General features: G+C 42.6%; 5 protein-coding genes across 8 annotated transcripts in view; 2 read left to right on the top strand and 3 right to left on the bottom strand.

The window, feature by feature from the left end:
* Nucleotides 1-6,202, bottom strand: part of LOC119916461 — an 11,595-nt gene extending 5,393 nt beyond the window's left edge. Inside the window, exons 1-5 of the mRNA XM_038736492.1 lie at nt 5,818-6,202; nt 4,017-4,118; nt 3,576-3,921; nt 3,178-3,460; nt 2,854-3,072 (exon numbers count right to left, since the gene is read on the bottom strand). Of these exons, the coding sequence (XP_038592420.1) occupies nt 2,854-3,072; nt 3,178-3,460; nt 3,576-3,921; nt 4,017-4,118; nt 5,818-6,011 (1,144 nt within the window). The 5' untranslated portion in view covers nt 6,012-6,202. The remainder of the gene's footprint in view (nt 1-2,853; nt 3,073-3,177; nt 3,461-3,575; nt 3,922-4,016; nt 4,119-5,817) is intronic.
* A 6,742-nt stretch (nt 6,203-12,944) lies between these two features.
* On the bottom strand, nt 12,945-22,348 carry LOC119916468 (gastrula zinc finger protein XlCGF57.1-like). Its single transcript, XM_038736500.1, has 3 exons — nt 22,235-22,348; nt 15,168-15,299; nt 12,945-14,877 (listed from the first exon to the last, which is right to left on the bottom strand). Exons 2-3 carry the CDS (start codon nt 15,184-15,186, stop codon nt 13,052-13,054), a joined length of 1,845 nt encoding a protein of 614 aa, XP_038592428.1. The 5' UTR covers nt 15,187-15,299; nt 22,235-22,348; the 3' UTR covers nt 12,945-13,051.
* Nucleotides 22,349-23,612: 1,264 nt separating this feature from the next.
* LOC119916464 lies at nt 23,613-39,589 on the bottom strand. Of its 2 annotated transcripts, XM_038736494.1 has the most exons (14): nt 39,249-39,589; nt 37,670-37,771; nt 35,763-35,816; nt 35,609-35,668; nt 35,419-35,520; nt 34,978-35,323; nt 34,580-34,862; nt 32,585-32,818; nt 32,402-32,493; nt 30,800-30,904; nt 30,494-30,687; nt 30,247-30,411; nt 29,703-29,851; nt 23,613-25,356 (listed from the first exon to the last, which is right to left on the bottom strand). In XM_038736494.1, the coding sequence occupies exons 1-14, from the start codon at nt 39,464-39,466 to the stop codon at nt 24,455-24,457; spliced, it is 3,006 nt and encodes a 1,001-aa protein (XP_038592422.1). In that variant the 5' UTR covers nt 39,467-39,589; the 3' UTR covers nt 23,613-24,454. The 2 variants fall into 2 exon arrangements, with proteins under 2 accessions (XP_038592422.1, XP_038592423.1); XM_038736495.1 differs by lacking the exons at nt 35,609-35,668; nt 35,763-35,816; nt 37,670-37,771.
* An 11,361-nt stretch (nt 39,590-50,950) lies between these two features.
* Nucleotides 50,951-65,381, top strand: LOC119916456. Its single transcript, XM_038736478.1, has 13 exons — nt 50,951-51,333; nt 51,993-52,094; nt 53,700-53,759; nt 53,848-53,949; nt 54,045-54,390; nt 54,506-54,788; nt 54,922-55,155; nt 55,247-55,338; nt 59,044-59,148; nt 59,236-59,429; nt 61,542-61,706; nt 62,571-62,719; nt 63,072-65,381. The coding sequence occupies exons 1-13, from the start codon at nt 51,140-51,142 to the stop codon at nt 64,727-64,729; spliced, it is 3,684 nt and encodes a 1,227-aa protein (XP_038592406.1). The 5' UTR covers nt 50,951-51,139; the 3' UTR covers nt 64,730-65,381.
* Nucleotides 65,382-69,867: 4,486 nt separating this feature from the next.
* LOC119916452 (zinc finger protein 569-like) overlaps nt 69,868-71,369 on the top strand; it is a 63,778-nt gene continuing 62,276 nt past the window's right edge. The window contains exons 1-2 of one of the 3 annotated variants that reach the window (XM_038736464.1): nt 69,868-70,252; nt 70,578-70,679. In XM_038736464.1, coding sequence (XP_038592392.1) covers nt 70,059-70,252; nt 70,578-70,679 — 296 coding nt within the window. In that variant the 5' untranslated portion in view covers nt 69,868-70,058. The remainder of the gene's footprint in view (nt 70,253-70,577; nt 70,680-71,369) is intronic. The other 2 variants (XM_038736463.1, XM_038736476.1) reach the window with 2 other exon arrangements.

Raw genomic sequence — 71,369 nt, 5'->3', positions numbered from 1 at the left:
ATGTACTCACACGAGGAAAGCGTTGCGAGACCAAAATTCGCGTTTGGTTTGGATGCATAACAGTTCATGTTTGCTGTATGCCATTGGATGTACTCACAACTATCACTGAATTAATTTGATACTGAAAAAATATTAAAAACCGGAGGATTCTTAGGCAAATGAGGCGTTTCTGTTCCTGTCCCAGTTGCTAGTGAGTCACAAACTGAACGGTGAGCCTCCTGTTCTTCTAACTAAAAACCCACCTATGTTGATGTTGAAGCTCATCTTAATCACATTTAATCAGGCACCACCCTCGCCCAAGTGTATCTGCTGCAGGTTTATTAAGTGTAACACACAAAGCTACACTAATCGGACACATTAAATATTAAAATCAATATTTTTCCATTTTGTTTTTAAAACAAAAGCGACTTGGTTTTGAAATGAAATGATGAAAGAATGAATCACACACGGATTCAGCTGCTTTACAAACACAAACATCACCGAGTGCTGTACAAGTTATACTAAAGGCTCGTGCAGTGCCGACTACACCACTTTCAGCGCCGGTTGATGGCCGTGCTGTTCAGACTACACAACTTGCCGTCTTGTGACGGGAGTCTTGAAGGCATTGTGGCGTTCAGGGGGTCACACTACACGAGCTGACTGTGTCATCCGACGCAGGTCTCCAAACCACCTTTTGTCAAGAAAACACAAATGAAAAGTGAAACGGGAAATGAGCGATCCTGCACACGAAACAGCTGTTTGTTATTATAAAGATAGCAATTTTAAAGACAAAGAAAATGGGTGAAAGAACGGATTCGCACACGCAGGTAGCAGGGATCCACCCAGTTAATTCATGACTGTGAGGTTACAACTCGCGGCCCAAAAAGGAGAACAACAAACGCACGTGTGCACATTTTCAGCTGAGGACTGCAGCTTCCTTTGGCTTCAACTCAACAATCAATCATGATTTCAGTTAAATGCTAAAGTTGCTGTTACCTTGTCTGTGGTCCGCTGGCAGAACATCGGCTGCTTTCTGATCAGGTGCCGTCATGCTGTTGCCGAGGTGACATAAGTCTCGTTTTTACGGCGGACGGACTGTGACATTACAGAGTTGTTGTTTCTTTAGCTTGAAATAATCCCAGACTTTGGACACTTTCTTCTTTGTCCCTCGCTATTTTCTCTCTTCCTCCACTTTGCAAACAGCGCTATCCAAATCACGTTGTGTTCACACAGCGTAAGCGCGATGTGCGACAGTAATAAATGTCAAAACAGTGTGCTATATAGTTATATATAGATTAAACAAAGAATTTGTGTCGATGCATTTTAGTAACCGATTTAATCGAATTCTTTCAGCCCCAGTGTCATGCTCCAAAAAAGAGCAGTGAATTAAAGCAGGTGCAAACATGAATGAACTGTTAAAGAATGAAAAGAAGAACCATTTAATTTCAGTTGATAACACTCCCAATATGGTTGTTGCTACCGTACCGGGTTAATTCCTACATGTGAAATGCTATGCCCACACACTATACCTGGTCTTTCAGCGAGCGCTCAAGTTGCCCACTGTGTCAGCGCTACTAGGGAGAGTGAGACATATTACTACATTTTTTCACAGCAGCACCACTGCAAAACACCAGCTTCAAGAGAAACAGAAGCTTCTTGGTTGGCCGAGACACAAGCTGAAAACTTTGTGGCATATTTTGTATTTTTTGACGGAGAGCTGCTTTCTGTGTTGTTTAGCTTTAACATCATGTTGTAAAAAGACCTGGAAGTCTTAAATGTTTTAATCTACAGAAACACAAGTTGCTATATAGTGCATTCTAAGCTACTTTTGTTTAAACCACTATTGGCCGCCCTTTCAATGCTTAAAGAAACACTATAAAGTTTTTTAAGGTTTAATATGCGTTAAGAAACACATGAGGGAGTCTCTTCAAATTACTTTGCCTTCCTAAGTGCCTCTGAAGTAGTAGATAAGGTTTTGGAGTCGACGTGGGGGCGTATACACTGACCGGTGACCACGCAGTAAACGGTGTGAACAGCATGTGAGAAACAGTGGGGAGAAGGTGAATTCACATGGAAAACATGAAAGGGAGGTAAGCAAGTTCACGTAAAGGGAAAGCACCTGAAAGTCTGCCAACGGCTGTGCACCTACTGAACACTAGTTTAAGCTGGTCACAGTCAGAAATTTCCAGAGGATCCCTAAGAAAAACGTACATTTTAAGCAATAAGTAATTAATTTACCATCATTCTGTAATCAGAAAATGTTTTTTTAAAAATGTAGATGCTGATCCCATAGTGGCAATTTTATTAGTATTTGTTTTTGTCACATATGGACAAAGTACAACTGGAGTGAGGTTATTCACACATCTTAAAATCAATTTGATTAAAAAAAAGTTGATAAAACCATCATAAGGAAGCAAATTGTACTTTTCTGGAATTATACAATGGTGCCATTTCATTTGTTTTTGTTTTCAGTGCTTGTTCATATAGTGATTTGGTTGACACTTGACTGGCTCCATACAGTAACACATTAAGAATGATGTGAAATTATCAAGAATGCATAAACAGTTGAGGTTTGTAATGTTCAAAATCATTCAAAAACAGTTCACATTTGTCTTGTATATATATGTATGTCCTGTCTTTATAGTTATTTTATTTGGTAAAATATAAAGACATTTTAAAAACATTATTGTACAATCTATCGTATCTAACTCTGTCTGTTCGAGTTGAGAAATACACAGATCATTTTCCTTGATAATCAAGTAAGTAGGACTCATAAAACTTGTTACCATCATATCACAATAGGAGTTTTTCTCCAAATCGTACAGCCCTATTTTCAACACATGTATTTGTACATTATATCAGATGAGTACTTACTCATAAGGGCTGTGATCTGGGCATTAGCATCTGTGCAGTTCTCCTCTTGCTTTATCTCTGATGTAAGCCTGTCTACAGTCTCGATAAAACCCTCCTTCTCCATGACGACAGAGTTGCTGTTGATGGTGGCAACATGAATGATCTCCTTGGTGTCATTCTCCATGGCGGCGTAGCTGCAGTAATGTGCACGATGGCCTGGAGAGTCATTTCTGCCATCTGCTGAAAACAAAAGTCATATATATAAATGAGTTAGCTGCTTACATACAGTCACACTGCCTAATGTCTTCAATACTTGCATAACAAGGTAAAGTTTCAGCTACGCACCTAGGACCACAACATCTTTCCCCTGAAGGCCACTGAGGGCCTCAGTCCTCCTCTCTTCCCAGAAGCTCTTCACTGTGTCCACACAGTAAGCGTCCTGAATGGACACAAAGGTGTTCTTCTTCACCATCCCCATGTTCATGAACTTGAACAAGAGGGCGACCTTCGCATAGTCGTTGCCAGACAACAAAATGTTGGTGGACAAGAGAAAATCTCCAGCTTGCGTCCCACACTTCATTACAGGCTGGGAATTCCACCTCCACAAGCTGTGTCCATTGGGACAGATCTGAAAGTCCAAGAAAAGGCAGGATTGCATTTGGCATGTACAGCACTGGCTTTCACTACAAATGTCTTTTAATGGGAATTTACAGTTATGATACGCTGCGACTGTCAGGACTTACCCATTCGACACTCGTTGCTGTGCCCTTGGAAGTGATGTTGATCTCAAAGGGGGCAACACAGTCACACACCACACCAGTCTTTAAAAGGCCTGTACATTTTTTCACAGGCAGGATCAGAAATGTAGCCAGCTGTCTCAAGCAGTCCTCGTATACTATTGAAGCTCTGGCACCAACGATGTCATCTTCACAAAGGACCTGCTGTGGGGATGGGAAAACAGGGTCCTGATCACAGGGAGAAGCCTCATCAGGAGGGTCTTCACGTGCAGGCTGGTCATGCGCTGCCTCGCCCGTTCCAATAACTGGAAGTCGATCGATCGATGGTGCTTTCTTTAATGCTCCACCCATTCTGTTGAGGCCCAACATGAAGACATATGTGTAAAGATTTGAATAAAAGCTGGCATCACAGAACAACAGCAGAGTAAAGACTGACTGATAACACACCGTATACAAATGGGTGGAAGATCCTCTTCATCAGAGCTGTCATCTTTATCTCCATCATCTTTTTCATGAAAGTAAGAGGAGCCTTCATCTGTCCAATCAATTCTGTAAAAGGAGGACATATTCAGAAAACGATAACTTATAGAGAGAGAACACTAAATAGTAATAAATTATGTCATTATGAAGCACAACTTATGGCCCTTTTCCACCGTATTGTCCCAGCTCGACCCTACTTTTTTGGTTTACCATTGGGGAGTTGTACTTTTTTTTCGTATCACCTCCGCTGAGGTTCCAAACCAGCTGAGGCGATACCAAGTATCAGGTGGCGTTAAAACACTGTAGACCACCGATTGGTCAGGTAGAATCGTGACTGTTCACTGCATCATCATTACACGCACCAGACGAGGGCCAGTGTTTCATATTTTGAACACCATTTCATCACTAAATCCAATTCTGATCAATTTTAATGTGTGACTGCATAGATTTCGGATTTTGGCAGTTTTACGCTCACAGAGCCCCCAATCCCACAGTCACACAGACCATGACCAGCAGCAACGGTAGATCAAAATGCCAGTTGAATCGAGCTGAGCTGGTAGCAGCAATGGAAAAGCACCATTACACACTGTTCAAGGGGTTACTGAAAACATTGAGCTTCTCATCCATGCTCATGTCCTGTAAGCTGTAGAAATAAAAGCATTGAAATATATAAATTATAAATATATACAAAACATAGTACATGTAGTACAAAGACATTATGACAGTTGAACTGTTTCCTTTGTTCAAGGTCCATTTCTGTGGATTCTACAATGACATTAAGACGCTCATCTCTGAAAAGAAGAACCAGAGCATGATACATCCCACATATGGAGATACAGCAGCTATACTGTATATATTATATTAATGACTTGCCTGTTCATCATTCCAGAAGCACCGATGCTAGACACTGCTGCAGCTGTGAGATGAACAGGTGTTTCCTTCATGGGAGTCGATGCTGCAGAACCTCTCTCATAGCTGGAGAAACAGCAGCAACATCAAGAGAATAAGTGCTACATGACACAGCTGCACACCCCTGTAATACATTCTGTTACGTCCTAAGGTGCTGGGAGGGTCGGCTCGCCTGGACAAACTCACCAAAATAAATCAGGAATAGCAACTATCAGGTCAACTACAAGCATGATCTCAGGCATGGATAGTGAACAAACTGGGAAATACATAAAAGTGTCTGAAACATTGTGAATGCTGCTTTACCAGAGTAAATCACATGGATGTACCAAACAGTTTCTTTATCTCTTTGAATATAATCTGAACACAAAGCACTACTTATATCCATTAATGGAGGCTGTGTGCTCACAATGCAACCTTTGCCAATGGCTCTGAGCCTGTGCATCATCAGATTCCACCCATGTGCAGAAAAAGCAATGACAAACAACAACATCGCTCCTTTTTGTAAACAAACAGAGCAAGTAAACAACATGTTTGACCTTTGATAGGCACTGCACAGCGTTTTGACTGAATAATCAGCATTAATAAATAAATCTTTCCCAGCAGGACTGTAAAATATGAAGTGTGGCTGTGTTAGCAGCTGGCTGACATGAGCTCCAAGGTTTCTGGTTAACGTTACACTTTGATTGGCAGTAATTTTCGGGTCTGTTGGGTCCAAATAACGAAGATAAATTGTAGGATTTGTCGCATGAAAGTAAAACTACAGTCCTGGTAGTAATTACTGAGTTGGTAAGTCTCCCTGTGGCCATGTTCCAGCTGAAGCTACCAAACAACACGTTGCGTTTAGATCGGGCTAAATTACCTGTGCAGCAGAAAACAGGCAACTTCGGCGTCACTCTGAAAACATTTGTCCCTCATCAGAGATTTCCATTTGGGGAAGGCCGCACCGATGTTGATCATTGTTTTCTGCCGTCGTCTGTCCACATTTAGTTTCACTTCTTCCTCTTTTCGCTCCGTCGCTTTTTCTTCTGCTAAATAACACGTACGATCCTCCATTTGTCAAAATGTTGGCTTCTCGGTTAGCCAGCAAACACTTCAAACTCATCTCATCTTCTTTCTTCTCCTCCGTCTGTTTTCTACCATCTGCACATGGATGCAGGGTCTGCAGGAGAGGAAGGTTCCGGTTTCCGCCTGTAGTCCGGGGAGTATTGACCAATCACGTTGCAGCGGGCTTTGGTTGCATGCAGGTAAACAGTCCGTGTGGAGCGCAAAAGAGGCGGAACGCATCGACCGAAATGTGATCTCTCCTCTGATCTCTCCTCCGTCCTCCTACCTGTGACTGAAGTAATTTCCTCTGTATTAGATTGTTTGTTTATAAAGTTTTCTGCCAATTAATTTCTGAAACCCAGCAGAATCTTCCTGGAGACAGACTTACAACTTGTATTAATTTTGTAATTAATTCAAACTTTTATTACTACTATAAAGTGGTTTGATCATTGAGACCTCGACTGCTGAACCTATAAGTTGTAGCACACCCCTCGGCACAGCATCAAATACCAATGCACAGGTATTGTTTTGGCGTAACTGGTAACCTGAATTCAACATTTTTAAGTTTGTACTTCCTCAACGTCTTAAAGTAATCCCTCCCACAAGATGCCAGCAGAGGAGTCAAAGAAGAGATATGAGGAGAGAGGAGTGGCGGCAACAGGCATTTAAACTAGAAAAGATATCACTTAAATGTGTGACAGAGCGTAATAATTTGAAAATAGTAGCTGTCTGCACTCATCATGTGACAGGCAGGAATCTCTAAAACTGTAAAAAGTGAAGCCAAAGCCGAATAGCCTCAAACCTGCATTCTTTATAAAGACCAGCAGGGGGCGACTGCACTGGTTGTAAAAAGAAGTCTGTTTCTGTTGTAATCAATGACAAAATGGGGATGGGCAGGAAGCAGCATGTGAATATGGGAAAACATGTCTCTAATTCCAGGACTCCTCCCTGTTCACCAACAGCTGCACCTCCAGTCACCAGTCCGTGAAGCTCCTGAAGTTTGCGGATGACACCACCCTCATTGGGCTCATCTCTGGTGGGGAGTCCACTTACAGGTGGGAGATTGACCATCTGGTGTCCTGGTGCAGCCACAACCACCTGGAGCTCAACGCTCTGAAGACAGTGGAGATGGGAGTGGATTTTAGAAAGAGCCCAGCCCCACCCTCCCCCATCATCCTGTGTGACTCCCCAGTCGCCACTGTAGACTCCTTCCACTTCCTGGGCATGTGGGAGCTAAATATCACCTCCCTCACCAAGAAGGCCCAGCAGAGGATGTACTCCCAGCGGCAGTTGAAGAAGCTCAGCCTGCCAAAGTACAGTATAAGATGGTGCACTTCTTTACTGCCATCATTGAGTCCATCCTCACCTCCTCCATCCCCACAGCCAGGGACAAGGGCAGGCTGCAGCGAAGGCTCTGCAGAGAAGGTGATTGGCTGATATCTTCCCTCACTTCAGGACCTGTACGCCTCCAGGACGCTGAGGCAAGTAGGAAAGATTGCAGCTGACTCCTCCCACACTGGACACAAACTGTTTCAGACTCTCCCCTCTCAAAAACAGCTTCTTCCCTTCTGCATCTAGCCTCATTAACCAGGCCCGGGCCCCCCACTGACACTCCCCCCTGACCCTTCAAATAATACAAATGTTTCTGCACGTGTAAATGTTATTTCATTTATTTCATATCATACACAAACCTGGGATATAGCACATATTTGTTGTTAACTGTTGTTATTCTATATTTTTATATTTTATCAATTTATATATTTATACACACTATATCCTCTTCCATTGCAATATGTTGGCACAACACAAACCGGAGTAATGCACATGTAAACATCTGCCACTTTGTTCTTTCTCTGCAAATAGCTGTATTATTTTTCTCTATTCTTTTATCCTTCTTACATAACTTACATCCGCTTATTCCAATTTTTTTATATTTCTACATTTATTTACTGTATGTCGACTGTATGTTTGTCTACGTGTAGCACCTTATCGTCAAAGCAAATTCCTCATAGGTGTAAAAAGTACTTGGCAATAAAGTTCTTTCTGATTCTGATTCTAGACGATGAAGGCTTACAAAGTTGAAGAAATTCTCAATGACCGTCCAGTAATAACTATGTCTGATGACCATAATGACTTGGAAGCTCTCACAACCGACCATTTGCTTTAGCTTAAGGTAAAGCTAATCATGCCACCCAGACTCTTTTGCAAGGATGACTTGTACTCCAAGAAACGATAGAGGCAAATTAAATACCTTGTAAAGCTTTTCTGGAAGAGATGGATCAAACAATATCTCCCATTGCTGCAGGAGCGCCAGAAATGGAAAATCTCAAGTGGAATCTTGCTACTGAAAAAAAAGATATAAAGAAACTTTAAGTTGCAACTACGCCACCTGGGGAGTTTCACCCCAGGAAATATACACTAAGGCTGACCAAAGATAAACACACTTCACTAGAAAGCACAGCTTCGCGTAGGGAGGGAGGGACAGAGACAGTGGTTCATTCACATATAAAAAGAATCTTTGTTTTAATTAACAATTATCTGAAATCTCTTAAAAAGCAGCCACTTGCGTAAAAACATTCCTTCTGACATGCATCACCCAAACCAAAAGTAAACAATTCAAACAAACCAGTTTATTCTAACAAAGCAAATTAATTCAAACAAGGCAAAGGTTAATTCAGAGAGAAATAAATTTACACAAAGCAAACTATTACTTCAAACAATGCAAGTAATTAATTCAAACAACAAGACTAAGTGGTTAATCTAAGCAACAAAAGTAACCCATAAATAATCATTAATAAGCGGTAACAATGTTCAAAAGGGCAAGGCAGAAACAAAGAAGATCCAGTCAGAATGGAGTAAATCTACCATCACTAAGGGTCAACTCAATGATCGCAGAGAAGCAAGACAGCAGGGAGAATGAGGCTGATCCCGTCCCTGAAAAACACACACAGGAGAGCTCATTTTAGCTCTCCTGCCGCTGAATCCCAGTGCACCAACACAGATTTCAACTAAACAAGTATTTGGACAATCTCCTTACCAGTGAATGAGCAGCAATAAGCACCCCAGCGTAGCCCTGATGATCAACGAACGCACACCGACCCCAAACCCTAGCACCACAATCGAAAACAAGAAACCACCTGGAACACAACACCCTGAGAGCATGCAGCCTCCCTAACTGCTCCCCCTACCAACCGAGGCAGATGATGAACATTGGAATGTCAGCCAGCACTGGAATGGGCTGTCCATTGTACAGCTGCTCCATTGTTCCGCCTGACTCGGTAGGGCAGCTGGTGAAGCGGGAGGTAACTGGTCAGTCCTGGCATGGATGAAGACCCCCGAAGGGCCTGGCTCCATAGGGGCCAGCTCAACTAAGCAGTGGAGGACGGGTGGGCTAGGTCAGTAGGGGGGCCACTGGCGGAACTTCACGCCACAGAAACCATGAGACATCCTCGCTTGACTCATGCACAGAAGTTGGGTCATTGGTGGGGTGCCCCCTGGGGAATGTACACCAACCACAGCCTTCAACAAGTTGCGCTGGACCTGCCGAACCCTAGATGGGTCGTCAGCAGGTGTGATCATGTAGACTGGCCCATACCCTTAGGTGCCCTCAGGACTCCAAACAGCGCTGGACATCACACATCCTGCATTTCGTGCCATCCTTGTGTACTGCAGTGGCGTAGATATATTAACTGGCCCTCCTCCAGTGGAACACTTCACACATGCTGGTCATGATTTTTCATTTGCCCTCAACCGCTTCTTAGCACTTAGCTGTCTGCAACCAATGTTCCTGGATTCACTTGTGCACACTACCTCCGGCGGGTTCTGGTACTCTACAAATCAAGAAATCAACTAAGAGCCGGGGCTCATGACTGTGGTCCAACACAGTGTAATCGATGGCAAAGATTTCATTAGGTTGTGAAGGCAACAAATGCCCCATGTAGCTCCGGGCAGCTTCTTGGAGTGTCTTTGGCCACTTCACACCTCTCACAGGCTTGGCACCACCTCAGCAGACATCTTTGGCCAGTAACACCACGGTCGTAACAGCTGTAAGCTGTATGCCCATGCTCCTGGTGCATCTGGGTTAGCACCTCCTCTTTCAAGACAGGTGGCAGGAGCACTTGGTACACCGCTTCAGCACCATCAGGGCGAATCACTGTGCGATACATCACTGCATCTTTTTCGACCATGTGGCCCCATTGCTAGAGCAGCATCTGTGACGGCTGACTTAATAGCCGCCACTCCTCTTGGATGGGACGCTGGTTCTGTTTCCAGAATGTCACCACTTCTTGGATCACTGGATTGGCCTGTTGAAGATCGCTCATGTCGGCAGGGGCATGCTGCGGCAACACTATGACAGCTGCTTGGGTGACCTGGGTCTTTCTAGCCTGGAGTGCTTGTCTAAGTGGTTTTGGGAGAGGGGTCCTGAGCAACATAACTTCCAAATCTTGGCTGCCAGATGACGAGAGAGCATGTCTGCATTTCCATTGCTTACCAGTTGAGAGATGGCTAAGGGGGTTGTTGTCCGTATAAGCAGCACACTCATAGCCCAGCAGGTACTCACGGAACTTTCCAGTCATGCCCCACTTGAGTGCCAAAAACTCCAACTTCATGGAGCTGTATTTGGACATGTTGCGCTCAGTGGGCCTCAGCCCTCTGCTGGCATAGGCGATGGGACAGAGCTTGCCATCTTACTTCTGGGACAGCACGGCCCCTAGACCCCCAAATCTTGTGTCAATCTCCAACGCAAAAGGGAGCAAGAAGTAAGCATAAGCCAGCACAAGGGCAGTGTTGAGGTTAGTCTTCAAGGCCTCAAAACATGCATTTGCATTACTCTGTCCACCTCTCTCCAACACTCTCTGCTCTACTCTGCCTCTGGGACCTCCCAGCTGTGCCACTAACCAGTGCAAAAGTGTTGCCAAGTTGGTGAAGTCTTCCACAAACCACCGATAGTAGCTGGCAAACCCCAGCAATGACCTCAACCCAGAGACTGGTGGGGGGTGGCCACTCTGCTACCACCTCGATCTTACTGGGATCTGTAAACACACCCTTGGCAGAGATCACAGTACAGAGCTTTAAAGCCTCCCGGGTCCGCTCAGCCAATCCCTGCCAACACACCCACCACGCCCCCCAGCTGTGCTGTCACATTTGGCTCCTTGAAGACTTATGTTGGAATAATGGTTACATTAATCACGGCCACAATTAGTGCCGGAATGTAGGAGCCAAAATAGCAGTTTTTGTTTATATTTAAAGAACAATATTTATTATTTCAAGACATATTTTTGGTTATAGTTCTGATTCACTAGTTTTTAATGGCCAGCTTGGCCACTGATTGGCAAATCAGCTACACCATGGTAACTGTGGGTGTGGTATAATAAATAAAGTGAAGTTGGAAATAGGAGTAAGGTTCCTAGCTTTATGAATTTGGATCTGGGAACTTCTTCATAGACTGGATTTAAACATTATACAGTTCCTCAAGAGCTTCTGTCAGGACAAATGAACATACATCTCCAAGCTTCAGTCTTCAGAAGGGCACCAGTCAGGGTTGCCCACTCTCTCCCTCACTTTTTACCATTTTTAATGCCCCTTCTCCTGCCCCTGGAGCCCCGGCGTGTCAGTGCTGCCGCTGGGTCGTGTCTGCCTTGTTTGGCCTGGGGCACGTTGAGGGGGACGTAGCTCCCCGGTGTGGAAGCTGGTTGTCTCCTGTTGCCCCCTCAACCCCACCCCATCCCATCCCACCCCCCATGTTCTTCTGCAGGTGTCTTAGCTTACTGAAATTGGAGTATTTTCTCGGTTTCATTTTTCTGGTAAGTACATTAAGCCTGTTTGTCACTTGTCAAAATTTCCATCCCATGTATGGATGCACCGTATTAAACAAGCTAAGTAGCGCCACCCTCTTGTCCAAATATGGTCACATCCGGTTCCAAAAAACAAGATGGCAACTGCCAAAATGCCAAACTCAAGGCTTCAAAACAGAAGTTCACAAACCAGTAGGTGATGTCAAGGTGGCTATAACAAAAATAATTCAACATTGACTTGATTTCACACGGGACTCAAACGCTGGTCTCCTGTGTGAAAGTCCTGAGTTTGTTTGACCCAACTATCTACTCAATCCACCTCCTTCCTTTCTCGCTCTTTATACTACCTCACCTGACTTCCTCCTTTGTTACCGTCACAGAGCCACTAGAGGTTGCGGCCTAACAATGAAGACAATTATAGGTCTTAATAACGTGAACAAATGCTTGAACAAATCACCTATATGTTCATCTGTGCTCTTGCTCTTCCTGAGGGAGTGTGAGGACGATTATTGTAGTCAGTACAGATTTGGATTGGCTAAATGTAGATTTGTTCAAGTTCCTAAAAACATCGTTACCTTATTGGCTGCCTTGTTTGGCTGCAAAAATGAGTATTAGTAGGTGCCATCTTACTGGATTGTTTATTATCAGCAGGACACCGCACAGGTTTGAAATTGATGGATTTCATTGCATTGATGCAGTAATTCATGCAAGAGAAGCCCCACCCAAGTGCATAAATTAACCTTATTGAGAACTTTTTAACTTTTCAGAAGGTCGACATTTCTGTTGAGATTAAAACTAAAAAAAGCCTGGAATATTTCACTTTATGTGAAGTGAATCTAGAATATTCATTTTTTTGACTGAAATTACAGAGGAAAATGAATTTTTCCACATTTTTCTGAAAAGCACCCGTACAGTATATTGATTAGACGTTATACAAACAGTGCATTTGAAATATAAATATCTATCCTGACAGGCAGTGTCTTGGTCTCAGTTTTGTTCCCTCCATTAGACGTACATTATGCTGCTTCTTATGTTATACCGTAAAGATTTTCAGATGTTTTACAAAAAACTTTGATAAAGAGAACATTTGGTAAAAGAGTTTAAATATTTTGTCTACGTAAATGGCTTATGTTGGCAGTAAGCAGAATTTTAACTATAATACTTTATTATAAACATTAAAAAATTTACACAAGAAAAACAGCAAGGGCAATGAGATGTGCTGTAGTTCTTACAAACATGCTTGGTAAACAGTTTCTATTCTGTGTGGACTCTCATGTGTTTCTTAAGATAACGCTGGACTTTAAATCTCATACCACAAACATCACAGCCAAATGGTTTATCTCCTGTGTGGACTGTTATGTGTTTCTTAAGATAACACTGGAATTTAAATCTCATCCCACAAACATCACAGCCAAATGGTTTATCTCCTGTGTGGACTCTCATGTGTCTCTTAACATAACCCTGGACTTTAAATCTCATCCCACAAACCTCACAGCCATATGGTTTCTCGCCTGTGTGGATTCTCATGTGTCTCTTAAGTTTTCCCCGGATTGTAAATCTCATCCCACAAACCTCACAGCCAAATGGTTTCTCGCTTGTGTGGATTCTCATGTGTCTCTTAAGTTTTCCCTGGATTGTAAATCTCATCCCACAAACATCACAGCCAAATGGTTTCTCTCTTGTGTGGACTCTCATGTGTCTTTTAAGATAACCCTGGACTTTAAATCTCATCCCACAAACATCACAGCCAAATTGTTTCTCCCCTGTGTGGACTCTTATGTGTTTCTTAAGATAACCCTGGACTTTAAATCTCATCCCACAAACATCACAGCCATATGGTTTCTCGCCTGTGTGGATTCTCATATGTCTCTTAAGTTTTTCCTGAACTATAAATCTCATCCCACAAACATCACAGCCATATGGTTTCTCGCCTGTGTGGACTCTCATGTGTGTCTTAAGTTTTCCCTGGACTATAAATCTCATCCCACAAACATCACAACCAAATGGTTTCTTGCCCATGTGGACTCTCATGTGTCTCTTAAGATAATCCTGGACTTTAAATCTCATCCCACAAACATCACAGCCAAATGGTTTCTCTACTGTGTGGACACTCATGTGTCTCTTCAGAGAACCCTGTTCTGTAAAACTCATCCCACAAACATCACAGCCAAAGTGTTTCTCTCCTGCGTGCCCTCTCATGTGTTTCTTAAGAGAACCCTTTTGTGTAAATCTCCCCCCACAAATATCACAGCCAAATGGTTTCTCTCCTGTGTGGACTGTCTTGTGTCTCTTAAGATTTCCCTGGACAGTAAACCTCGCCCCACAAACATCACAGCTAAATGGTTTCTCTCCTGTGTGGACTCTCATCTGTGAATCTGCATTTTGCTTCATTCTAAAAGATTTTTTATTAACCAGACAGCTGGAGGACCTTTTTCCTGAATGACACATGATGTGTCTCTGAAGAGACCTCTTGTAGTGATATCGTTTACCACACTCTGAGCAGCTAAATGATTCTTTCCCAGCATTACATCCTGCATCACTTACAGGAGCTTCCTTATATTTCAGAGCATTTACACCTGACTCAGGTGCTCTGGTCTCCTTCCAACCATTGTCACTGTCTTCAGTTTCAGCTTCAGAATCTGACAAAGGTTCATGACAGTTATTTTTACTGACTTCAGAGTCTGAAGCTTTTTCATCAGTATCTGGTTGTAAATGACTATCTGGATCAAGGTTCCCAGCAGGTTCTGATCCTCCATCAGTTTCTGTTTTTATCTGCGTAGCTGAGCTGCTGGCTGAAGGCTCTGCCTCTCTGTTGTCCTCAGTTTGTCTTTGATGAAGCTGTGGAGACTGAGGTTTCTCTTCCTCATCTTCACTCTTCACAGTAACAGCAGTGAATGGGAACCTGGTGATATCAGCCTCCTCCAGTCCATTAAGCTGCTCTCCCTCCTGACTGGTCCAGAGTTCCTCCTGTTCTTCTTTTATGTGTAGGGGCTCTGGGTCCTCCTGGTCCAGACTGGGGCTCCACTCAGAGGGAACCTCTTCTTTAATCACCAACAGCTTCTGGACATCTGCAGGAAACACTGAAACACACAGCAAAAATGCTGGCAGCCATTTTCTAGGAAACTAATAAAAGAAAAGAAAAAGAAGAGCTAATCTATAATGTGGAAGAATGAGTTCCCTTAATAAATATTCGGATACAGGTCAAGAACACGTGTAACCAAAGTGATGGTGCAAATTAATTTAAATAAACAACTGGGGTGATTTTAACAGCCCTCCAGAACACCACATATGCGCTGTTAGATCTGATGATGACAGCAGGATGACATTGAGTTACCGTCAACTTCAGATCTGGAGGTAAACAAAGTCTTACCGGTCTTCATTCGAGGCATCCCCACTCCACCTGTGATTCTCCTCTTTACAATCCTTTAGGTAGTAGGTTTTTTCAGAATTCAGGGCATATGAACAATGTCTTCTGCCGTTTTGCTTGTAAAGTCTTCTGAAACTGTAATTACATACATTTCAACCATTCAATATCAGTTAGTGCACATGTAAGTTATAGTCCAGAGCAGCAAGCAGAACTCTTGCCTCATAAACTGGGGAAATGAAAGTGAAGCGCTTGCTGGTATACATCAATATATGATTTTAGAATGCCTCTAGGTCTGCAGCTGATCTGATGAAAAAAAATAAATAATCTCTCTCTCTATATATATACACATCTCTCTCTCTCTCTCTCTCTATCTATCTCTCTATCTATATCTATATATATATATAGATATATAGATAGATATAGATAGATAGATAGATAGATAGATAGTGTGTCTGAGTGTGGGGAGAAGAGAATTCTGAGGAAGGTGCGAAGCGTATTTAAAATTTATAATAACAATGTTCGTGGTGATTAAAACCTGCTTTCACATGGTGGTATTATGTGAAAAATCTAGAATTTTTTTGCCAGCAGGCGGGGTTTTACAATCACGATGCCTGCTCAACCATCGACCATCTGTCAGCCATCGCCGATGGACTATGGTATCGACACCCGGCCCAACCCTAACATAAATATATATCCCTTTTTATCTGACCACTATTTAATAATTTTTGAGTTCCTATTGCTGGACCACACATTATTAGGCAAAAATGTCTACAAGAGATCAATCTGATAGTGCTGTAGCTGAATTTAAGGAAGTGATTCCATCAGCTTTTTATTTAACATGTAACAGAGTACTAGAGTACTACAATGCTAATTTCAGTCCTTCCCAAGTCGATCATCTTGTTGATAGTGCTGCAGGATCACTGCACATGACAATCGACTCTGTTGCCCCTCTAAAAAAGAAAGCAATAAAACAAAGATTGTTAGCTCCATAGTATAACACTGAAACTCACAAATTAAAGTGAAGATTTGGGTAACTTGAAAGGAAACAGCGTTCCACCAATCTGGAAGAATCTCGTTTAATCTGGCAAGATAGTCTTAAAACTTATAGTAAGGCCCTCCTTAATTTCACAAGGATCTGTGCTGGGACCAATCCTGTTCACTTTATATATGCTTCCTTTAGACAATATCAGGAAACACCCCATAAACTTTCATTGTTATGCAGATGATACTCAATTCTATATATCGATCAAGCCAGATGAAACTAATCTGTTAGCTAAACTCCAAATGTGCCTCCATATGGAGCATTACAGAATAAGAGCTTTTTGCCTGCCTCATTTTGCCGATTTTATTGATTTGTTCGGCTGTCCTTGATTTCTGTGAACAGATTCTCTATGCCATTCTTTGTCTGACTTCCTGCCCGGTTCATCTGCTCTGCGCTGCTTGACACGGCTTCCGTCAAAAATAGACTGGCAGTGAATATTTAACTTTTGCTAAAAGTTTTTTTTAAATCCAATCATAATTGCAATAATAAAAGAAAATCGTTTTTCGGGGGGGGGGGGGGGGGGGGGGGTCCTAGCAGAAACGGGAAGCCAGTGAAGTGAAAGGAGAATGGGTGTAATGTGGTCATACTTTTGCACTCTCATCAGAAACCTTTTAGCACTGTTCTGAACATACTGCAGTCTCCACAGACTCTTGTTAGGGATCCCGATCAGAAGTGCATTACAGTAATTCAGTATGGAGGAGACAAAGATGTGGACCAGTTTTTCAGCAGTGTGGAACAGAGTTTTGCAATATTTCTGAAATGGTTTGATATGGGCTTAAAATGTGAGTTGTGGGTCAAATCTTACACCAAGATTGGTGACTGTTGTGGAGACCAGAGAAAGTAATACCAGTTATGGAGGATGACTGGATTTGATACAAGGTGCCAACAAGAATTGCCTTAGTTTTGGAGCTGTTCAACTGAAGGAAGTTGTGTTTGATCCATACCTTTATCTCCTCCAGACAGGTGGTGAGTGTTGAAGAAGATGATGATGTTGATGAAGCTGCAGTGGTGTGTGTCTGCGATTTTAAGTACAGTTGTGTGTCATCAGCATAGCAGAGAAATGAGACTCCTTAGAGGCTAATGAAATAGCCGAGGGGTAGGATGTACAGTATCTCATCTCCCCTCATATATTTGTAAATATTTGATTATATCTTTTCATGTGACAACACTGAAGAAATGACACTTTACTACAATGTAAAGTAGTAACTGTACAGCTTGTTTAACAGTGCAAATTTGCTGTCCCCTCAAAATAACACATCACACACCCATTAATGTCTAAACCGCTGGCTACAAAAGTGAGTACACCACTAAGTGAAAATGTCCAAATTGGGCTGAAAAGATATAATCAAATGTTTACAAAAATGTGAGGGGTGTACTCACTTTGATGAGATACTGTAAAAATGAAGAGGATGGTGCCAAGTACTGACCCCTGGGGGAGGCTGCAGGTGACCTTGAGTTGCCGGGACCATGCACTTCCTAGTGAAATGTACTCTGTTCTGTCAGTGAGGTACGATTTAAACCAGTTAAGAGCAGGGTCAGTGAGTCCAGTGGTTTGGTGTAGCCAGTTGAGGAGTATGCCATGATACACAGAATTGAAATCAGCAGACAGATCGAGGGATATAGTGAGCCAGCATCAGCTGTCATTTGTAGGTCATTTTTAACTCTAACCAGGGCTGTTTCTGTGCTGTGAGCAGAGCGGAAACCAGACTGAAATATTTCAAAAACGTTGTTATGTTTGAGGTGGTCCTGCAGATGGGCGGCAACAACTTTTCCAGTACTTAGAAGAAGAATGGGAGATTGGAAATTGGCCTGTAATTTGCTAATACAGTACAATACAACTGAGTTGTACTGCACACCATAGTGGCTGATGGTAGAGAAGTGCAGCCATACTGTTAGTCATGCAGTGCGCAGGGTAGTTCATTAGTAAAACGTGTTCATTTAAGCCCGTTTATCTTTTTAATGTAAATAATAGTACTAATTACAATAAAAAATCCATTATTTATGATTCATAATAATGGTTGTTGACAAATGAATTAGTGACCCACACAGTTGCATGATTTTGATGCTTTCATGGGAGCTCAGACCCTTCTTATGGGAGCTGAGCTCCCACTGGCTCCCACATAACTCGAACCCTACTAGACCAGGTGCTTTCTGATCAGATGTCGTCTTGCGGTAGGCTACATACGTTTTGTTTTAACGGTGGAAAGATTGTGACATTACAGAGTTGTTTTCTTTTAGCTTGAAATAATCCCAGACTTTGGACACTTTCTTCTTCGTCCCTCCTATTTTCTCTCTCTTCCTCCACTTTGCAAACAGCGCCATCATAATCACATTGTGTTCACTTGATCACAGAGAGAACGTGATGTGTGACAGTTAAAAATGTCCAAGCAAAACAATATATAGTTATATGGATTAAACCAGCGGTTCCCAAACTTTTTAGGCAACACACCCCTTCTACATCTTGACCGGGTTGCTGCACCCCCACACCTCCTCTCTCTAGGTTTGCTCATATATATATATATATATATATATAAATGTATGTGTGTGTGTGTGTGTGTGTGTGTACATATACAAATAGATGTATTTTGTACTTATTTATTTTTTTACTTATTTGTTTGCTTAGTGTCCCGCCCACAGCACTGATTGGTTAAACGTTGCGAATAATAGCCTATCAACACTTTGCTCCATTGAGCAGCAGAATAGTGTTAAATAGAAGGCAGCCGATATTACTGAAGGTGCAATAAACATCAAAATATGATGATCTGTTTACAGTGGGTACGGAAAGTATTCAGACCCCTTTAAATTTTTCACTCTTTGTTTCATTGCAGCCATTTTCCAAAAATCAAAAAAGTTCATTTTATTTCTCAGTAATGTACACTCAGCACCCCATCTTGACAGAAAAAAAAACAGAAATGTAGAAATTTTTGCAAATTTATTAAAAAAGAAAAACTGAAATATCACATGGTCATAAGTATTCAGACCCTTTGCCGTGACACTCATATTTAACTCAGGTGCTGTCTATTTCTTCTGATCATCCTTGAGATGGTTCTACACCTTCATTTGAGTCCAGCTGTGTTTGATTATACTGATTGGACTTGATTAGGAAAGCCACACACCTGTCTATATAAGACCTTACAGCTCACAGTGCATGTCAGAGCAAATGAGAATCATGAGGTCAAAGGAACTGCCTGAAGAGCTCAGAGACAGAATTGTGGCAAGGCACAGATCTGGCCAAGGTTACAAAAAAATTTCTGCTGCACTTAAGGTTCCTAAGAGCACAGTGGCCTCCATAATCCTCAAATGGAAGACGTTTGGGACGACCAGAACCCTTCCTAGAGCTGGCCGTCCGGCCAAACTGAGCTATCGGGGGAGAAGAGCCTTGGTGAGAGAGGTAAAGAAGAACCCAAAGGTCACTGTGGCTGAGCTCCAGAGATGCAGTCGGGAGATGGGAGAAAGTTGTAGTAAGTCAACCATCACTGCAGCAATCCACCAGTCGGGGCTTTATGGCAGAGTGGCCCGACGGAAGCCTCTCCTCAGTGCAAGACACATGGAAGCCCGCATGGAATTTGCTAAAAAACACCTGAAGGACTCCAAGATGGTGATAAATAAGATCCTCTGGTCTGATGAGACCAAGATAAAACTTTTTGGCCTTAATTCTAAGCGGTATTTGTGGAGAAAACCAGGCACTGCTCATCACCTGTCCAATACAGTCTCAACAGTGAAGCATGGTGGTGGCAGCATCATGCTGTGGGGGTGTTTTTCAGCTGCAGGGACAGGACGACTGGTTGCAATCAAGGGAAAGATGAATGCGGCCAAGTACAGGGATATCCTGGACGAAAACCTTTTCCAGAGTGCTCTGGACCTCAGACTGGGCCGAAGGTTTACCTTCCAACAAGACAATGACCCTAAGCACACCGCTAAAATAACGAAGGAGTGGCTTCACAACAACTCCGTGGCTGTTCTTGAATGGCCCAGCCAGAGCCCTGACTTAAACCCAATTGAGCATCTCTGGAGAGACCTGAAAGTGGCTGTCCACCAACGTTTACCATCCAACCTGACAGAACTGGAGAGGATCTGCAAGGAGGAATGGCAGAGGATACCCAAATCCAGATGTGAGCTCATGGCTGTATTAGATCAAAAGGGTGCTTCTACTAAATACTGAGCAAAGGGTCTGAATACTTATGACCATGTGATATTTCAGTTTTTCTTTTTTAATAAATTTGCAAAAATTTCTACATTTCTGTTTTTTTCTGTCAAGATGGGGTGCTGAGTGTACATTACTGAGAAATAAAATGAACTTTTTTGATTTTTGGAAAATGGCTGCAATGAAACAAAGAGTGAAAAATTTAAAGGGGTCTGAATACTTTCCGTACCCACTGTATATGATGACAAGCAGCCCAGTGTCTGTTACACCAGTGAACATGCCCGAAGTCACTCTATCCTGTATGCAGGATAAGCGGTTGATGATGGATGGATGGATGGATGGAATACCCCCCTCTCTGTTTTTTTACAAATTGCACCCTCATAAGCCTCATAAACAGATAACATGGACAAAAACAGGATCCATGAGGATTTGTAAGTAGGCTAGAGAGAGGGAGAGGGAAAGAGGTGTGTGAGTAGCCATTTCTTGTGAGTTAACTATTAATAATAACGTTGTTCATTTTAAATTAAATTTACAAAGGAAAGTTATTTCATGACAAATTCCACAAAAAATTAATTGTAGTTTTTACACTACTACACCAACGTTACATTTTTCCCCCTTGGGGTGCGTGAGATGCCTCTACGGGGTGCGCGCACCACACTTTAGGAATCGCTCGATTAAACAAAGCATCGATGCAAATAATTTTTGTATATGTTTAATCAATGAATCGCTAAAGCCCTAATTTTTATAGGCAAAATTTGCGGGTTGTGTTTACTCATGTAAAAAGAGCTGACTTTAAAACTACCAATTTGATAAGGCACCTACAAATAAACACCTAACAGAATAAAAAAGGAGTTTTCACGTGTAACTCAGGCAAAAGCTGCACACAGAAAGGAACACACACCGGAGGTTACTTTCAGAGGTGGGCAGTAACGAGTTACTTTTACTCCATTACATGTCAAGTAACTTTTTAGAGCAAATTGTACTTGTCAAAGTAGTTTTAATGCTTCATACTTTTACTCTTACTTGAGTAGCTAAGAGAAAAATCATTACTTTTACTCTGGTACATTTGGATACATTCATCGCACTTCTTCACTACTTGTTTATTTACTTAGAATAATGGCTGAAGCTACAGGATGGTAGTATGGCTTTCAAATGGCGCCAGCAGCTAATATTTAACCTACAGTTTAAAATTTTGTGCACCATGCAGCCAGCCCCATCTCATAGCCAGGGCGTGTCTGACACTGTGGGATGCGACTGTGTTGGTGCAGCAGGTTTTGTTTGTGAAGTCAGCAGGCTACATACACAGTGCTGACACTGAGCTGACAGTGTCTGTTGTGTTTAAAATCAGAATCAATTATGCTAATCTGTTTAATAATAGATAGCTACTCACAGTATATCAAGCTTAAAAACTCCTCCTAGTTTCTGCAGTTAACTAGTCATGCTCACTAATGTAGCGTAATTATGTGTATGTGACTGATGTCTCAACCACAGATTATCTTCCTCAGGTAAACGTGAAGAAGACAACACAACTTTATTCAATAGGAAATAAATTATGGAACATAACAGCTTTATCTCCTAATTTGATTTGTTTGCCGAATCATAATATGAGGGACACTAAGAAAATAAAGAATAATCTTTACTTATTGGAGTCCTACACATTATAATACTGCAATATTTTGTAATCACAGTTGATGTATATACACTGTGAATAATGAGAGATGATGACGACTTATAAAGAGATTTCCATTTGGGGAAGGCCGCACCGATGTTTATTATTGTATTCTGCCGTCGTCTGTCCACATTTCTTCTGCTAAATAACACGTACGAACCTCCATTTGTCAAAATGTTGGATTCCTGGTTAGCCAGCAAACACTTTTCACTCACCTCCTCTTCTTTACTCTCCTTTGTCTTTCGTATTCTACTTTCTCCAGTTTGTTTTCTACCATCTGCACATGGATGCAGGGTCTGCAGGAGAGGAAGGTTCTGGTTTCCGCCTGTAGTCCGGGGAGTATTGACCAATCACGTTGCAGCGGGCTTTGGTTGCATGCAGGTAAACAGTCCGTGTGGAGCGCAAAAGAGGCGGAACGCATCGGCCGAAATGTAAATCTGAACCCATCGGCTATCATCTGACGACCATTTAGCTTTTTATTAGCTTTTTAAATAATGTATCTGCATTCAAATGCGGATGTCTGTTTATAGAGATTAGCCGAAATGTCGTCTGGATGTCTCTGAAGTTGCTAGTCGGACTGTAAACAATGACCGGCGCACGAACCTCTGATTGGCTCAGCCTGACGATGGTGTTACAGAAAGGGCTCTTCTTATTTCTCTGTTTTGTTCCTCCTCTCATCTCTCCTCCGTCCTCCTGCCTGTGACCGAAGGCATTTCTCAGTTTGTTTGTTTTATAAATTATATGATCTGTGGTACATGTACAATGTAAATTAGAAAATCAATTAAAAACAAGAAATTAAGAGATTAAGAGATTAAAACATGTAAAAAAAAATACTACGGTTAATAAAAACGTAACGAGCACATAATGAGTCTTAATAGCCTTCTTATTTTTAATGTCTTTGATCATGGTGCTATACTGACACAGTTCTTGATAAAATTTGACAAAATGTGGTTTGGATTTAGCCCATTTCGTCTTGCGAATGTGAAATTTCCCTAATAATAAAACTAACTGTACAAATTATAACTTTTTTCCTTCTTATTACTTTCACAACATATACGAATGTCTTCATCCTGAAATGGAATTGTTTGCACAGTTTTCCGGCTTTTATAATGGTAAACAACCAAAATATTCTACTATACAATGATTAAACAAATGACAGACGACTCCACCAGTTGCAAAAAGAAGTCTAATTAAATTGTAGTCAACAGCAAAATAACCCTAATTCTCATTTGAATTAACACATCAGTACACAGTATAAGAACACTTTGCTAATAAGATGTTAACTTTGTTAACTTTTTGTGTCATAAAGAGACATTAAAAGTGCTTTCTCTGCTGTGTTTGCTGTTAAACGTTTTTAAGGCTCTGATAACAGAGGATGAGCTTAGCATGATGCAAATAATCAAAATCTAAACACATGGTGCTGCTGACCGGTTTGTCATGGAAAATTCATTTGTAAAGCTTTTCCACAATGAAGGACTAAATACCTTCGTTAACTTACTACAGTGACATATCTAGGAAAGTATACGAAAGTATGGAAACTGTAAAATAAAATAAAACTTTCAGTAACAAACTAAAAAAGAATCACAACCCTACTTTGATAGTCATTTTCATTTTATAAATCTCATTTTTAAAAAAGGTGAAAACCTGAGTAAGGTGCACCAAAGGACGCACCTCCTACTACACTTTTAAAAAATGTAATCCAATATTTCAGATGACTGTATTACTTAGTTTACACAAAATGTACATTGTTAATACAGATACATTCCTTGATGTGCAGTATGTTTGGAATATTTTTGTTCCTTCCATCGCAGAGCTACAGTAGGCCGTGTTGTCACTGCCGTTATTACAATAAAGATTTATCCAATTTTTTTTGGAAAACAGTTTTGGTTCCCCGCCTTGTTTTATTTTTTTCCTCGCAGCAGAGAACTATTAGTTAAAAGGTGAGGGTGGCAGTCATTACAGCCATTCAATGACACACTCATGGTTTGGTGTGTTAATATGCTGATGACTTGAACCTTTTATTTTCACATCCATACATCATCAAGGTATACACATTTTCCAACTAGCGTCACCATTAATACTCCTGGTGTACTGCAGTATAAAAGTGCAGATGGCATATGAGGCAGCATGTGTAAATGTCATTTTCATCTTTGCAGCTTTTAAGTGTTTGCAGACAGCTTTTGTCAATTTGGATTTAGCCACAACAAGCCAAGCGAAATGTGTGTTCTTTAGTCTGTCTTATTTCTAAAGTTGTTGGTACTGGTGGTATTTTGCTTACATGCCACACAGAGCCGTTGTGTCCGTCTGCCTAAACGACATATTTCTTAAACACCACACAATGAGGAAAGACAAAAACAAAACAATTGAAGACAATGCCAACTACTGTGGTTTTACCAACACAATCTTTCACAACAAACCCTGCAACTGAAGTGGTTCTATCCTGTGTGGATTCTCATGTGTGTTTTCAGATGTGGCTGCTGTGTAAATCTTATACCACAAACATCACAGCTAAATGGTTTCTCTCCTGTGTGGACTCTCATGTGTAATGTAAGATGTGTCCGCTTGTTAAACCTTTTACCACAAACCCCACAGCCAAATGGTTTCCCTCTTGTGTGGACTCTTCTCTGTGAATCTACATTTTCCTTTACTTTACAACATTTCTCATTAACCAGATGGGTGGAAGGCCTTTTGCTTAAATGACATATCATGTGTCTCTGAAGAGACCCCTTGTGGTGATATTGTTTACCACACTCAAAGCAGCTAAAGGATTTTCCCCCAGCACTACATTCCACATCACTTACAGGAGCTTCCTTATATTTCAGAGCATTTACATCCAACTCAGGTGCTCTGGTCTCCATCCAACCATTGTCAATGTCTTCAGTTTCAGGCCCACAATCTGACAAAGGTTCATGCCGGTCATTACTACTGACTTCAGTGTCTGAAGCTTTTTCATCAGTATCTGGTTGTAAATGACTATCTGGATCAAGGTTCCCAGCAGGTTCTGATCCTCCATCAGTTTCTGTTTTTATCTGTGTAGCTGAGCTGCTGGCTGAAGGCTCTGCCTCTCTGTTGTCCTCAGTTTGGCTTAGATGAAGCTGTGGAGACTGAGGTTTCTCTTCCTCATCTTCACTCTTCACAGTAACAGCAGGGAATGGGAACCTGGTGATATCAGCCTCCTCCAGCCCATTAAGCTGCTCTTCCTCCTGACTGATCCAGAGTTCCTCCTGTTCTTCTTTTATGTGAAGGGGCTCTGGGTCCTTCTGTTCCAGACTGGGGCTACACGCTGGGGGAACCTGTATTTGAATCACCAACAGCCGCTGGACATCTGCAGGGAACACTGAAACACACCAAAAACCTGTTGGCAGTCATTTTCTAGGAAACTAATAAAAAAATAGAAATGTAATATAAACATATCTATAATGTGGAAAATGGAGTTCCATTTTTTAGGATACAGGTCAAGAGACCGTGTAACCATTGTTGTTAAAAAAAAAAAAAAAAGAGCAATAAGTGACGTCACCGCTACAGCGTAAGGTGGCACTTCTGACGGCAAATTGCTTTAATCTCCCAGATCCACATGAAGCACACACCTGGTAACCAGGCTTGCACACCCTGAGCGGCCCAGTTAATCCAGTGTGGACTTGCTTGTGTTCACATGCATCCATGTTCAAGCAAGTGCTGAACAATTGTCACCTTCATGAACCCGTGGTAAAGGAGAGACATTGTAATACCTTCCTGATGGATAATTTCATGTTCAGATGTTCTAACCTATTGTGTTGCGGTTTCTGCTTGCCGACCCATGTGGCTGTGTGGAGATAGATGTTATGTTGCTAGTTTAAAATATCTTGTCGTATTTACCTTTACTATTTAGCTCTGTTGTTAAGAGTCATTATTTCAAGGATATTAATAGTATTCGGACGATCCTATAGAGACACGGCATTTAATGCATAAGTAACGAGAAGATTTAAAGAACAGAGGAAATCCAAGTCCAGGTACAACAGCTGCTCATGGTACAGGGGTGTCCAACATTGACAAAGGAAGCCGGCAAAGATACTAATGCTGCCCCCTTGTGGAAATACAGCAGGAGCCAGGAGAGAACGCCACAGAGGCCTCAGTGTTACCACATTCATTCGACGCTCCTGCCTCCACACATTTTTAGTAAAGAGGATCGCCTTTACGTCCTATACTTGTGTCTAACAACCAACAGCCTAGAACAACTCCTGTGCTGTCACCATGATCAATAAACAGGATTCCTGCAAAACCCACTCCCATCCTGGCCCCACGTACGAAGCTTGCACAGCCTAAGCACCAGCACTCACCCAGCAACAGAGGTGACCATACCACCAATGGACTTGATGGGCAGCCCAAGCCTTGATGGGAGTCAGAGGTTAGCCAAGCTGTTCAAGGAAACACAGCAGCTAACTCCTCATCCAGAACATTAAAGCAAAATTTATCAGCGTATGTATCCATCTCCCCCAAGTTAGCATAAGCTTAGGAATCTCCCTGGTATACCAGGAGGTACCAGGAAAGAGCTGAAAATCCAGAGTTTGTCACTCTACTCTACACCTTACTACTCTGCATAACCTGCTAGCTGCATCAGTGCTCACCGGGAGGCACCCAGGCTGCAGGCCGTTTATCCTCGACAGAACGCTATTTGACAATACGTGCAGGCTCCATATAGGTCACAAGCTGGACCAGCCATTTACGAGGTCCTGAGGTTTGTGATGGGCAATGGATGGGCATGCAGCCTTTGGTGTAGGAGACCCGGGTTCAACTCCCCACTTTGACACATCCACCAATGTGTCCCAGAGCAAGACACTTAACCCCATATAGAGCAATTGTAAGTCGCTTTGGATAAAATGAATAAATGTAAATGAATAGGCCAGTGATGGTACATTCCTTATCATCTGGTTGAGCATAATGGTAAACCCAGTATTGTTTTCAACTCCTCTTTCCAATCCAAGGGACTGAACCTATTCCAAGTCTTTGCTGCCCAGGCCTGTCTTAGGTCCGTCCCTCTTAGGGGTACGTCTGTTATTCAGAGAATATGCCTTTGCCATCAAAGGTGATATAAAAGTGATGTTCCACCAGGTTCGTCTCCTCCCCGAGGACAGATCTCCCCTGACATTTGTGTGGCGTGGAGCAGACACTACTGATGCCCCAGATGTGTACGAGTGGCAGGTTCTCCCATTTGGTGCAAGATGCAGTCCATGTTGTGCCACATATGCCCTTAAGAGGCACGCTGATGCAAGGTTCTCTGTGGAGAGATGCTTTTATGTTGACAACTGCCTTCAGATTACGAAGGAAGATGCAAAACAACTTGTCACCAAATTAAGAGACGTTCTGGCATCAGGCGGATTTGAAATACGCCAGTGGGCCTGTAATGATGCAAGCGTGGTAAAATCTCTACAGTAGTGAACTGTGGCAGCACAAAGATCATGCAGATCCCCAAGAATCAATCCTAGAGCTGAGGTGGCAGTGCTTGGATGATACCCTTGGGTTCAAGCATTGCCCGATTGACCACGGGACACACACTCTCTGCAACGTGTACAGAGTCCTTGCTTTACAGTATGCCACTCTTGGGTTTACATTACCATTCACCACTCGTGACAAGGCGTTGGTTCAGCAGTTGCGGGCTAAGCAGAGGGAATGGGATAACCCATTCTTCCCAGAGGACTTACTGCATGACTGGATCAGTTGGCAGAGCAAGCTCACAGGTCTGCATCAAATTACCACACCAAGATGTCACAACTGGCATAGACAGGACTAGAGTTGCCAGAGATATACATGTTTTTTGCAACGCCTCAGAAAAAGCCTACTTCTCAGTGGCTTATCTGAGGTCTGAGGACAACCAAGCTAACATTGAGGTCACTTTCGTCATGGACAGGTCACGTGTCGCCCCCAAGAAGAAGCAATCTGTGCCAAGATTAGAACGTTGTGCTGCAGTATAAGGCGCCCAGCTTGCTAAGCTTATCAGGAACGAGCTTACTTTACTCATCAGACAAACAATATACTGGACCAACTCCATGACCGTGCTCAACTGGCTCCAGTCAGAGTCATGTAGATTCAAGTTCTTTGTAGGCACAAGGTTGCAGAGATCCAAGAGCTAACAGATCTACAGGCTTGGAGGTTTGTAGATTCTTCCTGCAATCCTGCTAATGACCTCACTAGAGGTAAGACCCTGTCAGATTTGACCCAGCCTAATCGATGGAGCCAAGGTCCTGCATTTTTGCAGCGACCACCCAGTGAATGGCCAATCAAACTTCCTGTCCTTCAGATGATACTGCTGAGCTCAAGAGATCCGTCATATGATGCATTACCACCGTGGGCATTAACACAGCAGTGCCTGATACAACTCAGTTCAGTACTAGGAGCGGGCTACTGGATGCAACTGCACAGGGATTGCTTGGGCGGCTGGAAGGGTTGGTAAACCCTCTGCCACCTGCTATCGTGAAGCAGAAATAATTATCTTATGTAAGGCCCAACAGGACAGTTTCGGTGATGACTATCACTCACTTAAAGCTGGCAAACAGGTGTCTATGAGTAACTGCCTACTCACCCTAGCTCCAGAGTTTGACATGACCACAGAGCTGATCAGGGTTGAAGGATGGCTTAGGCAAGCTGAAGGACTTGGGGAGTCTTCATACAGTCAGTCATTCTTCACCCCAGTCATCCCATAACCAAGCTCTTAATCCAAGACTATGACACCAAACTCTGCCATCTTTGTAGAGAAAGAGTATTTGGGGAGCTTCGATACACCTTCTGGATCTTGCGTGCAACGTAAGTAATACAAAAGAACCCGCATCATTGCTTTCAGTGCCGGAGATGGAAGTCAAAACCGGCAGTTCCAAAAATAGCAGATTTACCACCTGCCAGGCTAAGACTCACCAGACCACCCTTCTACTCCGCTGAGATGGATTGCTTTGGTCCATTCCAGATTAAATGGTAATGATAAATCGATCCGCAACTACCGAGAGCTTTCTGGGCAATTGGTAAGGTTATTGGGGTGTTCCCAGGTAAGGACTACTACTACTACTTAAGAGACGTGGCATTTAATGTCCCCGTTTCACCACTAGATAGTGCTCTTTGCCTATGTTTTCTGATATTAATCTTATTTCTCTGTCTGTGCAAGTAGTCATATCTTACTGCCTATGGATGACTAGTGTTCTTAAATATTATTGGTGATAGTTTACTACGGTAGCATTTGTAAACCATTTGCCTAGATAATTACTAAATTACCTACTTTGTTCTGAAAAAAATACTTTGAGACCCAACCCGTGTACAGAAATGAGATTCTGTTATGTGAATGACCTAAACTTTACGATTTATTTCTGTTGTTTTTCTGCAGAACCATCTACACAACACTAGTTCACCAAGCAAGATTAAAGCCTCTTTAAATGTCCTGTGCTCTGCGGTACCTCCAATCCAATTAATAAAGTGCAGAGAATGAATACAGGGGTCAACACAAGAGTCAGACAGTACAGTCCTCCATTTTAATAGTGATGGTGCACACCAACGATGGCAAGTAGTGAGGTAATCATCAAAAGTCTTTTACTACAATTTGCTTCAAAAACTTTGCGCCCTCCAGAACGACACATATAAGTGCCATCTGATTTGATGACGACGACGACGACGACGACATCAAGTCACCAACCACTTCGGGCCTGGAGGAAAACAAAGTCTTACCTGTCTTCCTTTTAGGCATCACCACTTCACTTGTGATTTTCCGCTTTACAATCCTTGCTTGCAGCTCAGAGACGTATGCGTAGGTTTTTTCAGATTTCAGGGCGTATAGGCTGTATCTTCTGCCGTTTTTCTTGTACAGCCTTCTGAAACTGTAATTACACAAATTCAACAATTCAATATCAGTTAGTAGTGGTGCAACGGATCGTAGTTGATTCATGAGTTGCAGTGAAAAGATAGAAAACATAGATGCATGCAGTTTAACTGAAGCACAGTGATTGGTTTAGGGGAGACCGTGTGATTTAAAAGCACTTTCGACACCACTGAGTGAAACCCGTTAAGCTGTTGAGTCTAATTTGACCCAAATTTTAATGTTTTACAGATCCCAAAATGATCCCATCTATGAATCAAAACCGGGGATCGATCTGAACCGTGAGTTTTGTGATCAGTTGTACCGCTATCTGTTAGTCATTTTAACAACAAATAATTATTCACTTGCACACAATATATTACTTCTTAATACGAATATTTCAAGTGTAAAACGTACATCTCTTTGCCTTCAGCTATTTTTACTGTTGGTCGGTTCCGGTGGAAGTTATAGTCCAGAGCAGCAAGCAGAACTCTTGCCTCATAAACTGGGGGACTGAAGGTGAAGCGCTTGCTGGCATACATCAGTATATGATTCTGGAATACCTCTAGGTCTGCAGTTGATCTGATTGAACACAAAATATATACAGAAATAATCACAAACCGTCATTATTTGCATCTGTGTGAAACATGTAGCCACACTTTACCTGAAGCGCAGGTATTTATGCACATCCTTCAGCCAACGCTTATTGAGAACGATGTCCACTAAAGCTTTGTGGCACCTGGAGTCTTTCTGGATCCACGCCTTTCCACATGTTTCTTCAAGATGCCCATGTTGACACCTTCCATTAGTCCAGATGTGAACGTCACAGACATGGTAAGTGATACCAACCCACAGTGCCTGCAAAAAACAGAATAGCACTATAAAAAGATATGGAAACAAATTTACTGTACAAAAGTGCAAAAAATTTACAAAAAAAAAAAAAAACAAAATATATAAAGGATGCGCTTACCAAAAACCTCTTGGCTGTGTCAGCTTTCTTACAACACCACCAAAAATGGTTTAGAATGTCTTTCAGCCAGATGAGGAGTTTGGCCTGTCCTTCCATCTTTGCTGCCTTCAAGAACAAAACAAAACGTGCATAATAACATAGAACATGGGTATTAAACCAAATTCAATGGAGGGCTGAGAGTAAACAGATTTTCATCCCAACCAAAGATTACACCTGACAATAATAATAATTTTTTTTATTTGTAATGCACTTCCAAAGTTAAGATCATAAAAGCAAGGTAAAAACATCAATATAAAATAAAAACAGCTTGCAGGGTTAATTAAAACTCATACGTTCTGCTAAAAAGAAATGTTTGGGGGGGGCATTTCCATAGATGCACTGGTGGGTGAGAAGAGAGACCTTGAATTCAATTCTAGCAGAAACGGGAAGCCAGTGAAGTGAATGGAGAATGGGTGTGATGTGGTTGTACTTTCGCACTCTCATCAGGATCCTTGCACTGTTCTGAATATACTGCAGTCTCTGCAGACTCTTGTTAGGGATCCCGATGAGAAGTGCGTTACAGTAATCCAGTCTGGAGTATATATATATATATATATATATATATATATATACACATTTCTGAGATGGTAGAAAGACGTCTTGCAGAGGTTTTTGATATGGGCTTCAAAAGGTGAGTTGTGGGTCAAATCATACTTAATCTGTGGAGAGAGGAATGTCATGACCAGAGATAGTTACACCGGTTATGAAGGATGCCTCAGTTTTGGAGCTGTTCAGCTGGAGGAAGTTGTGTTTCATCCATGCCTTTATCTCCTCCAGACAGGCAGTGAGTGTTGAAGAAGATGATGATGGTGATGCAGCTGCAGTGGTGTGTGTCCGATTACATGTACAGTGGTATGTCATCAGCATAGCAGTGAAAGGAGACTCCATGTCAACTGATGACGTGGCCGATGGAGAAGGATGTAAATAGTGAAGAGGACTGACTCCTGGGGGACTCCGCAAGTGACTGCGTGTTGCCGGGACCTTGCGCTTCCAAGTGAAATGTACTCTGTTCTGTCAGATATTATTTAAACCAGTTAAGAGTAGTGTCAGTGAGTTCAGTGGTTTGGTGTAGCCGGTTGAGAAGTTCGCCATGATCCACAGCGTCAAAAGCAGCAGACAGATCGAGGAGTATGAGGCCAGCATCAGCTGCCATTCGTAGGTCGTTTGTGACTATAGCCAGGGCTGTTTCTGTGCTGTGAGCAGTGTGGAAAACCAGACTGAATTTTTTCAAAAAGGTTGTTATGTTTGAGGTGGTGCTGCAGATCAGTGACAAAAACTTTTTCCAGTACTTTGCCTGTAATTTGCAAATGCTGGAGAATTGGTCTGATTATGCCAGTTTTAAGGGCAGGTGGAACATTGCCAGATGATTTCAATGATTAACACACCTTCAGCCAGAGAGAAGGAGCCAAGCAGTGAAATCAATTTTTGTTGTCTTTGATTGGAATAAAAACACATGTACTCTTTCAGGAATGACACATAGGTAAAAAACCCTGATGTCAGATATAGTCACTTTATGATGAAAACATACTGTAGACAACAACATGAGCCACTTATTCAACTTACAGCAGCTATTTTCTTGACCAGGTTCTTGGCACCATGCCACATGTCCTGACTGTGATGGATTCCAAGATCCTTGTATCTGCCTTCGTCTGGGTCTGTGAAGTGGGGAAGCATTTAATATAACTACAATATTTCAATCATCTTTTCAACACAGGTATTTGTACATTATATCAGATGAGTACTTACCCATAAGGGCTGCGATCTGGGCATTAGCACCTGTGCAGATCTCCACTAGCTTTATCTCTGATGTAAGCTTGTCCACAGCCTTGATAAAACCCTCCTTCTCCATGACGACAGAGTTGCAGGATGGGTGCTGCTTGTTGATGATGGCAACATGAATGATCTCCTTAGTGTCATTCTCCATGGTGGCGTAGCTGCAGTAATGTGCACGATGGCCTGGAGAGTCATATTTGCCATCCGCTGAAAAAAAGTAATTGAAACTGAATCCAAAAATATGAATTAGCTGCTCACATACTCTCACACTGCCATTGTGTAATCAGGATTCCCACTTTTGTCTGGAGATAAATTTCTAGGACTTTTCCAAGACATTTTCAGTGATGATCTAGTTGGTAAGACAGACAGGAATCACATCATACACTTATTAAGTGTAAGTTCCTCTCTGCAGTAACTGAATAGCCTTGACACAAATAATAGCCTACAGACAAATACCTGACCATTAAATTCATAATGGCCGACTTCCTGTTGGGTTTAGGGCATTGCTTCAAGAGGCTTTTTTGTATGTCTGGACATGATATATCTGCCACAAAAATTTTGTACATATTGGAGAAAAGTGGCCCGGGGGCTACTCTTTAGGGGCTGCTAGCGAGCCATTTTGCCACGCCCATACATGAAAACTTTCGACATGTAGATTTTTGGGGTCTTGAATTTTGTGCAAGGTTTCGTGAGTTTTTGAGCATGTTTAGGATGCCAATGTGTGCTTGGCAGAAAGAAAGACAAAAAAATAAATAGTTTCAATAGGGTCCTCATACGTTTCATGCTTGGGCCCTAATTAAGCCAATCCGTGGAAAATCAGTTTATCATATTATATGCTAGCTCTTTTACTAACAAAGCTAATCACAACCCACGGTGAGCTACAGCTAAAAAGTTTCATGTCATGTTACGGTCCATTTGTCCATCCAATGCGTTTGAAGAAACAATGCTAGACAAGTAAAAAGAGTGCATTTAGCCAGTATTTGATGAACATCCAGCTGGGCTCCCACTCCCACTGACTCTGGCTTCCTGTTAAACACCCAACAAACTTGAAAACACCGCTCCTAACCAGATTGGAAACAAACCTTGAACCTTTGCAGGCAAATCAAGCTAGCAATCATGTTAACTTCAGCAACTGATCAAACATGTTTAACATTATTGAACCATTTAAAACAAGCTGAGAACCTAATAAAAGCTACCACAGTTACCAGGTTGAGCGATGTCTACAAAATTTCCATCAGACAATGTCTACAATGAAACATCGGGATGGACAATGTCATCGGGTGCGCGGACGGGAACAGTCGTCTTATGTACATGTGTTCTCGCACAGACTTCACTCGGTAAAAGAAAAAAAAATAGGTAGACAGTTAAGTTACATCACAGGTAGCGGTGGATATTTTACGCACAGACCAGGTAAAGCAATGGTGAACACAGAGTGCAGATGTTGGTTTCATTTTTGTTTTCTTCGTTAATGAGCCAACGTGCGGCTCACTTGCTGCCGTGGTAAGTTATCGCGTGTGGAAATAAACGGAAAAAAGCCGAGTTCTCAGTCTTTTAGGCAACTTTATAAAACATACTGCTGATGGAGAAAACGGGGCAGACGGGGGGAGAGAGACAGAGAGAGGTGGAGCAAGCCAAGGTTTTTACTGGGGGGGTTACAATCATGATGCCAGCACAACGTCGTGATGTCAGCAGTGATTAATGTTTACCGTTGGAGGAAAATACAACTCACATTATTCATTCAGTTTTTGGTCACTTGAATTAATGCCATCAAACCTGTGTTCACAACAGTTCCAAACATAACCAAGCAACCGCAACATAATGTTAAAAAAAGATTTTCTTGGGCATTTTAGTTTTTCTCAAATTTTCCATGTCTTTTTCATGACTGGAAAACTGGTCAGCTATTTTCCAGGACATAGGAACCATGCATCTTCAATACTTGCATAACATGGTAAAGTTTCAGCTACGCACCTAGGACCACAACATCTTTACCCTGAAGGCCACTGAGGGCCTCAGTCCTCCTCTCTTCCCAGAAGGCCTTCACTGTGTCCACACAGTAAGCGTCCTGAATGGACACGAAGGTGTTCTTCTTCACCATCCCCATGTTCATGAACTTGAACAAGAGGGCGACCTTCGCATAGTCGTTGCCAGACAACAAAATGTTGGTGGACAAGAGAAAATCTCCAGCTTGCGTCCCACACTTCATTACAGGCTGGGAATTCCACCTCCACAAGCTGTGTCCATTGGGACAGATCTGAAAGTCCAAGAAAAGGCAGGATTGCATTTGGCATGTACAGCACTGGCTTTCACTACAAATGTGTTTTAATGGGAATTTACAGTTATGATACGCTGCGACTGTCAGGACTTACCCATTCGACACTCGTTGCTGTGCCCTTGGAAGTGATGTTGATCTCAAAGGGGGCAACACAGTCACACACCACACCAGTCTTTAAAAGGCCTGTACATTTTTTCACAGGCAGGATCAGAAATGTAGCCAGCTGTCTCAAGCAGTCCTCGTATACTATTGAAGCTCTGGCACCAACGATGTCATCTTCACAAAGGACCTGATGTGGGGATGGGAAAACAGGGTCCTGATCACAGGGAGAAGCCTCATCAGGAGGGTCTTCACGTGCAGGCTGGTCATGCGCTGCCTCGCCCGTTCCAATAACTGGAAGTCGATCGATCGATGGTGCTTTCTTTAATGCTCCACCCATTCTGTTGAGGCCCAACATGAAGACATATGTGTAAAGATTTGAATAAAAGCTGGCATCACAGAACAACAGCAGAGTAAAGACTGACCGATAACACACCGTATACAAATGGGTGGAAGATCCTCTTCATCAGAGCTGTCATCTTTATCTCCATCATCTTTTTCATGAAAGTAAGAAGAGCCTTCATCTGTCCAATCAATTCTGTAAAAGGAGGACATATTCAGAAAACAATAACTCCTACAAAGAGAACACTAAATAGTAATAAATGTCATTATGGAGCACTACTTACACACTGTTCAAGGGGTTATTGAAAACTTTGAGCTTCTCATCCATGCTCATGTCATGTAAGCTGTAGAAATCAAACCATTAAAATATATAAATTATGAATACATAAAAAACACAAGACATGTAGTGCAAAGAAGTTATGACAGTTGAACTGTTACCTTTGTTCAATGTCCATTTCTGTGGCTTCTGCAGTGACATTCAGACGTTCATCTCTGAAAAGATTAACCAGAACATGATACAGTATCTCACAAAAGTGAGTACACCCCTCGCATTTTTGTAAATGATTATATCTTGTGACAACACTGAAGAAATGACACTTTGCTACAATGTAAAGTAGTGAGTGTGCAGCTTGTATAACAGTGTAAATTTGCTGTCCCCTCAAAATAACACATCACACAGCCGTTATCGTCTAAACAGCTGGCAACAAAACTGAGGACACCCCTAAGTGAAAATGTCCAAATTGGGCAAGTGTCAATATTTTGTGTGGCCACCATTATATTCCAGCACTGCCTTAACCCTCTTGGGCACGGAGTTCACCAGAGCTTCACAGGTTGCCACTGGAGTCCTCTTCCATTCCTTCATGACGACGTCACGGAGCTGGTGGATGTTAGAGACCTTGCGCTCCTCCACCCTCCATTTGAGGACGTCCCACAGATGCTCAATAGGGTTTAGGTCTGGAGACATGCTTGGCCAGTCCATCACCTTTACCCTCAGCTTCTTCAGCAAGGCAGTGGTCGTCTTAGAGGTGTGTTTTGGGGTCATGTTGGAATACTGCCCTGCGGCCCAGTCTCAGAAGGGAGGGGATCCTGCTCTGCTTCATTACATTTATTCATTTAGCTGACGCTTTTATCCAAAGCGACTTACAAGTGCTATACATGTCAGAGGTCGCACGCCTCTGGAGCAACTAGGGGTTAAGTGTTTTGCTCAGGGACACAATGGTGGATGGGTCACAGTGAGGGATTGAACCTGGGTCTCCCACAGTCTTCAGTATGCCACAGTGCATGTTGGCATTCATGGTTCCCTCACTGAACTGTAGCTCCCCAGTGCCGGCAGCACTCATGCAGCCCCAGACCAGGACACTCACATCACCATGCTTGACTGTAGGCAGGACACACTTGTCTTTGAACTCCTCTCACCTGGTTGCCGCCACACACGCTTGACACCATCTGAACAAAATAAGTTTACCTTGGACTCATCAGACCACAGGACATGGTTCCAGTAATCCATGTCCTCAGTCTGCTTGTCTTCAACAAACTGTTTGCAGGCTTTCTTGTGCATCATCTTTAGAAGAGGCTTCCTTCTGGGACGGCAGCCATGCAGACCAATTTGATGCATTGTGCGGCCTACGGTCTGAGCACTGGCAGGCTGACCCCCCACCCCTTCATCCTCCGCAGTAATGCTGGCAGCACTCGCACGTCTTTTTCCCAAAAACAACCTCTGGATATGACGCTGAGCACGTACACTCAGCTTCTTTGGTCGACCATGGCGAGGGCTGTTCTGAGTGGAACCTATCCTGTTGAACCGCTGTATGGACAACGCCACCGCGCTCCTGAGCTGAGTTTTTTTTATGTAAAGCAACCATTCTTTTTTCGGATCCTCAGAGACTTCTTTGCCATGAGGTGCCATGTTGAACTTCCAGTGACCAGTATGAGGGAGTGTGAGAGCGATAACACCAAATTTAACCCACCTGCGCCATTCACCCCATTCACACCTGAAATCGTGTAACACTAACAAGTCACATGACACCAGGGAGGGAAAATGGCTAATTGGGCCCAGTTTGGACATTTTCACTTAGGGGTGTCCTCAATTTTGTCACCAGCGGTTTAGACATTAATGGCTGTGTGATGTGTTATTTTGAGGGGACAGCAAATTTACACTGTTATACAAGCTGCACACTCACTACTTTACATTGTAGCAAAGTGTCATTTCTTAAGTGTTGTCACATGAAAAGATATAATAAGATATTTACAAAAATGTGAGGGATTTACTGACTTTTGTGAGATACTGTACATCCCACATATGGAGATACAGCAACTTTACTGTAAATATTATATTAATGACTTGCCTGTCCATCCTTCTAGAAGCACCGATGCTAGACACTGCTGCAGCTGTGTCTTGAAAAGGTGTTTCCTCCATTGGAGTCGATGCTGCAGATCCTCTCTCATAGCTGGAGAAACAGCAGCAACATCAAGAGAATAAGTGCTACATGACACAGCTGCACACCCCTGTAATACATAATGCATGTGCCACCAAAATTTCATACATGTAGGTAAAACGTGCCACGGGGGCTGCTTCGTTGAAGATCACTTCCTGTTGCCAGCAGGTGGCGCTATCATCATGGGTGAATGTCAGCATGTACATGTGTTCAGGGCGGGAGTCTTATTAAACGTGTAAAATTTCGTAAAGATCTGAGCATGTACAGTCGAGTTACAACAACTTCCTGTGCCACGGTGAAGCGTGGAACTTCGCCGCCATGCCACCACCACGCCACCGCCACGCAGTTAACCGAAAACTCACGAGTTAACCGAAAACTCACGAGTTTTACAACATGGCCTCATGAATGTGTTACGGGTTTTCGGGGACAGTTCTGAAGTTGATAGGTCCAACCTGAAAGGAGTAGTACATTACAACGTAAAACGTGTCATTTCCAGTTGCCAGCAGGTGGCGCTATGACATTGAGTGAATATTGGCACATGGATGGGTTCAGGGCGCGACTCTTAATATACATATCAAATTTGGTCCAGATGTCAACATGTATACAGAAATTAAAACATCTTCCTGTTTCATGGCGAATCATCGATTTTTGACAGCAACTGGTCGTCTGGTAATAATAATAATAACCGCTTGAATAACTTTTAATCGTCAATGTAAGTAAGTAAATAAAGTTTATTTGTATAGCACCTTTCACAGATAAAGGTGCTATGCAAATACAGATAAATGGGTTTAGACAGCGAAAATTTGAAGTCAACCGGTCTAATTTGCTAGGAGTTCGTTAAAGTACAAAGTGTGTGGCTAAAATGCCAAAAATGACCATTAAATCCAAACCGGCCGACTTCCTGTTGGGTGTCGGGCATCGCCCCAAGAGGCTTTTTTGTACGTCTGGCCATGATACACGACCATGAATACGGTTCGTGCTCGGGCCCTAATAACTTGCAACATAAACTCAACACAAAGCACTCCTATTAATGGAGGCTGTGGGATGCAAATCAACCTTTGGCCATGGCATGGACCTGTGCATCAGATTCCACCTATGTGCAATGTAAAACAACAACATTGCACCTTTTTGTAAAGAAACAAGAGCAAGTAAACAACATGTTTGACCTTTGATAGGCACTGCACAGCGTTTTGACTGAATAATCAGCATTAATAAATCAATCTTTCCCAGCAGGACTGTAAAATATGAAGTGTGGCTGTGTTAGCAGCTGGCTGACATGAGCTCCAAGGTTTCTGGTTAACGTTACACTTCGATTGGCAGTAATTTTCGGGTCTGTTGGGTCCAAATAACGAAGATAAATTGTAGGATTTGTCGCATGAAAGTAAAACTACAGTCCTGGTAGTAATTACTGAGTTGGTAAGTCTCCCTGTGGCCATGTTCCAGCTGAAGCTACCAAACAACACGTTGCGTTTAGATCGGGCTAAATTACCTGTGCAGCAGAAAACAGGCAACTTCGGCGTCACTCTGAAAACATTTGTCCCTCTTCAGAGATTTCCATTTGGGGAAGGCCGCACCGATGTTTATCCTTGATTTCTGCCGTCGTCTCTCCCGATTTCGTCTTCCTTCGTCGTGTTTTTGCTTCTTTGACGGAGTTGATTCTCGCTCCTTTGCTTTTTCTTCTGCTAAATAATACGTATGATCCTCCATTTGTCAAAATGTTGGCTTCTCGGTTAGCCAGCAAACACTTCAAACTCATCTCATCTTCTTTCTTCTCCTCCGTCTGTTTTCTACCATCTGCACATGGATGCAGGGTCTGCAGGAGAGGAAGGTTCCGGTTTCCGCCTGTAGTCCGGGGAGTATTGACCAATCACGTTGCAGCGGGCTTTGGTTGCCTGCAGGTAAACAGTCCGTGTGGAGCGCAAAAGAGGCGGAACGCATCGGCCGAAATGTGAACTCTGAACTAGAGCCCTGCACAGACCCAAAACTTGGGTGCAGCCTCACAACATTAGGTGCGTTTTACTTCATGCGGCGCTGCGCAGCGCTGACTTATGGCAAGCCATTAGTGCCCAAAAAAATGTCGCGGGAGCAAGGCGGCTGCAGGCGCCGAGCCCGGTGTTGCGCCGAATTATGCCTGCAGAGAATTGCATGCACCTCGCGAGTGATAACGGTCATTTGCTGAGGAAAGAAGTGGGTGCAAATCTCGGCAGGTTGCCTACAAAATTTGTTATGCCAGATTATGCATCCACCTCTTTAGTTCCTGTGCTCATTGATCAAACGCGGTTATCACCACATATTTACTGAATCTCAAGGAATGGTACTTCTATATGTTTATTAAAATATTAAAGACTCTAAACGTTAATAAAATATATACTTCGAATCAATCACCACTGATGAACCCATCCATCCATCCATCGTCAACCGCTTATCCTGGGTACAGGGTCGTGGGGAGCTAATCCCAGCTGACATCGGGCGAAAGGCGGGGTTCCCCCCCCGGACAGGTCGCCAGTCCATTGATGAACCCCACAAAGAATAGTATAGCGTTTAAAAGCAGTATTTGGAGGTGCATGCAATTCTCCGCAGGCAGGCAAAACTCGGCATAACACCAGCAGCTGCAGTTGCTTTTCAGAGATGGGGACTCGAGTTAGAGACTCGGACTCGAGTGCGACTTAAGTTGCACACACAGTGACTTGAGACTCGACTTGAGACTCATCCTCAAAAGACTTAAGACTCGACTCGGACTCGAGGTGCGGGACTCGTGAACAATGTTTATTTTTAGGAAACGTCTGATGAGCTTGCCGTTATTCCCTCCCTCCGTTACCTATAACCTGCCTACGTAACACGTAACATCTGCTGCACACGGCCGCACGTGAGAGAGGTCAACAAACACCGGCAGCTTCTGTGCCATTCATCATAAAATTTGGCTTTAAAACTTCATACAAGACCCAAACAAAGAAGCGCTGAAAGCAAACATGTGGTAATGTTTAGCTCAGCATTGACCATCTAACGTTAGCTTGCTTCATGCTTCCGCTACGACCCACGAGTCTGCAGGGTGTGTTGACTTACAGTAGTTTAAGATGCCACTGATTGCATTGCACATTACATGGTTGTGCTCTGTAAGTTTTTTTTTGCCAAAATATTTTTATTAAGATTTTCTTCATGTAAATACAATCACAATCTTGTTAATACAAATGTGTCCATGTGAGCATAATGACTGTATTACATGAATTTAAACCCATAAAAAGGCAATAATTAAGCAGGAAAAAACTAATACAGTGAATAGCGCTTCTCTCTTCAACAGGGGTCATTAAGCATAAAAATAAAAACATAGTATAACATATAATCTTATCTCAAAGTATACATTCTTCCACTTTTATTTAAAGTGAAATTTAAACTTAAACTTAAATTGTGGAACTGCAGGTTTCATTGTCTCAAAAGTCCAAAGAATCATCTATCAAATCCAAGTCCTTAATAAAGTCTATGAAAGGTCAGAAGATTTTTATTTGTCTGCACTCCCACGTGCAATGTATTAGTGTTCTCTGGAGCCACACTTTATGCATACATCCGGTATATTGTTATTATATTTATTAAGTTTCACAGGGGTAACATATACGTGCATGAGCCATTTATATTGTAGCATTATAAGACGGCTATTTATAGACATGGTATGGGTTTTAGCACAAGCCCTTTCCCAATCCTGCTCTCCAAGCAATAATGACAGATCCATATTCCAAGACATAAGTTTATCCCTCGAATTCTCTGCTGTAGTGGAGATCAATAGATTATAAAAAAAAAAAATGAAATAATGCCTTTTCTCAATTTATTTTTAACCATCAACATTTCCAGCGGTGTAAGGGGAGGTTTACTTAGATTACTATGATTCGCTTTCACAAAACTTCTCAACTGAAGGTATTTAAAATAGTGTTTATTATCAAGCTTAAATTTGGATTATAACTCTTCAAAGGACATAAATATATCAGACTCTGATGGATAAAGGTCAGTAATTGTCCTACAGATGCCCATCATTTTAAAGTTGCATCTGCCCTTCCTGGTACAAAGAGCTGGTTGCCCCATATTGGGCTAAATTGTGACAAAATGTTTGATTCTTTGAAAGATTTACTAACATCATGCCAGACTTTAATCATATTTTTTAGTATTGGATTTCTAGTTTGTTTCTGTAGGTTTTTTTTTGTCAGAATACATGAATAATGGAAGAGATCATTTTAAATCATGAGACTCCATTTCGACCCAATGTGGATTGTTTTTCTTGAAAAGTAAAAGATGATAGTCCTTAACTGTGTGGCCCAATAGTAGAATAAAGTTACTAAAGTTGGGACACTTTAGCCCTCCACCATCGAATGGTAAATAGAGTAAGGAGAGACGAATCTTACGCATCCCATTATTCCATATAAAGCCCACAATAGTTTTTTTCAACCATATAAAAAGTTCAGGAGGAGGTGGCAGCGGAATCTTTTGAAAAAGGTAAAGTAACTTTGGCAGTACATTCATTTTTAGAATATTGACTCTTCACATTAAGGATATAGGCATGGTTGTCCATCTGTTAATTGAATCATTTATTGTTTTCATTAGATGCTCATAGTTAGTTTTAACAACCTGATTTAATACTGGAAAAATCTGGACACCTAAATAGGTAAAATTTTCCACTACTTTAAATTGGTTGTGCTCTTTAAATGAAAAACAGGTTACAGTTACAGAATTCCTTATAGCTATGCAGTTTTATTAGCAACCTGGATTGAACGCAGCAGGTGATACAACATTCATTATAACCACGAGAGACTTGACTCTAGCTCAGAGACTTGACTTGGACTCTAGCTCAGAGACTTGAGACTTGACTTGGACTCTAGCTCAGAGACTTGAGACTTGACTTGGACTCTAGCTCAAAGACTTGACTTGGACTCTAGCTCAGAGACTTGAGACTTGACTTGGACTCTAGCTCAAAGACTTGACTTGGACTCTAGCTCAGAGACTTGAGACTTGACTTGGACTCTAGCTCAAAGACTTGACTTGGACTCTAGCTCAGAGACTTGAGACTTGACTTGGACTCTAGCTCAGAGACTTGAGACTTGACTTGGACTCTAGCTCAAAGACTTGACTTGGACTCTAGCTCAGAGACTTGACTTGGACTCTAGCTCAAAGACTTGACTTGGACTCTAGCTCAGAGACTTGAGACTTGACTTGGACTCTAGCTCAGAGACTTGAGACTTGACTTGGACTCTAGCTCAAAGACTTGACTTGGACTCTAGCTCAAAGACTTGACTTGGACTCTAGCTCAAAGACTTGACTTGGACTCTAGCTCAAAGACTTGACTTGGACTCTAGCTCAGAGACTTGAGACTTGACTTGGACTCTAGCTCAAAGACTTGACTTGGACTCTAGCTCAGAGACTTGAGACTTGACTTGGACTCTAGCTCAAAGACTTGACTTGGACTCTAGCTCAGAGACTTGAGACTTGACTTGGACTCTAGCTCAAAGACTTGACTTGGACTCTAGCTCAGAGACTTGACTTGGACTCTAGCTCAGAGACTTGACCTGGACTCTGGCTCAGAGACTTGACTTGGACTCTAGCTCAAAGACTTGACTTGGACTCTAGCTCAGAGACTTGAGACTTGACTTGGACTCTAGCTCAGAGACTTGACCTGGACTCTAGCTCAGAGACTTGACTTGGACTCTAGCTCAGAGACTTGACCTGGACTCTAGCTCAGAGACTTGACTTGGACTCTAGCTCAGAGACTTGACTTGGACTCTAGCTCAAAGACTTGACTTGGACTCTAGCTCAAAGACTTGACTTGGACTCTAGCTCAGAGACTTGAGACTTGACTTGGACTCTAGCTCAGAGACTTGACCTGGACTCTAGCTCAAAGACTTGACTTGGACTCTAGCTCAGAGACTTGTGAGCATCTCTGTTGCTTTTCCCCGGCTGCACCAAGTTGGAACCACACTTTTGCCTGGTCTTGCAGCATTTTTCTTTGCAAAGAGTGATTCAGTTCATTCTGACACCAGATTGTCATTAGACTTAAAAATTTAGTCTAATGACATTAGAAGTTCATTCTTGACAATCAGGTGGATTTAGTAACTGTTCAGCAGAGTTGGCCCAGTTGATATGGAATTGTAGATAAGTTGTAGAAATTAACCACGAGAGACTTGACTCTAGCTCAGAGACTTGACTTGGACTCTAGCTCAGAGACTTGAGACTTGACTTGGACTCTAGCTCAAAGACTTGACTTGGACTCTAGCTCAGAGACTTGAGACTTGACTTGGACTCTAGCTCAGAGACTTGAGACTTGACTTGGACTCTAGCTCAAAGACTTGACTTGGACTCTAGCTCAGAGACTTGAGACTTGACTTGGACTCTAGCTCAAAGACTTGACTTGGACTCTAGCTCAAAGACTTGACTTGGACTCTAGCTCAGAGACTTGAGACTTGACTTGGACTCTAGCTCAAAGACATGACTTGGACTCTAGCTCAGAGACTTGACTTGGACTCTAGCTCAAAGACTTGACTTGGACTCTAGCTCAAAGACTTGTCTTGGACTCTAGCTCAAAGACTTGTCTTGGACTCTAGCTCAGAGACTTGAGACTTGACTTGGACTCTAGCTCAAAGACTTGACTTGGACTCTAGCTCAAAGACTTGACTTGGACTCTAGCTCAGAGACTTGAGACTTGACTTGGACTCAAGCTCAGAGACTTGACTTGGACTCTAGCTCAGAGACTTGACTTGGACTCTAGCTCAAAGACTTGACTTGGACTCTAGTTCAGAGACTTGAGACTTGACTTGGACTCTAGCTCAGAGACTTGACCTGGACTCTAGCTCAAAGACTTGACTTGGACTCTAGCTCAGAGACTTGAGACTTGACCTGGACTCTAGCTCAGAGACTTGACTTGGACTCTAGCTCAGAGACTTGACCTGGACTCTAGCTCAAAGACTTGACTTGGACTCTAGCTCAGAGACTTGAGACTTGACTTGGACTCTAGCTCAGAGACTTGACCTGGACTCTAGCTCAGAGACTTGACTTGGACTCTAGCTCAGAGACTTGAGACTTGACTTGGACTCTAGTTCAGAGACTTGACTTGGACTCTAGCTCAAAGACTTGACTTGGACTCTAGCTCAGAGACTTGAGACTTGACTTGGACTCTAGCTCAGAGACTTGACCTGGACTCTAGCTCAGAGACTTGACTTGGACTCTAGCTCAAAGACTTGACTTGGACTCTAGCTCAGAGACTTGAGACTTGACTTGGACTCTAGCTCAGAGACTTGACCTGGACTCTAGCTCAGAGACTTGACTTGGACTCTAGCTCAGAGACTTGACCTGGACTCTAGCTCAGAGACTTGACTTGGACTCTAGCTCAGAGACTTGACTTGGACTCTAGCTCAAAGACTTGACTTGGACTCTAGCTCAAAGACTTGACTTGGACTCTAGCTCAGAGACTTGAGACTTGACTTGGACTCTAGCTCAGAGACTTGACTTGGACTCTAGCTCAAAGACTTGACTTGGACTCTAGCTCAGAGACTTGAGACTTGACTTGGACTCTAGCTCAGAGACTTGACCTGGACTCTAGCTCAGAGACTTGACTTGGACTCTAGCTCAAAGACTTGACTTGGACTCTAGCTCAGAGACTTGTGAGCATCTCTGTTGCTTTTCCCCGGCTGCACCAAGTTGGAACCACACTTTTGCCTGGTCTTGCAGCATTTTTCTTTGCAAAGAGTGATTCAGTTCATTCTGACACCAGATTGTCATTAGACTTAAAAATTTAGTCTAATGACATTAGAAGTTCATTCTTGACAATCAGGTGGATTTAGTAACTGTTCAGCAGAGTTGGCCCAGTTGATATGGAATTGTAGATTAGTTGTAGAAATTAACCACGAGAGACTTGACTCTAGCTCAGAGACTTGACTTGGACTCTAGCTCAGAGACTTGAGACTTGACTTGGACTCTAGCTCAGAGACTTGACCTGGACTCTAGCTCAGAGACTTGACTTGGACTCTAGCTCAAAGACTTGACTTGGACTCTAGCTCAGAGACTTGAGACTTGACTTGGACTCTAGCTCAGAGACTTGACCTGGACTCTAGCTCAGAGACTTGACTTGGACTCTAGCTCAAAGACTTGACTTGGACTCTAGCTCAGAGACTTGAGACTTGACTTGGACTCTAGCTCAGAGACTTGACCTGGACTCTAGCTCAGAGACTTGACTTGGACTCTAGCTCAGAGACTTGACCTGGACTCTAGCTCAGAGACTTGACTTGGACTCTAGCTCAGAGACTTGACTTGGACTCTAGCTCAAAGACTTGACTTGGACTCTAGCTCAAAGACTTGACTTGGACTCTAGCTCAGAGACTTGAGACTTGACTTGGACTCTAGCTCAGAGACTTGACCTGGACTCTAGCTCAAAGACTTGACTTGGACTCTAGCTCAGAGACTTGTGAGCATCTCTGTTGCTTTTCCCCGGCTGCACCAAGTTGGAACCACACTTTTGCCTGGTCTTGCAGCATTTTTCTTTGCAAAGAGTGATTCAGTTCATTCTGACACCAGATTGTCATTAGACTTAAAAGTTAGTCTAATGACATTAGAAGTTCATTCTTGACAATCAGGTGGATTTAGTAACTGTTCAGCAGAGTTGGCCCAGTTGATATGGAATTGTAGATAAGTTGTAGAAATTAACCACGAGAGACTTGACTCTAGCTCAGAGACTTGACTTGGACTCTAGCTCAGAGACTTGAGACTTGACTTGGACTCTAGCTCAAAGACTTGACTTGGACTCTAGCTCAGAGACTTGAGACTTGACTTGGACTCTAGCTCAGAGACTTGAGACTTGACTTGGACTCTAGCTCAAAGACTTGACTTGGACTCTAGCTCAGAGACTTGAGACTTGACTTGGACTCTAGCTCAAAGACTTGACTTGGACTCTAGCTCAAAGACTTGACTTGGACTCTAGCTCAGAGACTTGAGACTTGACTTGGACTCTAGCTCAAAGACATGACTTGGACTCTAGCTCAGAGACTTGACTTGGACTCTAGCTCAAAGACTTGACTTGGACTCTAGCTCAAAGACTTGTCTTGGACTCTAGCTCAAAGACTTGTCTTGGACTCTAGCTCAGAGACTTGAGACTTGACTTGGACTCTAGCTCAAAGACTTGACTTGGACTCTAGCTCAAAGACTTGACTTGGACTCTAGCTCAGAGACTTGAGACTTGACTTGGACTCAAGCTCAGAGACTTGACTTGGACTCTAGCTCAGAGACTTGACTTGGACTCTAGCTCAAAGACTTGACTTGGACTCTAGTTCAGAGACTTGAGACTTGACTTGGACTCTAGCTCAGAGACTTGACCTGGACTCTAGCTCAAAGACTTGACTTGGACTCTAGCTCAGAGACTTGAGACTTGACCTGGACTCTAGCTCAGAGACTTGACTTGGACTCTAGCTCAGAGACTTGACCTGGACTCTAGCTCAAAGACTTGACTTGGACTCTAGCTCAGAGACTTGAGACTTGACTTGGACTCTAGCTCAGAGACTTGACCTGGACTCTAGCTCAGAGACTTGACTTGGACTCTAGCTCAGAGACTTGAGACTTGACTTGGACTCTAGTTCAGAGACTTGACTTGGACTCTAGCTCAAAGACTTGACTTGGACTCTAGCTCAGAGACTTGAGACTTGACTTGGACTCTAGCTCAGAGACTTGACCTGGACTCTAGCTCAGAGACTTGACTTGGACTCTAGCTCAAAGACTTGACTTGGACTCTAGCTCAGAGACTTGAGACTTGACTTGGACTCTAGCTCAGAGACTTGACCTGGACTCTAGCTCAGAGACTTGACTTGGACTCTAGCTCAGAGACTTGACCTGGACTCTAGCTCAGAGACTTGACTTGGACTCTAGCTCAGAGACTTGACTTGGACTCTAGCTCAAAGACTTGACTTGGACTCTAGCTCAAAGACTTGACTTGGACTCTAGCTCAGAGACTTGAGACTTGACTTGGACTCTAGCTCAGAGACTTGACTTGGACTCTAGCTCAAAGACTTGACTTGGACTCTAGCTCAGAGACTTGAGACTTGACTTGGACTCTAGCTCAGAGACTTGACCTGGACTCTAGCTCAGAGACTTGACTTGGACTCTAGCTCAAAGACTTGACTTGGACTCTAGCTCAGAGACTTGTGAGCATCTCTGTTGCTTTTCCCCGGCTGCACCAAGTTGGAACCACACTTTTGCCTGGTCTTGCAGCATTTTTCTTTGCAAAGAGTGATTCAGTTCATTCTGACACCAGATTGTCATTAGACTTAAAAATTTAGTCTAATGACATTAGAAGTTCATTCTTGACAATCAGGTGGATTTAGTAACTGTTCAGCAGAGTTGGCCCAGTTGATATGGAATTGTAGATTAGTTGTAGAAATTAACCACGAGAGACTTGACTCTAGCTCAGAGACTTGACTTGGACTCTAGCTCAGAGACTTGAGACTTGACTTGGACTCTAGCTCAGAGACTTGACCTGGACTCTAGCTCAGAGACTTGACTTGGACTCTAGCTCAAAGACTTGACTTGGACTCTAGCTCAGAGACTTGAGACTTGACTTGGACTCTAGCTCAGAGACTTGACCTGGACTCTAGCTCAGAGACTTGACTTGGACTCTAGCTCAAAGACTTGACTTGGACTCTAGCTCAGAGACTTGAGACTTGACTTGGACTCTAGCTCAGAGACTTGACCTGGACTCTAGCTCAGAGACTTGACTTGGACTCTAGCTCAGAGACTTGACCTGGACTCTAGCTCAGAGACTTGACTTGGACTCTAGCTCAGAGACTTGACTTGGACTCTAGCTCAAAGACTTGACTTGGACTCTAGCTCAAAGACATGACTTGGACTCTAGCTCAGAGACTTGAGACTTGACTTGGACTCTAGCTCAGAGACTTGACTTGGACTCTAGCTCAAAGACTTGACTTGGACTCTAGCTCAGAGACTTGAGACTTGACTTGGACTCTAGCTCAGAGACTTGAGACTTGACTTGGACTCTAGCTCAGAGACTTGACCTGGACTCTAGCTCAGAGACTTGACTTGGACTCTAGCTCAAAGACTTGACTTGGACTCTAGCTCAGAGACTTGTGAGCATCTCTGTTGCTTTTCCCCGGCTGCACCAAGTTGGAACCACACTTTTGCCTGGTCTTGCAGCATTTTTCTTTGCAAAGAGTGATTCAGTTCATTCTGACACCAGATTGTCATTAGACTTAAAAATTTAGTCTAATGACATTAGAAGTTCATTCTTGACAATCAGGTGGATTTAGTAACTGTTCAGCAGAGTTGGCCCAGTTGATATGGAATTGTAGATAAGTTGTAGACATTTTCTACACTTTATGTTTTCATCATGCAAAGCACAATGGAAACGCTGTCTCCAAAAAAAAGGATAGACATGACAATGTCTGCCTCTCTTGGTGCATCTCAAGTCTCTTTTTGAGATGAGGAAGAGGAAGAGATGTGCGACCTCTGACATACAGCAAGTGTAACTTTCATTTAGAAACTTACAATTGGAATTTCTTTTGGCAATCAGGGTCCCAGAGTCCGGAGGACGAGAGGACATGCACAAAATCCAAGTTGCTTATAGTCCAGTGTTAAGTTTCCACACTCAGTGATGGGGCGAGTTCAATCTCAAAACGTTTTGCACCGGTTTGCAACGTTTTCTGATTGAATTACATGTTTCCTTGCAACGTCGCGCAATGTTCTGCAAGGGGCTTCGAGGTATGTTTTATCCCATTTGTGGTGTGTCTCAGGTGTTACCCAATCAGCTGCCACAAGTTTGTAAACACAACGGTGTTAGAAAGGCAAGAAAATGCAATGCGCTTGCATACACAGAAGGGTGTTCAAGGCACCACCGTTTCCGTTGAAAAAAATGTTTTGCTACGTTTTGTCGGCGCTGATCCGCCCATGATCTTACCTTCCTTGACTTCCTTGCAACGTTGCGCAACGTTCTGCAAAGGGCTTTGAGGTAAGTTTTCTCCCGTTTGGTGGGCGTGTCTCAGGTGTTGCCCAGTCACCTGTGACAAGTTTGTAAACACAACGGTGTTAAAAACGCAGGAAAATTCAGTGCGCTTGCATACACAGCAGGGTGTTCAAGGCACCACCGTTTCTGTTGGAAAAAACGTTTTGCTATGTTTTGTCGGCGCTGAACTCGCCCCCATTGCAGAATGTTGCGCAACGTTGCAAGGAAACGTCGTGTAATCCGAAAATGTTGCAAACCGTGCAAAACGTTTTGAGATTGAACTCGCCCCATGGTATTGCAACGCGTTCTCATCTCAGTGCATCATAACTGACGCTTTCAGACAGCGTGACAAAGCATAATGATTTGACGCTAAAGGTACCTTTCTGCATCCGTATGAAACGCCCACATTTGCTACGTCACAGCAACACGGCCAATGTGCGCAGCTGTAGGGTTAGCCGGTCGACATGCACAAGTCGGTGACTTCGGTTTATGTACTAACATTTCTGAACGTTATGTTTGCCTTTTGTATAATTTACTGCATTTTACATTTATTTCTATAATTAATGATGGTGTCGTGACATTTTTGAAGCGGCGTTCATTCAGCAGCGAAAAGCGACGGCCGCAACTGACAGTGATGCTTGGACTCATCGGGAGAGTGTATGTTTTGTAAAAACACTGAATACTGCCCTTATAAATAGCCTACCTGTGCAGAAAAACACTAGTTCAAAAGTCGGGATTTACTTAATTTATTTTTTTATTTCAGCGGGTGGTGTTAAGAAACGATAGGCTATATGTTTTGTGAAAAGCATACTCCTCCAAAATGTTTGGAGTAAGTAATAGCCTATAGTAATGTAATTAGTTACTTTTATCACCAGTAATAAGTATTACTATTACTTTTTTAAGGAGAAGGCTAATAGGCTAAGTAATTAGTAACTTAAGTAAAATCTCTGAGTAACTTGCCCAACACTGTTTGTAACTGCATCCCGTGACAAGAAGTATTATAACGTACAGTTTTGAGCCTTGTTGATAAGAAATGCGTTCTGGAATTTGCGACTTCAGAGACATCCAGATGAAATTTCAGATAATATCTATAAACAGACATCTGCATATGAATGTAGATAAGCTAATAAAAGCGATGATGCCGATGGGTTTAGAGGTTCAGATTTACATTTCGGCCGATGCGTTCCGCCTCTTTTGCGCTCCACACGGACTGTTTACCTGCATGCAACCAAAGCCCGCTGCAACGTGATTGGTCAATACTCCCCGGACTACAGGCGGAAACCGGAACCTTCCTCTCCTGCAGACCCTGCATCCATGTGCAGATGGTAGAAAACAGACGGAGGAGAAGAAAGAAGATGAGATGAGTTTGAAGTGTTTGCTGGCTAACCGAGAAGCCAACATTTTGACAAATGGAGGATCGTACGTGTTATTTAGCAGAAGAAAAAGCGACGGAGCGAAAAGAGGAAGAAGTGAAACTAAATGTGGACAGACGACGGCAGAAAACAATGATCAACATCGGTGCGGCCTTCCCCAAATGGAAATCTCTGATGAGGGACAAATGTTTTCAGAGTGACGCCGAAGTTGCCTGTTTTCTGCTGCACAGGTAATTTAGCCCGATCTAAACGCAACGTGTTGTTTGGTAGCTTCAGCTGGAACATGGCCACAGGGAGACTTACCAACTCAGTAATTACTACCAGGACTGTAGTTTTACTTTCATGCGACAAATCCTACAATTTATCTTCGTTATTTGGACCCAACAGACCCGAAAATTACTGCCAATCAAAGTGTAACGTTAACCAGAAACCTTGGAGCTCATGTCAGCCAGCTGCTAACACAGCCACACTTCATATTTTACAGTCCTGCTGGGAAAGATTTATTTATTAATGCTGATTATTCAGTCAAGGTGCAGTGTTGTTTTTCATTCATTCATTGCTTTTTCTGCACATAGGTGGAATCTGATGACGCACACAGCCTCCATTAATGGATTTGTGTTCAGTTTATATTCAAAGAGATACAAACTGTTCATCCAAGTGAACAAAATTAAATTTATATTACTTTTATAGATTTCCCAGTTTGTTCACTATCCATGCCTGAGATCATGCTTGTAGTTGACCTGATAGTTGCTATTCCTGATTTATTTTGGTGAGTTTGTCCAGGCGAGCCGACCCTCCCAGCACCTTAGGACGTAACAGAATGTATTACAGGGGTGTGCAGCTGTGTCATGTAGCACTTATTCTCTTGATGTTGCTGCTGTTTCTCCAGCTATGAGAGAGGTTCTGCAGCATCGACTCCCATGAAGGAAACACCTGTTCATCTCACAGCTGCAGCAGTGTCTAGCATCGGTGCTTCTGGAATGATGAACAGGCAAGTCATTAATATAATATATACAGTATAGCTGCTGTATCTCCATATGTGGGATGTATCATGCTCTGGTTCTTCTTTTCAGAGATGAGCGTCTGAATGTCATTGTAGAAGCCACAGAAATGGACCTTAAACAAAGGTAACCAGTATTTCCCACAAAATGAAGTGTGGGGTGGTGACTAGCTAGCTTGACAAGCTAATCCAGCAGTATTCAATTGTTAAAATACACTGTAATGGCAAACGTTTTTGGACACCCCTCTGAACTTCCACTACAAACATTTGTGATAGATAGGTCAGTCTCAGGAGCTCAAGCGTTGTACTGCGATAGGTTGCCACCTGTGCAATAAGTCAGTTTGTGAAATTTCCTCACTACTAAATGTTCCATGGTAGCACTGGCAGCAGGAGCAGTAGTGTGACATTTGTTTGTTTTTCTGTTTTGGTTTGGTAGCCTTTATATTCTACATCTTCGAGTTGTGATTTTAAGCAGACCTGCAGCTTATCATTTAGACATTGTGTCGCATTCGGTGGACTGGTCTCCACAAGCCACAGAAATCATGTTACTTATTACTGGCATGGAGTGGCTGGAACTTGTGTTGTTGGCGCCCTACCTGGTCCAAGGCTGGGACGGTGACCCTCCAACAAATGAGATCCAGTACACCAGAGACTTACTGCTTGGATTCAACAACCCTACAAACAGCAGGCCACCTTCTGACTTGGTCTTCCCTAACCTGGAGAAGTTTGGCTCAGGGAAGAGAGGCCAATTAAAGTGGCCTATAAATCCATACCGCTCCCTCCACTACGTACAGCAGACCATAACTGTGTACATCTTATTCCTGCATATCGCACATGTTTACAGAACGGAAACGTTCTCACCAAAAGGGTGAAGCTCTGGTCTGAGGATGCGGTACAAGAACTGCCTGCACTGTACGATGTTGGAAGAATTCATTACATCATCTAGGGACCTGGATGAGGTCACAAATATTGTCAGTTCCTGGATCTCTTACTGCGAAGATACTGTAATTCCGGACAGAGGTAAAACAGTAAACCCTGGATGAGCAAACATCTTAAAATCCTGTTAAATAAGAAAAAAAATGCTTTTAAAAAGGGCAGTAGTCTCGGCAGTGCGACACTGAAGCTTCGATACACGCTTCAAACCCCTGGACTATTTATTTACCTGTATGTCTGACCCTGTATTTTTTATCGAGGACTGCATCAAAACTAATAAAGGTCAAATAAAGGTCTTGAATGAATGCTTGATTGGTGAAATTGACGTCATTTGTGCCGCAGTGTTCTACTAACGTTAACCATTCAACTCTGGATTGATTCAGTAATATTCTCTGCGCGGAAAAACACACAATCATGTTTTAATTCAGACTGTGCATGAGGAGGGGCTATTTAGAAATGGGTATGTTGTCAATGCGTTTGTGAGAGAACGAGGGAGCAAGCAAGGGGAGGGGCTGAACGAATCTGTGTGCAAAGTGTCATTTCTTCAGTGTTGTCACATGAAAAGATATAGTCAAATATTTACAAAAATGCGAGGGGTGGACTCACTTTTGTGAGATACTGTATATTCATAATTTATATATTTTAATGGTTTTATTTCTACAGCATTTTTGACATCAGCATGGATGAGACGCTCTGCGTTTTCAATAACCCCTTGAACAGTGTGTAAGTTGTGCTTCATAATGACATTTATTACTATTTAGTGTTCTCTCTCTATAAGTTATTGTTTTCTGAATATGTCCTCCTTTTACAGAATTGATTGGACAGATGAAGGCCCCCCTTCCTTTCATGAAAAAGATGATGGAGATAAAGATGACAGCTCTGATGAGGAGGATCTTCCACCTATTTGTATACGGTGTGTTATCAGTCAGCCTTTACTCTGCTATTGTTCTGTGATGCCAGCTTTTATTCAAATCTTTACACATATGCCTTCATGTTGTGCCTCAGCAGAATGGGTGGAGCATTAAAGAAAGCACCATCGATCGATCGACTTCCAGTTATTGGAACGGGCGAGGCAGCGCATGACCAGCCTGCACGTGAAGACCCTCCTGATGAGGCTTCTCCCTGTGATCAGGACCCTGTTTTCCCATCCCCACAGCAGGTCCTTTGTGAAGATGACATCGTTGGTGCCAGAGCTTCAATAGTATACGAGGACTGCTTGAGACAGCTGGCTACATTTCTGATCCTGCCTGTGAAAAAATGTACAGGCCTTTTAAAGACTGGTGTGGTGTGTGACTGTGTTGCCCCCTTTGAGATCAACATCACTTCCAAGGGCACAGCAACGAGTGTCGAATGGGTAAGTCCTGACAGTCGCAGCGTATCATAACTGTAAATTCCCATTAAAACACATTTGTAGTGAAAGCCAGTGCTGTACATGCCAAATGCAATCCTGCCTTTTCTTGGACTTTCAGATCTGTCCCAATGGACACAGCTTGTGGAGGTGGAATTCCCAGCCTGTAATGAAGTGTGGGACGCAAGCTGGAGATTTTCTCTTGTCCACCAACATTTTGTTGTCTGGCAACGACTATGCGAAGGTCGCCCTCTTGTTCAAGTTCATGAACATGGGGATGGTGAAGAAGAACACCTTCGTGTCCATTCAGGACGCTTACTGTGTGGACACAGTGAAGGCCTTCTGGGAAGAGAGGAGGACTGAGGCCCTCAGTGGCCTTCAGGGGAAAGATGTTGTGGTCCTAGGTGCGTAGCTGAAACTTTACCATGTTATACAAGTAATGAAGACATTAGGCAGTGTGACTGTATGTAAGCAGCTAACTCATACTTTTTATTTTTGGATTTTATATATATGTTTTTTTTTTTTTTTTTCTTTCAGCGGACGGCACATATGACTCACCAGGCCATCGTGCACATTACTGCAGCTACGCCACCATGGAGAATGACACTAAGGAGATCATTCATGTTGCCACCATCAACAAGCAGCAGACATCCTGCAACTCTGTCGTCATGGAGAAGGAGGGTTTTATCAAGGCTGTGGACAAGCTTACATCAGAGATAAAGCTAGTGGAGATCTGCACAGATGCTAATGTCCAGATCGCCGCCCTTATGAGTAAGTACTCATCTGATATAATGTATGAATAAATATGTTGAAAAGATGATTGAAATATTGTAGTAATATTAAATGCTTCCACACTTCACAGACCCATATGAAGGCAGATACAAGGATCTTGGAATCCATCACAGTCTGGACATGTGGCATGGTGCCAAGAACCTGGTCAAAAGAATAGCTGCTGTAAGTTGAATAAGTGGCTCATGTTACGTTATGTTCATGTCAGTATGAGCATGAGTACTACAGTATGTTTTCATCATAAAGTGACTTCTTACATCATGAGTATTTAACTATGTGCCATTGATGGCTGAGAGTCTGTAATTTTCATTCCATTGAAAGACAACAAAAGTTGATCTCACTGCTTAGCTCCTCCTCACCGGACATGGCCATATTTGGAAGAGATGGCGGAGCTAACGGCCGTGTGCGGAGCTAGCTACCTTGCTTAGCTAGGTGCATCTGTAATTCACGTAAACTGTCATTTTAACAGGGCTGACAATTTTGTCTAGCGAACAACAGGCTTAAAACTAAATGTACCCACCAGAGAAAGTGAACAGCCGACTCCCAGTAAGCTTTTTCAACAGCGCTGGTTAAATTTACACAGTGCCAAGGGTAGACTTACTCTAGTTTGATTGACAGGTCGCCATGGTAACGGCAATCACAGATAGTCCCATCCTAAAGCTTTCTGGTCTATTTTCCTCTAAATGTGACCATAATTTACTAAATGAACATCATGCTGTGTTGAAGACCTGAAACTAGTGACTGAGACCATAAACTCATCAGGAAAGAGTTTACGGAGGTAAAACATAGGGCTGTAACGATTAGTCAACGTAATCTGCGATGACGATTATAAAAATTCGTCAACGTGAAATTTCATTGTTGTCGTCACAAAGACGCTGTTTAAGGGAGAGAGAGAAATCTTCTCATTAAGAACATTTCTGGGTGTTAATTTCTAACTGCAATGCGCTACATGGAATGCTGGGGGCAGTATTGCTTCCACTGTCTGCCATGACTGGGGGCGGCTGTGGCTCAGGATGTAGATGGCTCAGGAAGGTCGGCGGCTCAGTCCCCGGGTCCTCCAGGCTGCATGTTGAAGTGTCCTTGGGCAAGATACTGAACCCCGAATTGTGTATGAATGTGTGTGAATATTAGTTTCTGTTTGATCACTTAGGCTCAGTGTATGACTGGTGAATGCAGATGTAGTGTAAAAGCGCTTTGAGTTTTTGAAAAGACTAGAAAGGCGCTATACAAGTACGAAGCATTTACATTACTACTCAGGAAGAAGAAGCTTTCATACGAGAAGCAGAAAGTAATGGAGAAAGAGGCTAATCGCCGAACGCTTTGCTTTTGCAAGTTTTGAGGCGAGAAATCAACTGTGTAGAACTTGAATATTGGTAGTTTTACAAAACATTTTCGGGGGTTGAGAAGCTCCACAAGCGCCGCGAGGTTAGCGGTGCCAGTCCCGCCCACAGAGCCCTCTGGTCCCAGTCACTCAGACCACTGCAGCAGCAACAACAGAGGAAAGGCCACAACTGTAGGATAGTTTCAGTGATCGTACCGCTGTTATTCTGTCGTTACAATCTGAGTAATGGTTTAACATTTTAAATCAAGAAACATCTGGCTCGTGATGTAGCCTACAGAAAATTCTCCACTTATAAAACTTGTAAGCACAAACTACAGAAGTATTATGAAAGGGGGCTGTTGCTTTATTATTCTAAATAGACGTTACATTGTTAGTGTACAGTTGTGGTTATAGTACTTGCTTTTAATTTCTTTTCTTTCTTTTTTTTTGGAAGAAAGCAAAAATCTTTGTTAAACAGTTAAAAAGTGCAGCAAACCTACTTACTGTTAATGAAGTTATGAATATTAATATTCGAAAATATGTTGTAAAAACTCGTCGGGGCACCACCAGATTTCCATCCGCCCAAGGTCTCAGGACTCCTTAGTTATAGTTTAATAGTAACACAATTATTTGCTAGTGATCAGTTAATCAGTTAATAATTGCTAATCATTTTGAATCACTTTAATCAATCAGTCAGTCTCATATCAAAGTCGTGAATCCTCCGTCCAGTGACCTGGATTTAAACAGTACACACACAGTTCCTGTGGTTAAGGTGAAATTTATTAGCTAACTAAAATGAATACACAGTGAGGTTAAATATATCAAATACATACAACAATAATGATCAAACAACCAGAATGCAATCAATGAGAATTCAGTGTGAATTTAGTTGGTCTATTGTGGGGAAGAATCTGATTCTAAGGGAATAAGAGACGAACTAACGCAAGTTCTGATCATAACTAAGTTAAATTAGGCTAGGAGTTTAGGCTAAAGGATTAAAGATAAAGGACATCACCTCGACCACAGAGTGTAATTTGTTTGTCTTACTGCTTGTTGGTTTCTCAGCCGGTGGGTGTTCGGACGGCCCAACGATTAGTTAGCACTTAGGTCCTTTGCGTCCACAGTTTCAGCGGCTTGGCACGCCAGGACCGGCTTTTTACTAGCAGGTTTGTCCTGGAGGTCCGTCCTAGTCGGCTTGTGGTAGAAGAAAACTTGCACTGATAGGCTAGTGTAACTAACCCACGTGGCTGGGTCCGACCTTCGGTGGGAGCGGCGGAAGTTAATTCGACCGAAATAAAGCTTAAAAGGGAACTTGGTTGTACCTGAATTCAGAGTAATTCAAACTTAAACTGTCTGATAACTCTTAAAAAACAAAACAAAAGAAAGTAAATTCAGGAAGAGATTTTTTTTTACCTTGGGCGTGTTCCCAGGCGGAGGGCTTTGTTTCCCCTGAGACATCTGTGTCTTATCTTTAATATCTATTTGCGCGTGTTGTAATCAAATACCTTTCCAAAATCAACTCTTGTAAAGTTCTTAATTTTAACATCTTAACTAACTAAACTGATTCTTACTGTAAGGAAATATATAAGAAAGGACATGGCATCACATTACAAACAATAAAACACAGAGTAATGTAAATTAGCGCAAGGAGAGGCAGTTAACAATGACATGCAATACTTTTGTCCTCTGGTGGGGACACTGGTTCCATGAGAGGACCTGGGAATCCTCTGACTATTTACTTATAGACGCTTTCATCGGACACGTTGCCAAGGTGACGGGAAGGGAAGTCTGCTGGAAGTTAAGTTTGGGCCAGAGTAATGCACATGCGCAGTACCGTTTGTTTATGTTGTTACCATTGAAAGCGTCTATAGTTAACTCAGTCCTTGGGTCAGGAACGAAAGTTGGTTATTTAACACATGACAATATTTCTGTACCATATCATTTATAAATAAAGTATATAAAGGTGCTGGGAACAAAGCATTAGTTGCAACATAAATTAAATGCAGAAAGGACAGCGAGCATTGATAAAGATTAAAAAGCGCTGCAAAATGATCTTATTTATGGATTCTTCTTTTAACACAGTTTTTAACAAGATATAGAACTACTCAAATTGGAGTGGCAGGCCACTAAGTGACTTAACAAGATTATTTAATTCAAACAAGGTAATAAGGCAAGTTTATAAGGAGACAACATTTATTTGTCTACAAAGGAATATGAGGCCGTTCCTTTCCTGGCGTCTGGCTTTCCTCACCAGTTTCACAACTGGGTGTGAAATGGGAGAGGGCATGTTAAGAGTCCATGTTAATGGCTCTTTGGTGGGGTAGAGAATCAAGACTGAAGACTGGGTAACCATGGTCCACGTCGTTACCATGGTTACCCTTCCCTTTTGGTCTTGGAGAGTGTTGTGACCCCAGTCCAAAAAAGGTCCTGATAGTCTAGTTATCTCAACTTCACCTCAGGGAGAGACGAAGAGGGTTCTGGATTAATCCTTTTTGATATAAAATAATTATGTCCTATTTTATTATATATGTTTTGTTTTGCTCCTGAAGGCAGCAAAGATGGAAGGACAGGTCACCCTCCTCATCTGGCTGAAAGACATTGCAAACCATTTCTGGTGGTGTTGTAAGAAAGCTGACACAACTGAGAAGTTTTTGGTAAGCACAACATTTGTAAATATTTTGTCTTTTAAGTTAATTCATTTCCATATGGATCTTTTTTAAGTGCTGTTCTGTTTTCCACAGGCACTGTGGGTTGGCATCACTTACCATGTGTGTGACGTTCACACCTGGACTAATGGAAGGTGTCAACATGGGCACCTGGAAGAAACACGTGGAAAGGCGTGGATCCAGAAAGACTCCAGGTGCCACAAAGCTTTAGTGGACATCGTTTTCAATGAGCGTTGGCTGAAGGATGTGCATAAATACCTGCGCTTCAGGTAAAGTTACATGTTTCACACACCTGTAAATGACTATTTGTGCTTTTTAAAATGTATTTTATATATATATATATATATACACATATAGTGTGTGTACAGTCGCAGGAATAAGTATGTGAACCCTTTGGAATTACCTGGATTTTTGCATAAATTGATCATAAAATGTGATGAAGACTTAGATGAATTATGGCACAAATGATAATTTTAGGCGATTGAATTTGCATTTTGGTACACGGAGTCTTCTTCCTGATGACACCATGTAAACATTCAAAGTGCAGGAAAAAGTGCGTGAACCCTTGGATTTAAGAACTTGTTGACCCGTTTTTTGGCAGCAATAACCTCAACTTAACGTTTCCTGTAGTTGCAGGAGGAAAATTCCTTTATACAAAACTGGTTGGGATGTCTCTTGAGGTCATGTCACAGCATCTCAATTGGGTTGAAGTCTGGCCAGAAGGCATATTTTCTTCTGCTGAAGATTTTGAAGATGACTTTGATAGCAGACCCCTTTCCTGTATAAACTACACTTAGAACAGGCCAATATTGAAAGCTGTTATGTATGTGGGTTTAATACCTTTTTCTGAATGGATTATGTTACCAAAAAAGCCTTAGATTACAGCCATCTGTATCATTTCAATTTAGCATATTCACATCTAGTTTATCCCTTAACCAGCACTCTTTCTAACCAAAGCCACAAGAAACCATTTCTCAACTACTCACTTCTGTTTTTAAATCACTATCACTATGATACAGTGACCTGCTGTTGAATACATCTAATACTACATGACCGTCTACAACAAGTACATCAAGATTTCCCCTCATTTCTGACACACCGACTGTGACTAGAGACAAACCGGTCACAGATATATTAAAGAATACGTTGAACACTATAGTTTAACCTCTCATTAACATTAGCACTCTGCCACAGATAAATATGGCATCAGCTTTGTGGCTAATCTAATTTAGTAACGGTCAACGTTAGCTGCTGTAAGTGAATATTTAGAAGTGATGAACGAGGACAGTTCACTACAACTGCCATACATGTTTCAGAAATAAATCTACAATCACGTCTGTCAGCAGCGTAGCCTCCACCACTCAACCACTGTAACATTAAACATACTGCTGTGAGCCGGGAGGATTAAAAACGGGAGGGTTAGCAAGTCTGGTCATAAATGTTTTCAGGAGAGGGGAAGTGATGAGGGCTGTTTTTATTATTATTTAAGTCATGTATTTCATGTGACAACAGGGCTCAATGTTAAACTACTTTTACTAGTACTTTTTGCCACTGGCCCCACCAGGCCAGTGGGTTTGAAACTTACTGGCCCCAAGACAATTGTTAGTGTCCCTCCCTCCATAAGTTATTCATCAGTGTTACAACAAAACCAAAGACTTATAAATACTGTTAACATTTTTAATCGTTTATTAAATACATCCTGAATATAAAAAAGCTAAACTAAAATGTAATCACAGTCAAAATGCTAAAATAATTAAAAGGTTAATAAAAACAACAATTTGTCACATTTAAACGATGCTCAGTTGGTACTAAGGGGCCCAACGTGTGCCAAGAAAATATCCCCCACACCGTTAAAACCGCCAGCAGCAGTAGCAGCCTGAACCGTTGAAACAAGGCAGGATGGATCCATGCTTTCATGTTGTTTACACCAAATTCTGACCCTACCATCTGAATGTTGCAGCTGAAATCAAGACTCATCAGACAAGGCAACGTTTTTCCAATCTTTTATTGTCCAATTTTGGTGAGCCTGTGTAAATTTTAGCCTCAGTTTCCTGTTCTTAGCTGACAGGAGCGGCACCCGGTGTGGTCTTCTGCTGCTGAGCCCATCTGCTTCAGCAGTTTCTGAAATACTCAGACCAGCCCGTCTGGCACCAACAACCATGCCACGTTCAAAGTCACTGAAATCCCCTTTCTTCCACATTCTGATGCTCAGTTTGAACTTCAGCAAGTTGTCTTGATCAGGTCTACATCTCTAAATGCATTGAGTCGCTGCCATGTGATTGGCTAATTAGCTTATTGTGTTAACCAGGTATTGAACAGGTGTACCTAATAAGTGGTCGGTGTGTGCGTCATTGTTGTTTTATTTTTTCTTGTTCAATCAGATCAACTGCAGACCTAGAGGCTTTCCACAACCATATATTGATGTATGCCAGCAAGCGCTTCACCTTCAGTCCCCCAGTTTATGAGGCAAGAGTTCTGCTTGCTGCTCTGGACTATAACTTCCACCGCAACCGACCAACATTAAAAACAGCAGACGGCAAAGAGATGTACGTTTTACACTTGAAATATTCCCATTTACATTCAATGTTTTGTATGAAAGTGATTTATTTACATGTGCACTCAATGTTATCAGGGCCCCTTTTCAGAAAGCACGATTAGTGAAATTTCTGAGTATGTTAAGCCTGAGATGAGGGAAACTCTGGGTTTTCCATTTCAGAGAGTGAGATCAGATAATCCCTAGATCAGTAACTCCGGCAACTGATGCTGTTCGCAGGATAAGTTGGAAAACCATCAGTTTCTCTCTGACTCCTCCCCTCCTGCGGAGCCTGAGGCAGCTGTCTGACACACTGTCTGACACACTGTTTCATTTCCTCATTCATTCTGTCGATATCAAAGCACATTTCTGAACGCATTTACATCTTTAAAAACTTTAAAATCCCGGTTAGATAGGCTATTAGTTTTTTTACCCAAACATGATCTTGATCATGACACTTTATAATCAGTCATTGATGTACGGACAGATCTTCGCACATCGTAGATCTTCCACTCCTGCGTTTTAGAGCCCATCATGGTCCGTGTTCGCACGCATTCATATTTCTAGCTCCACCCGATTAAAATGGAGGCTTTGCATTTATTTACCCGTTGCCATGGTGAATCGTAGTATCGGAGCTCCATTGATGAAAGCTTTTTTTCATCCCCACGCACGCGCTTCAATCAGGATCAGCATACTCAGAGTTTATTGAAATTATTCTGATCAGCTGATCTGGAACCAAAAACTCTGAGTTTCCCACCTCAGACTCAATCAACCCAGAGCTCAGGGATAAGAGTTTGTTAAGCCTGCTTTCTGAAACAGGGCTCAGTTGTTATAATGACTACCTAATATTAAATGGTTGAAATTTGTGTGATTACAGTTTCAGAAGGCTGTACAAGAAAAATGGCAGAAGTTACAACTTATATGCCCTGAAATCTGAAAAAACCTACTACTACATCTCTGAGCTGCAAGCAAGGATTGTAAAGAGGAGAATCACAAGCGGAGTGGGAATGCCTAGAATTAAGACAGGTAAGACTTTGTTTACCTCCAGGCCTGAAGTTGATGGTGACTTGACGTCATCCTGCTGTCATCATCAGATCAGACAGCACTTTCTGGAGGGCTGATAACATCAACAAGTTGGTAATTTAATTAGGAAGACTTGTTGAGACAAAAGGGTGCAAATTATACTACAACACTTTTAAAGACTCCTTCACTACTTGCCTTGGATGGTACCATCTGGTTACATGTGTTCTTGACCTGTATCCTAAGATTTATTCAGGAAACTCAATCTCCGACATTATAGATTAGTTCTGATACATTATCTATTTTCTATTAGTTTCTTAGAAAATGACTGCCAACAATGTTTTGCTGTGTGTTTCAGTGTTGCCTGCAGATGTCCAGCAGCTGTTGGTGATTAAAGAAGAGGTTCCCTCTGAGTGGAGCCCCAGTCTGGACCAGGAGGACCCAGAGCCCCTACACATAAAAGAAGAACAGCAGGAATTCTGGACCAGTCAGGAGGGAGAGCAGCTTAATGGACTGGAGGAGGCTGATATCACCAGGTTCCCATTCACTGCTGTTACTGTGAAGAGTGAAGATGAGGAAGAGAAACCTCAGTCTCCACAGCTTCATCAAAGACAAACTGAGGACCACAGAGAGGCAGAGCCTTCAGCCAGCAGCTCAGCTACGCAGATAAAAACAGAAACTGATGGAGGATCAGAACCTGCTGGGAACCTTGATCCAGATAGTCATTTACAACCAGATACTGATGAAAAAGCTTCAGACACTGAAGTCAGTGATAATGACTGGCAAGAACCTTTGTCAGATTCTGAAGATGAAACTGAAGACAGTGGCAATGGTTGGAAGAAGACCAGAGCACCTGAGTCAGGTGTAAATGCTCTGAAATATAAGGAAGCTCCTGTAAGTGATGCAGGATGTAATGCTGGGAAAGAATCATTTAGCTGCTTAGAGGGTGGTAAACAATACAACTACGATGCCTCTCTCATGATTCACATGTTAAATCATTCAGAAAAAAGGTCCTCCAGCTGTGTGGTTAATAAAAAATGTTTTAGAAGGAAGAAAAATGTGGATTCACAGATGAGAGCCCACACAGGAGAGAAACCATTTAGCTGTGATGTTTGTGGTAAAAGATTTACCCAGCGCTCAAGTCTTAAGACACACATAAAAGTCCACACAGGAGAGAAACCATTTCGCTGTGATGTTTGTAGGAAGAGATTTAACAAGCAGTCGAATCTTAAGACTCACATGAGAGTCCACACAGGAGAGAAACCATTTAGCTGTGATGTTTGTGGGATGAGCTTTACCTATCAGACAAGTCTTAAGAGACACACGAAAGTCCACACAGGAGAGAAACCATTTATCTGTGATGTTTGTGGTAAAAGATTTTACCGGGAGACAGATCTTACAATACACATGAGAGTCCACACAGGAGAGAAACCATTTACCTGTGATGTTTGTGGAATGAGATTTACCCATCAGACAAGTCTTAAGAGACACATAAAAGTCCACACAGGAGAGAAACCATTTAGCTGTGATGTTTGTGGTAAAAGATTTTACCGGGAGACAGATCTTACAATACACATGAGAGTCCACACAAGAGAAAAAACGTTTACCTGTGATGTTTGTGGTAAAGGATTTACCCTTAGCTCAAGTCTTAAGACCCACATAAGAATCCATACAGGAGAGAAACCATTCAGCTGTGATGTTTGTGGTAAAAGATTTACCCAGAGCTCAAGTCTTAAGATCCACACAAGAATCCACACAGGAGAGAAAACATTTAACTGTGATGTTTGTGGTAAAAAATTTTACTGGGAGAAAGATCTTACAGTGCACATAAAAGTCCACACAGGAGAGAAACCATTTGGCTGTGATGTTTGTGGTAAAAAATTTTACTGGGAGAAAGATCTTACAAAGCACACGAGAGTCCACACAGGAGAGAAACCATTTTGCTGTGATGTTTGTGGTAAAAGATTTACCCAGCAGTCAAATCTGAAGAGACACATAAAATTCCACACAGGGTAGAAACTGTTCAGTTGCAGGGTTTGTTGTGAAAAATTGTGTTGGTAAGAAACAGCAGATTTCACTGTCTTTAATTGTTTCAGTTTTTGTTTTTCCTCATGTTGTGGTCTTTAACAAATATTTCGTTTATGGAGATTGATTGAACGGCTCTGTGTGGTAAGTAAACGAAATGCCACATGTACCAGTAGCATCGGGTATAAAACAGACTAATGAACACGCATTTGTCATGGCCTGTTGTGGCTGAATCCATATAGATAAATGGAAGATGAAAATTTACCATTTGAGCTCCACTACCCATCTAGCACAAGCATGTCACCTATTTTATTGGAGTTGTCTGGGCGTTCTCATAAAATGTGTGTGTTTGTCCATACAGAAAGAGTTTTTCACAATGGTTCCTGCTCTGTATTTTTCTCCAGATGAAAGTATGTTGATAGTGACACAATATGAGGAGTTATAGAGTTCAACGGCTACATCTAACACCGTGGTGGCCAACAAAGTCAGGGAGGAATGTTGGTATCCCACTGAGTAAATTTGTATTTATCTAAACTGTTTTTTTTCTGTTTTGTATTTTGTGGACTCGTGTTATGTTTAATATGCTTAAGATGTCCATTGTAATAAAAAATGGAGCCGGGGTAATAAAAATGATAAACTTGAATATTTTCTAACATTATAGTCAGACAAAAATAGTGTTAGTAATAGTGCAAACATTCTCTGCTTCCAACTTCTTAATAGTGTAATATTTTCTGGTTTATTTCTCCTTTATGACAGAAAACTGTATGTCTTTGGCTTGTGCCAAAAACAAGACATTTGAGGACCAAAAAACAAATCGAATTGAGAAAATAATTTACAGACAGATTTATTGGCAATGAAAATAAACCTAAGATGCAGCCCTAAATGTAACCTACATAGCCTTTTTATTTATTTTTTTCACGGAAGTGTCTTCCAAGATGTGGGTGGAGATGGAACAGTGGATAAGACACATGCCTTTGGTGTGAGAGACCTCGGTTCAAATCTACTGTGGGACACCAATGTGTCCCTGAGCAAGACACTGCGACCTCTGATATTTATAGCAATTGTAAGTCGCTTTGGATAAAAGCGTCAGCTAAATGAATAAATGTAAAATGTTAATGTAAGATGGAGTTAGAGAAGCCATGATTCAGGCTTTGTGGTCAGTGTGATCAAAGATATTCATGAACTAATAATTAACTAATTTAATCAATATACACCTATCAGCCATACTGATTATCTCATTACCATGAGTCAGTGGGTGGGATGTATTAGGTAGCAAGTGAACACATCCAAGGATGGAAATCTACTTCTATTTACTTCCCCTTGGCCATATCTTCTATAAATTTAAGATCCATTTTCACTGCTATGCAGATGACACCCAGCTCTACCTGTCCACCAAACCTAATGAAACTTAATTCAACTTTCTCAAACTCAACAGTGACAAAACAGAGGTTCTCCTCATTGTCACCAAATCCACTTGGACTAAATCTGACAGTTTTTCTCTTACCATTGACAACTCCCCAGTTTCCCCCTCCCCTCAGGTCAAGAGTATGGGTGTCGCCCTCAACAGCACACTTTCATTTCAAGCTCACATTAACGTCACTCGGTCTGCATACTTCCATTTATGTAACATTAATCGCCTCCGTCCATCTCTCTCACCAGCTCAGTATTAGCCATCTAACGTTAGCTTGCTTCTTGCTTTAGCCACGACCTACTAGAGGTTAAACTCCGACTGTCTTTCATTATGAAAAGATTAATAAGCATTTATTTACTTGCCAAACTTAGGGTAGTCGATTAACACAATCATTTACGTCCCTCTGGCTGCTATCACGTTAATTATTAATGCTGGCTGCAAACAGGTTACAGGTTTATTGTTGATCTTGTAACGTTAGTTAATGTTCCACTGGTTTGAGAGTCTGGGTGTGTGTTGACTTACAGTAGCTAGTTTAAGCTGTCATTGTTAGCATTGCACATTACATGGTTGTGCTCTGTGAAAAACAGGTTACAGGTTTATTGTTGATCATGCAACGTTACAGTGTTATTTAGTTATAAAATTACACTGGGTTTGAGAGTCTGGGGGACGTGTTGACTTAAAGTAGTTAATAAGCTTTCATTAATTGCATTGCACATGACATGGTTGTGCTTTGTGAGTGAAAAACTGGTTACAGGTTTATTGTTGATCACGTAACGTTAGAGTTTTATTTAGTTAACGTTGTACTGGGTTTGAGAGTCTGCAGGGTGCAGATCTCTCTTAAACATAAGGCTGGCAGAAAATGTCTTTGTTGTTGCATGTGGACTGCTGCAGTAGTTCAGCTGAAAATTGTGCAGTCTGGAAGTGTTCCTTGGCCTTGTGATGCTTTCAGTGCCTGTTTCATCTTCTGGACAAACCTCTCTGCAAGGCTGTTTTTTGCTGGGTGGTATGGAGCTGACTTAATGTGTTGCACTCCATGAGCTTGCAGGAACGCATGCATTTCCTCTGAGACAAGTTGAGCTCCATTGTCAGAAACTAGCTGTGCAGGAGATCCAAAATGACTAAACATTTCTACTAGCTTCTCTATTGTCTTTGCTGTGGTAGTTGACCTCATGAAAGCCACTTCAGGCCATTTACTGTGTGCGTTTTGCCCTCAAATGGCCCTTCAAAATCAATGTACACATGAAGCCATGGCTTCTGTGGGAACTCCCAGGGATGAAGAGGAGCTAGTGTCGTTTCTAACCTTGTGAGAAAATAAACAGCTTTTGGCATCTCTTCAATCTGTTTGGCCATGTTTGGCCACCAAAAGTAGCTTCTTGCTATCTACTTCATTCTCACTATGTCACTGTGTCCCGCATGAAGTTGTTGCAATACTTGGGTTTGGAGTGACAAGGGAATAATCACTCTCCTCCACCACAGCAAACATCCTGACTGAACAGACAGTTCTGTCCACCTTACAAGTGAGGGTTTCAAGTTTGCATCATCCCCAACAGGTTGACCCCTGACATTCATGTCCATGACAGCAGACACCACAGAGTCAGTTCGGGTCTCCTTTTTCACCCGAACAGCTGAAATAGATGCTATTTCAACCTCTCTGAAGTAGAAAACACAGTGGAAACACTGTGTTTGACTCTGGCTTTGTGACAGAAAGCAGCAATCTGGATAAACCATCCGCTTTGCACTGGGAGTCTGACTTGCGATACTTAATGTCATATGAGAGTCCTGACAACAACAACACCCACCTCTGAAGTCGAGATGCGGCAAGAGATGGTATTCCGGTGAACAGTCCGAGAATGGTCGTGAGGGATCTGTGGCCTGTAAGGAGTGAATTTTCTTCCATACAAGTACTGATGGAATTTCCTGACTCCAAATACAATGCTCAAAGCTCCGTGTTCCAGTTGAGCATAATTAGTCTTTTCTTTGTTTAATGTCCTTGACGCAAAAGCAATCGGCTTCTCCACTGCGTCCGGCAGAATGTGAGAGATGAGTTATAACAATGACAAACCCTGGTTCACAGCTAAGCTCAGACAGCTGAGGTTGGAAAGGGAAGAGGCGTTTAGGAGTGGCGACCGGGCCAGGTTTAAGGAGTCAAAGTACAGGTTTAGCATGGTGGTGCGAGATGCTAAACAGCTGTACGCAGAGAGACTACAACACCAGTTCTCAAAAAATGACTCTGCTTCTTTCTGGAGAGGCTTCAGACAGATCACCAGCTACAAACCTAAATCCCCCCACTCCCTGAACGAGTCGCGCCTTGCCAACGAGTTGAACAAGTTTTACTGTCGCTTTGAAAGACAATGGGACAGACCCAACACCATCCCCCGTCACACCACTGATCAGCCACAGTCCACCATCTTATCCCCCACCTCCTACCCCTCTCTTACCATTCTGGAGAGGGACGTCAACAGACTGTTCAGGAGTCAGAAACCTCGCAAAGCAGCTGGGCCAGACTCTGTCTCCCCATCCACCCTGAAGCATTGCGCCAATCAGCTGTCTCCGATGTTCAAGGACATTTTTAACACCTCACTGGAGACATGCCATGTACCAGCCTGCTTCCTCCACCATCATCCCTGTCCCCAAGAAACCTGGACTAAAAGACTACAGACCTGTCGCCCTGACATCTGCGGTTATGAAGTCCTTTGATCCCCTCAAGGCTGTGTTCTTTCCCCTCTGCTCTTCTCCCTGTACACCAACAGCTGCACCTCCAGTCACCAGTCTGTCAAGCTCCTGAAGTTTGCGCATGACACCACCCTCAATGGGCTCATCTCAGGTGGGGACGAGTCCGCCTACAGGTGGGAGATCGACCATCTGGTGACCTGGTGCAGCCAGAACAGTCTGGAGCTCAACGCTCTGAAGACAGTGGAGATGGTTATAGATTTTAGAAAGAGCCTAGCCCCACCCTCCCCTATCATCCTGGGTGACTCCCCAGTCGCCACTGCAGAGAATGTGATTGGTTGTCACCTTCCATCTCTTCAGGACCTGTACACCTCCAGGACTCTGAGGTGTGCAAGAAAAATTGTGGCTGACCACTCCCACCCTGGACACAAACTGTTTGACACTCCCCTCTGGCAGGGGGTTGCGGTCCATCAGGACTAAAACCTCTCGCCACAAACAAAACAGTTTCTTTCAGATGACAATGGGCTTCTTCAACAAGACCCGGGTCCCCACTGTCACTGATTCTCATGTTCCCTCCCCAAAAACACACACACACACACACACACACACACACACACACACACACGCTCATACACACTCCTGACTTTACTGTAGGCCTACTTTACTTTACTACAGCCATGGTTTTTGTTCACTTTCGGCGTCATGCACCACCATGCAGCTGGAACACTTTGAGGTTGGTTGAGTCGGATATTTCAACTTGGAAATTTCCCAGTTCCGAGCAGTCTGGAACGCGGCATAAGAAGAGCCCTTTCAGAAACACCAACGTCAGGCTGAGCCAATCAGAGGTTCGTGCGTCATTGTTAAAGTCCGATTAGCAACTTCAGAGATCTCCAGATGACATTTCGGCTAATCTCTATAAACAGACATCTGCCTATGAATGCAGATACATTTTTTAAAAAGCTAAATGGTTGTCAGATGATAACCGATGGGTTCAGATTTACATTTCAGTCGATGCGTTCCGCCTCTTTTGCGCTCCACACGGACTGTTTACCTGCATGCAACCAAAGCCCGCTGCAACGTGATTGGTCAATACTCCCCGGACTACAGGCGGAAACCGGAACCTTCCTCTCCTGCAGACCCTGCATCCATGTGCAGATGGTAGAAAACAGGAGGAGAAGAAAGAAGATGAGATGAGTTTGAAGTGTTTGCTGGCTAACCGAGAAGCCAACATTTTGACAAATGGAGGATCGTACGTGTTATTTAGCAGAAGAAAAAGCGACGGAGCGAAAAGAGGAAGAAGTGAAACTAAATGTGGACAGACGACGGCAGAAAACAATGATCAACATCGGTGCGGCCTTCCCCAAATGGAAATCTCTGATGAGGGACAAATGTTTTCAGAGTGACGCCGAAGTTGCCTGTTTTCTGCTGCACAGGTAATTTAGCCCGATCTAAACGCAACGTGTTGTTTGGTAGCTTCAGCTGGAACATGGCCACAGGGAGACTTACCAACTCAGTAATTACTACCAGGACTGTAGTTTTACTTTCATGCGACAAATCCTACAATTTATCTTCGTTATTTGGACCCAACAGACCCGAAAATTACTGCCAATCAAAGTGTAACGTTAACCAGAAACCTTGGAGCTCATGTCAGCCAGCTGCTAACACAGCCACACTTCATATTTTAACAGAATGTATTACAGGGGTGTGCAGCTGTGTCATGTAGCACTTATTCTCTTGATGTTGCTGCTGTTTCTCCAGCTATGAGAGAGGATCTGCAGCATCGACTCCCATGAAGGAAACACCTGTTCAACTCACAGCTGCAGCAGTGTCTAGCATCGGTGCTTCTGGAAGGATGAACAGGCAAGTCATTAATATAATATATACAGTATAGCTGCTGTATCTCCATATGTGGGATGTATCATGCTCTGTTTATTCTTTTGAGAGATGAGCGTCTGAATGTCATTGCAGAAGTGACAGAAATGGACCTTAAACAAAGGTAACCAGTGTTTCCCACAGAATGACAGCGTAACTGTGGCGTGGTGATATTGACTAGCAGCTATGTACAGCGTGCTAACTTTGACAACCCAGCTGTATTCAAACGTGAACATACACTTTATTGCCAGAAGTTTTAGGACACCCCTCTGAATCATTGAATTCAGGTGCTCCAATCACTTCCATGGCCACAGGTCACTCTCAGGAGCTCAGTGAATTCAAGTAAGGTACTGTGATAGGTTGCAGCCTGTGCAGTAAGTCCATTTGTGTAATTGCCTCACTAATAAATATTCCACCGTCCACTGTTATTGGTATTATAACAAAGTGGAAGCAATTGGAAACAACAGAAACTCTGCCTTGAATTGGTAGGCTACATAAAATCACAGACTTCGCAAAGCATCCGATACAGTTGTGTAAAACACGCCGCCATTGGACACTAGAGCAGTGGAGATGTGGTCTCTGGAGTGACGAATGGCGCTTCTTTGGCTGGCAATCCGATGGACAAGTCTGGGTTTGGCGGTTGCCAGGAGAATGGTACTGCTATCCGCACTTTCAGCA

Source organism: Micropterus salmoides, unplaced genomic scaffold, assembly GCF_014851395.1.
Source record: "Micropterus salmoides isolate LMB-PRFRI ecotype aquatic unplaced genomic scaffold, ASM1485139v1 Ms_hic_scaffold_21, whole genome shotgun sequence".
NCBI lineage: Eukaryota > Metazoa > Chordata > Actinopteri > Centrarchiformes > Centrarchidae > Micropterus > Micropterus salmoides.
Note: the sequence above shows the minus strand (reverse complement) of the source record. Positions and strands in the feature narration are given on the sequence as shown.

Coding starts and splice junctions, on each gene's coding strand:
- LOC119916456 (XM_038736478.1), top strand. CDS start 51,140: ATGGAGGATCGTACGTGTTATTTAGCAGAAGAAAAAGCGACGGAGCGA. Junction 55,156..55,246: donor CCAGATCGCCGCCCTTATGA/GTAAGTACTCAT, acceptor CACACTTCACAG/ACCCATATGAAGGCAGATAC. Junction 59,430..61,541: donor CATAAATACCTGCGCTTCAG/GTAAAGTTACAT, acceptor TTGTTCAATCAG/ATCAACTGCAGACCTAGAGG.
- LOC119916464 (XM_038736494.1), bottom strand. CDS start 39,466: ATGGAGGATCATACGTATTATTTAGCAGAAGAAAAAGCAAAGGAGCGA. Junction 35,324..35,418: donor CTTCCACCCATTTGTATACG/GTGTGTTATCGG, acceptor GGGCCTCAACAG/AATGGGTGGAGCATTAAAGA. Junction 32,819..34,579: donor TAAAGATGTTGTGGTCCTAG/GTGCGTAGCTGA, acceptor ACTTTTTTTCAG/CGGATGGCAAATATGACTCT.